Source organism: Uloborus diversus, chromosome 3, assembly GCF_026930045.1.
Source record: "Uloborus diversus isolate 005 chromosome 3, Udiv.v.3.1, whole genome shotgun sequence".
NCBI lineage: Eukaryota > Metazoa > Arthropoda > Arachnida > Araneae > Uloboridae > Uloborus > Uloborus diversus.
The window spans coordinates 143865700-143937788 of NC_072733.1; positions in this window are offsets into that span (position 1 = coordinate 143865700).

Genomic DNA, 72089 nt, shown 5'->3' on the forward strand with positions numbered 1-72089 from the left:
CTCCTCCTACAAACGATCTCAACCATTTGTATTAATTATAGTGGATTTAAAATCCCTACATTTCTTACGAAGCGAGTTTGATTTACAAGCGCGCAGTTTATTTTTAAAACTGGAATATTTTAGTACTTACAAGAAATACTAAAATTATGCATATTAAAGATCGCTCATTATTGTTCACATTTTATGTTTTACTGTAAAATGATTCCTCCTCCTCCCAACATTCTCAAATATTTGTATAAATTTCGGTGGATTATAAATCTCTATACTTCGTACGGAGCAAGTGCTATTTTCAAGGTCGCTTTTTTTTTTTTTTTAACGGAAAAATATTAGCAATGACGCGGAACACTAAAATTATGTCTATTAAAGATCGCCTATTATTGTTTAATTTTTTTACCAAGAGGTAATGTAATTATTTTCTGGAAAATAGGCATGAGAAGGTGGAGAATTTCATTCTTAAAAATATCTCTCTTTCTCTCGTAGTCGAAAAAATAAATCACTAAAATATTCTGTTTTATGCATTGAGATGTATTCACGAGATTATTAATGAAACTTTCCATCGGTTTCACATGAATATTTATAATTTCAAAAATCAATGCAGTGCACATGAAAATATTATGTCGCCTTATTGCCTATACTGTAGAATGCCTCCCACATTTGTTAGTTTTCGCTATAACAATTTACTTTTTTCATCGAGATGTAGTAGAGGCTCCACAGAGAAATTTACCTATGTGTCTTTTTGATTTTCAATCTTATAAACCATGTGTATAAAGGATGAGTCGTTCATGAGCAAACGGTTCAAAAAGAATGAATTCTTAAAATTGAACGGATCCGTTCATTCACCTAAAAAATAAACGACCGTTCTTTTTTACGGTGAGCAGTTTGTTTTGATGCACTTGTGAGAAAATCGCATTTTTTTTTTTTTTTTTTTTGAATTACTTTCATCTTCAACTCCTAATCAATCTCAAATTTTCTCTTTCTTAGTGCAGTACAATCAGTTCATTTCGAACCTTTTTACTTTTTGCTTTATTCATCATTTTTCTTTAACCGTTGCAGTTCATTTGAAATGGATAAAAATATTGTTTTTTTTTTTTAATTTTATTTTTTTATTTACGTGATTGTAGTCACATGGGTTGAAAGATAATTAGAGAAAGACATGATTTTTTTCAAATGATCTATACCATGTTACACACAACCTGAACAAGCATCTACACGTTACAATATGGACGTTACAATACTGAAAAGAACAAGTCTAGTTTTTAATGATATAAATTACATTCAAAGTAGCAGAAATTAAAGAGATTACAAACATTAAATATACGGCACGCACAATGTATGATATAATATACACTGATGTGCAAAAATTAAGGACGAAGTCGAAAAATTAGCATATCAGTTAAACGAAGAGGCAGAGCGGACAGAAAGACCAATTAGGAGATTAAGTAAGGTGATGTACGGTAGCACATGCGCAGATATGCAGGCAGACGTAATGGGGGAGTGTCTGAGTAGTATAAAGCATGTTGTCGGTGTAAGATCAGTATTTCTGGCAAAGAGATTGCACGCCGTATAGCAGTTAAAATCACACCGAGTTGCTGCCTCAGCGAGAAATGGCGAATAATCAATCTGTTAGGCGACATCTGGATGCTTTTACCCGAGGTCGAATCATTGGGAAGTTGGAGGAAGGCTGCAGTGTGACAAGTGTGGCTGCAGAGTTCGGAATTGCTCACAGCATCGTTTCACGACTTCGGAGACAATTTCAAACTACAGGAACAGCTATCCGGGGGTTCAGTAATGGTCGTCCACGAGGAACCACACCCGCAGATGACCGGTATATTGTCTTACAGGCCAGAAGAAACAGGCGGCAGACAGCGGGAGAAATCGCTAGACACACGACACAGGCGACTGGACGACCGACATTGCGTTTTACCGTGGCCAGAAGACTGCACGGTAGTGGTCTGTTTGCACGACGCCCTGTACGGTGTGTACCTCCAACGCCTGCCCATCGGAGAAGGCGTTCTCTGTGGTGCCGGGAACACCGGAATTGGAGAGACAATGAATGGGGACGAGTACTCTTTACAGATGAGAGCAGATTCAGTCTGAGTAGTGATTCTCATCGCATACTTATCTGGAGAGAGCGGGGAAGCCGCAATCATCCCTCGAACATCATTGAAGGGGACAGGTTTGGAGGTCGTGGTGTTCTCGTTTGGGGAGGCATCATGCTTGGTAGTCGTACAGACCTTCACATCTTCGACGCAGGTTCAGTCAACGGGACCCGTTATTGTAACGAGATTCTTCTTCCATATGTGCGTCTTTTTAGAGGCGCTATGGGTCCGCAGTTCCTTTCCATGGACGACAATGCACCATGTCATCGCACAGTAGCTGCCGAACAGCTCTTAGAGAGTGAGGATATTGAACGTATGGATTGGCCGGCACGATCTCCGGATCTCAATCCCATCGAGCATGTATGGGATTTTCTAGGCAGACGCTTGGCCGCTCGCACCTTATCACCAGTAACGATTCGGGAGCTTCGATTGGAGCTGCAAGACGAATGGGCAGCAATGCCTCAACAACTCATTGACACCCTCATTCTCAGCATGGGCAGACGCTGTGAAACCTGCCTAGCAGTCGGGGGAGATCATATCCCCTACTAAAGACCGGATGTTTCTTGCTGGACACCCATCACAGTTATGTTTCGGTCTTCAGTCGCATTGCGCTCCATGCTACTTTTCCAATAAAGCTTCTTTTTATCCCTCTGATTTCTCTTTTAGTAAGTGTTGCTTACATTACACATGTCCTTACGTATTGAGGATCTTACGGTATTAAATGAGTTGATTTGGAAAGCTTTTGTACAAAGTTATATTGAAAAAACCGTCTCGTTCTTAATTTTTGCACATTAGTGTAAATATAAAAGAACACGGTTAAAGGTAGAACACAAAGAGATATATTTAGGGGAAGCCCATGGGAGGCTCGACAGTAAGAAAGGCTCAAAACACCCGTTATTTTAATCACAATAGAGCATTTATTTAGCTTTTGAGTACGAGATGATAATATGGCCCCAAACAGAAAAACGTTTTTTTTTTTTATTTATTTATTTTATTTATTTATTTATTTTTTTTTTTTTTACTTTCTAGCTATTATCCAGTGAAGGGGTCGGGGCAAGATTGTGTTATGCCAATTTTCAACTTATAAAAAATATTTGTGAAATATTTCAAAGGCATTATACGTTCTATATTCTGCATTACTAAAAACAGATATGTTTTTCTCCAAATGACATAATCCATTGTCATGTGTATTTAAATTTTAGTAATAAGAAATAAAAATTTTGATCCAAAAGTCACTCCTTGTGGCTTGGCACATTTCTGATGCGACCCCTTCAAGTGCAATCACAGATAAATCACATTTGATATCATGTTCAACGCAGTGGGAAAGTTATTTTCCTTTTTTTAGCGATATTTTTATAATGAGAGACAGTATGGTTGTTTTTACCCGACTGCGCGTGCGCGACGCAAAGAAGGGTAATGTGTTTATCAGTCTATGTATGTATGTCCGTTTCTATGTGGCGTTCTAGTGGCTAAACGCCTTAGTCGATTTTGACAATTCTTACGTCAATCGATTTGTCTTAACCTTGGGAGTATCACTAAAAACATGACAGTAATCAAAATTCACCATATCAACAACCAGTTGACAAAATATGGCAGTTCGGGATCGGCGCACGTTTGGTGTTGCACACTGTGTCGCACGCTACCTGCGTGCATCAAACGCAGGTAGTTTTCGCTGCCTGATTTTTTTTGTTTACTAAATCTACTAATTAGGATCTTAGTGGCCGAGTGGTCTAAGCGATTGCTTCTCCCTCTTGAGGCGGTGGTTCAAGACACCCTCGCTCCGGATGTACTTTCCCCTCTTCCCTGAAGTGAATTCTTTCATGCGGTCTTTATTTGTATTCTGTACTGTAATAAAAAGTATATTATGCGTAACGAAGGCAAGACACTCAGATTGTAGTCCTCATCAAAATAAACCCGTGCAATAACCACAAAACGAAAGAAAGTCTACTAATTCGATTTTCATCTCTAACATGTTGCATTGATTCAAGGGACTGAGTTTCCCAACGTGTACTTTCTCGACAGGTTTTTTTTTAGTTTTGCATGAAAGATTTGACTGACGGGGGGTGGGGGGACGTTTCCGATTTTGCGTCATCATGAGTTATACAAGCTATTTATATAGCTGTGCTGTGGTTGACTTAAGTTCGCGCATTTTTGCCGAAGGCCAAGCACATGTACTTTAAGCGGAGTTAGGTCCCTAGAGGGACTAATTATCAGTAGTTTAGACCACCGCAAGTTACTTAATAGACCTCACGATACAAACAAACCCTCTCAATGAAATGACAAGATTGCGAAATGTACCGTATCATAACCATAATAACTAAGTCGATGAAAATTAACTAAAAAGTGTCAAATAAAAAATTATTAAATAAAAATAAAAAACCCGACTGCGTAAAAAACAAAAAAACTAAAAAGAAAAATGTATAAGCCTAGTAGTTTAGAATGTTATTAAGTACTACTGAATAACTACACCGTTGAAATAGTTTTATAACCGTACACAGATAAGACAAATCATAAATTCAAAAGCAGAATAGAAGGATCAACAGTCGGGGAAAGGAATGGGCCTCGACTGTTTCTCGGAATGTTCTGCCTAGTGCGTTTTATTACTTTACTGTTTGGGCACTCTCAATGGGTACTACTAATCTGCTGAATTTCATCCCGATCTGAATTTCCGAGACCGTAATGTTTCCTTGTAAGTAGTATTACTAAATAAAGCAGTGGTTGGAAGTAGCGCGCTACAAGTAGCGACGCTACTGTAGTAGCTACATTTTTTAGTAGTTTGTAGTGTAGCGCACTACTAAAAAAGTAGTGTAGTGAGTAGTTAACTACAAAAAATAGTAGTTTGTAGCGATTTCTGGAAACTACTTTTAAATAAACTGAAAAAAAAAAATCAAGGTTCAAACGAATTTAACTGGCGTAAATTTTACACAAGGTACATCATCAGATGCAATGAGAAATAAGACTCATAAAAATACCAGCTGACCTTAGGCATTTCATTTTGACGCCATACGTTCTATCTGTTTGACGCCATTAGTTTGTCATCGTAATTTTCATATTTCACCAATATTTATATGGAAAAAAGCACTTATTTTCGCAAAAATGAAGATAGCGGTGATTTCGCAAGTTGAAAATTTTGTAAATTTTATATGAACAGACCGAAGATTGTAAAATAAAAATATTTTAGCGAGGCTTAAATTTTCGACAGTATTCACCTAATAAAAAGAAGCTACTAAAAATGTTATAGAAAAGGAAAAAAATGAACTGTTCTGGAGGACTTACAATAAATACCAGCATTACAGTATATGAGAGTATGATAACGGGCATTTTTCATAGTGTCTTCTGATGAGTTAATTTATCAATCGTTTTTTGTTCAAACCTCTTACGGTGTGTGTGTATAAGGGTTCCCCCCCCCCCCCCCAAAAAAAATCGAAAGTTGGTTTTTCAAGTCGCATATTTTATCCTTTTACGTCAAAAAAAAAAAAAAAAATCATAATTTGAACAACGGCAACAAGTGCCGATTATGTCTGAAAGTGAGAACCAGCACTTGTAATGCTAGGCAAAATTAAAATAAAATGTTTTTTTAGAAAGTAAAAATTTATGTTGATAAAACATTGCTCCTATACCCCACATATGCACCTCAAAAACATGTATTTAAATTAAAAGCCATTTAGATATCCCACACGTGGCCTAACATTTATAATTTTCATCAAAAAATTAAGTTTTTGATACACATTTTCAGAAAAGTAAGATTTTACGAAATTATCAAGCTGAAAAAAAAAGAAAAAAATACAGTAAAATAGAAAAGTGGGTAATTAGCGTTAAATAGAAATTTTTGTTTTCCTGCAATTTTTAAGTCTCCCACATAGTACTCAAAGATATGGATTTTTTCCAGGTTGAGTTAAAATTTTCATTTAAAATACTATATTATGTATTTATTATTCGTTTGTAATTGTTGATTTGTAAATGTGTTCGCCAGTAATTTTTGAACTTGATATTCTATTTAAATTTATATGCAATTTTTTAAAAGATAACTGACAAAAAAAATCATTTTTTTAAATAAAATTATAAATTTTAGGTCAAGTGTGGCATATCTAAATGTTTTTTAATTTGAATAAATGTTCTTTTGGTACATGTGGGGTGTTGGGTACAGGGGAAACGTTTTATTAACAGAAATTTCGAGTTTCTAAAAAAAAATTTTTTTTTCTTTTTTTTCGATTTGGCATAGCATACAAGTACTGTTTTACACTTTCAGGTGCAAGTCGGCACGGATTGCCGTTGTCCAAATTATATTAAACTTTTTTTCACAATTGTTTTGACACAAGAGGAAAAATACAAGAGGGTATACGACTTGAAATATTGACTTTAATTTTTTGAGGGACAACCTAATGTGTATGCTTTTTATTTACTTATTTTTTTAGAAAGTAGCGAAGTAGCGACTACATTTCAAAAGTAGTTTGTAGTTGCTACATTTTGAAAAAAGTAGTTGTAGTTGTAGTTAACTACATTTGTAACAAAGTAGTTGTAGTTGTAGTTCGCTACAAAAAAAAATGTAGTTTTTCCAACCACTGAAATAAAGTGTTATAGATACTGAGAAATTCACCATATGCATATAGGAAATAAAATACTGAAAAGTAATCATAATGTTGTTTGCTTTAAATGATTGATAGGATTTCAACAACTTCAACTCGGCTTTCCAAAATATCAAATAGTAAATTTGGACTTGTGTACTTTACAATTTACTTTGTATAGTTTTGCGATTTTTCCCCCCTAAAGTAACGAGTAGAAAACTGATTTTATAACCTTGCTAGCAGAGTGCATCACTGAACTTTCTAGTTTTTTTTTTTTTTTTTTTTTTTTAATTCGGACATACAAGGAAAAAAAAAGTGGATCAAAGATACCCTGAATGACTAGTACCTTTAAAAATGCAAAAGTATTTTCACAAAATAATCGCTAATAGCAAAGACTGATGAATCAGTATTCCTATGATTTGAAGATACAATGAATTTAAAAGCAGTCAGTTAGTCAATTTTTCAACGAACTAACGTGGAAGCAAATTGCCCAGGACTTGAGCACAAACCATTGGAACAATCAGGCTCGGTTTCGTGCAATTCTGAAAATTATATTTTCCTAGTTCACTGGCAGGGAGAAATATTTAAAACTCAGCAAAATATTAAGCCACAAATTAAAAATAATTTGTACACCCAATCGGGTAAAAAGAGAGCATCGCTTCCCTCGTCTATTAATTAAGCCGGAATTTTTCAATTCATGAGGACATGCGTGGAAGGAAAAGAAGTAAAAGTTTGAATCTTCCTTCCAATCAGTTGCAAAGAGTGGGAGGAAGTGGAAAAACACTTGACGATTATTGAATGGGCTACCCTTGGGGATTTCTCTCGGGCCGACCATCCTTCAAGATGACTTTCCGTCTCTAATCCCGAAGAAATAGGCGCTTAAAAACTCTAATACATTTACTTTTTTTATTTTCCCCTGAGCAGAGTCTAAAGGGAGTCTGAAGAGCATCTCTTAAAGATTTCGATCGACGTCAGACTTTTTTTTCTTTCCTGAAAAGGCACAGAAAGGGGAAAATCTTTAACACAATACATGCACCGATCAAAGGCGAAAGCTGATATTTTTCAGGTACATGTAACATGAATTTTTTTCAGTTTAAATATTTTTCATGTTCTGGAACATATTATGTAACTGGCAAAAAGTAATATACCTGCGAGGTACATTTTTAACGTAACAATCTACTGCTCTGAATGGGCGATTTCAGTGAAATTAATGGCCTTTTTTGCGGGGTGGAGCGTACGTAAAAAATATCATTAGTTTAATGCGGTGTTACAAAATGCACATTGTTTAAATATATTTTCTAGTAGAATAAGGACTTTATTTATTTTGTATTTATTTATTTATTTGCTTAATTTTTTTCCGTTCACGTTATTGCAATAAACATAATGGATTCTTCTTTTTTTATTTCATCGCATCATTCATTTATATTTTATACTGTTCCTTAAGACGAGCCTCTCAACCATGTTTTCAACTATTATCTTTAGAGGCTACTCTCTTAGAATGCAATAATAACTTTCTTGCTCCATTATTTTTACTGCAGCCTGTTCTAAAACTTATCTGGATTTTTTTTTTTCTAATTCCGCAGCAATTTGGCACAATCATCAAAACTTTAAATTTAAAAAAGAAACTTCTTCAATCCAGAAGTTTATAGCAGTGTAAATCTGAAATAAAGCTAAAAATTAAGCAAAATAAATTGGTTCCACAAAAGCACCACGCTTACTTCAAAATTGCCACAGAAACTCTCTTCAATTCACTCTACATATTTACTACGGTTTCCAATCCCGCGGGATCCCGCATGATATTTAGCGGGATTTAGAGCAAAATCGCGCTTTCCATGCAAACGTTTTCCATGCAAACGTTTCCCAATTTTTACCATCCGTAAAACGAATATTTTTACAAGTATCATTTGAAGTTTTAATCACCTTCCACTGTGACTGCAAGAAGAGCAAAAAAAAAAAAAACTTGGTCTCATATGATGAACGGTAGATTTACCATTTAAAAAAACTAATAAAAATAGAGTGTGTTTTTTCTGAGAATGAATTGGTATTCTCATTCTAGCTTCAGTGTTCATACGTTCAGAAAGTGTATTACAGAGTGAAAAATCCTCTTGAGTAGCCTGAATGCAGTGTTGGAACGTTTCTGTAAACTTAAGGAATGAACCCAAAACCTTTAGCATACTAAAATTGCTCACTATTTTTTTTTCTTCGAAGAATAAAGCAATGAAACACCTGACATTTTTTAATTATGCACTTTCTACAGGTCTCTAACGTGTAGAAAGTGCCTGTCGATGTATTTTTCACCGTGAAACTAATATTATAAATGTGGATGGTACCTCCAAAATTATATTGAATGAATTAGCTGAGCAATAATCAATATATATTCGACAAGACTCTAAAAGAGATGACAGAAACACTGACAGATGGATGACAGATGGATGAAACACTGACTCGTATGAGAGTGCAGTACGTTATAAGCTGCTCAAGGTTTTGGTTGTGTTTTTAAAGTGAAAGGTACAATTAGCGAAATTATTCAAAAACTTTTACTGAGACTGCGACCCAACCAGCGTTCTCCCCCGGCTGTAACGAATCAAATGTACTGATGCAATGTCCGACGATAATGAAGCAACAAGGCAAGTTAAATTGAATAAGAGTAATACACAAATCAAACAGACATCGGTTTTGTCCGAAATTTGAAGTTCACGAGCAAAAATCCCTAACATGACCCCAGTAAGAATCTATTTTAGAAGGTGATGAAGTTTATGGGGATATTTTACTAAATATCCACGATTATTGAATCTCAGTAAAACCAACTGCAGTGGAGCCACATCACGCGTTTTCATCAAGTCCATTATTTTTCGAGCAGAAACCTTTTGCCATCCCATGCGATCGATGCTTTATTAAGACGCATTGTACTTTTTTAAAGTACGTTTGACGTACCGAACGATAGTCGCTTATTGAGATGTAACTTTGCAGTACTTCATGTAACAAAAGCAGTCCTTCCTAAAAAGTACAACTTTTTCTATTTGACATAAAAATATAACTTTTAGAAGAATAAAGTCAATCCTGCGAGATTGACTTCTTACAATCCCGAAATCCCGCGGGTTTGTGATTGGCGCGAGATTGGAAACCCTAATATTTACCGACCATATAAAATATTAAGAGTAGAGTATAGAAACCTATTTAGCAGCTGTATATATGTTTGATATGCTGAAATGAAGTTGTTGGCAGAGAAATTGTTGGCAGAGGAAAAAAAAGAACTCCTTAACTGAAATATTTCCTCTAAAACAATTTCACTCCTCTTCAGCATTATTAAAATATGGTTTAAATGAGCCCAATGAGTATTTTAATTAAGAATTTGGGAGGGGGAGGAAAAGGGAAGTATTTAAATAATTTAATAATAATTATCTCTCTTTCTCTAGCTGTTTGATGTCTCAAGAAAGAATCTATCTTACATAGCATCTTAAAATTAGTTATGACAGCATTTTGTTGAAAAAGTATCGTTTCTTTTTAATGTTATTATAAAGTAATTGCTACTTCCTATTATGACTCCACTAATATTGTTTAGTAGGTGGATTCTGTATGCATTTTCATTTTCTACGGCAGAATATATATTTATAGATATATGTAAACAGCGTATACCCGTTTCAACTGAAAGACTTCTATTTTTGCACCCGTTAGTCCTAGATGCATTCCTCCAGTAGCAAAAAGTTTAGATGCAGAGTTAATGTATAAAAAGTTTGGAGCGAAAAAAAGGGGGGGGGAGAGGGATTCGAAATCTAACTTATTACATAGCTTTCAAGTCCCTTACATTGCGTTTAGGGAAATTACAAGTAAGAAAAATAATGAAATTACAAAACATTTAACATTACTACGGCCAATATTCACCAAGATATGATACGCAGAGTTTTGTGACTTATACCACTTTACACTCGCAGTCGATTGCATTTTTCGGGTTGAAATACAGCGGCTAAAAATGTTTAAAAATTATATGCACGCACAGAGTTGGATATTTCAAATAGTGCGACCTTTTGCAGTGTGTTTTAACTTATCATAGCATAACATTTGCAGTTATTTCGCAATAGCAATGAAAACAGCATACGGGGCAAAGTGAAGGAGGGAAAGTGAAATAGTTTATTTCGTTTACTTTTTTAATCAGTTGTTAAATCACTTGCGTATTCGTTTATTAATAAATTCATTTATATTCCATCGCTAAATAATTCTCTTATTTATTCCTTCAATTGCCTATTTTCTTATTCATTTACTACTTTCTTCACCCATTTATTCTTTCTCATACACGAATTACTTTATTTATTCGTTTATTGTTTCATTATGTGTTCATTTACTCTTTAATTTTCATATTTTATCATTAATTTCATTTTAAATTTTTTTAATGATCAAATCAGAAGCAATTTATTTAAAAAATATTTCATTTTTTACTTTGCCCCAAGAATAAAAAAGTGAAAATTTTCCTTTTTTTTAAGGAATAAATTTAAATGAAAAATAATGTTTTAATGCAACTTTTAAAATGAAATACATTGATCTTTCTGAATGTACTGTAAGTTTTACAACAAATTTTCAATCAGTTCCCTAAAGATAAGTTTTCTTAACTATTTCACTTTGTCCTGCATTCATATATATATATATATATATATATATATATATATATATATATATATATATATATATATATATATATATATATATATATATATATATATATATTAGGGTGGTCCTTATTTTTGAAGTTGTAGATATTTTACACGACGCCCCCTCAATTTGTTCCATTATACAAATAAATGATCCATGCAAAATTTTAAGTCAATCCATGAATATTAACACGTGCCCCTAGGAACCCCTTTTTTTGAATTTTGAAGAAAAATTGCGGATTTTCTCATTTTTATGTAAAAATATTAATAGGTTTCATATTTAAAGTAATTTTGAACCTCAATAGATGGTGCTACTTCCACACCAACCATTCTCTCACTTTCATTCTTTAAAATTTTACATATTACATAGGGTACATGTACACCAATGACCTTGGGAGAGGCATACCACTATTCGAGCTCGTTTCAAACGAAGCGGCAGGGGAATATTTCTTTCCACCAAGATGGACACAATGGATTCTAAAGACCATTAATGAATGGCCTAGGCAATAGGCAATTAATGAATGATTTTTGACAACAACAAATTGCCTCCTCCAGGCTTTGGGGGTGTTGATTTAGAAAATTTTCCGTGTATGTAATAGGTGTGGCAAATAGAATCACTAGGTTTCCATGTTATAAATATAAGTAATGACAATTACATTTTAATTCGCTGTTCTTTAGTTATATACTTAAATGTTTATGCTTTCTTATAATTTAAATTTTGAAAAATCCTCGATTACCCTACCATAAAAATAAACTCTATTTTCCATATCTAAAATATAAATTAAAAAAAATTCCAGATCGGAATAATGTAAAAATCTGTACTTTAAACTGTCTTCTATTTCAGCACATAGTCCTTTATTATCATCAAATTTCTCCTCCAATTCACAAGATTTAGAAACCGAAATGGGTATCTATCCTAACATGTTGGACTTTTTTCTATATCTGGTCTACCACAATGCAAAAAAGCTTGACAACTTTAGAGATCTTCTCGCATTTCATCAACGTTAGACAAATGCCATATTAGGGACAAAGATTTTGCTCATTTATTAACAGCCTATGTAGATGCAGTAAATTTAATTCCAAATAATTTTATGATCAATCGTACATCCCTTAAGAGAGCAAGAGAAAATCTTCGAGGGGTAAAATCAGATTTCATGAATTTAAATTTAGATTTTTTAGTTATTCCCTGGGATACAAAGCTACATCCAGATGCAACTGGAAAAAAACGCCGATAGGCTTACCCTGATAGCTTCAGGTTCCAATTAGTACAGTAAAAATAGGGGTCGGACCCAAACATCCAAAAAAAAAAGCTAAACCTGGTGCAAATTGTTTATTACCCTCCCAATAAGAACAGGTAAAAAGTCCCACCCCATTGTGCGTCGGGTTTTGGAATGGGGGGCATCTAAAAATTGCAGTTTTGAGTATTTTTTCAGAATTTTTAGAATAAATTTAAAGTGAGAATATTATGTTATACTAAATTTAAAAGCATAAAATTAAAGGTATTTGACCCCCAAGAGGGATGACAAAACCCACAAATGCTACAGAGCCCCCCTATCCCCGTAAAGCGAAGCAGTACCCCCGAACCCCCCTCCATACATTTCATATGGAAACATTATTTTATGCTAAGAAAATTGTTAGAAATCAAGTGTGTCCATTTTCCAAGAGCGATGGTGCACCTCCTCTCAAAGCTACAACACCCCCCCCCCTCTGCCAAATAAAATAAATCCTCACCCCCCCCCCCCCCCCCCACCTTTTATTTCAAGTAGAAGTAATATTTCATGCAAATCTAAAATGCATAAATCAGGACTGTCCACCCCATAAGAACAGTAGCTCACGTCCCAAAACGAAATTATGTACTAAAATATTGTCCTCACCCCCCCCCCTCTGATGGTGCACATTTGATTAAATGGCCAGAAAAATAACGCTGAACTGTTTTTTGCTTTCAAATGATTTCTCCTAAGCTTGTAACAAAAAGTCTTCGTTATCAAGATGTTTTTTGGAATCTAGATCCTCAACAAAATCGTTATTGTTGCAGCTATGTATAACACAGTTTGTGCATATAATTGAGCACTTCAGTCTACTTTCAGACTTTTCAAACATTCAGTATATCCAATGAACCCCTCAAAGCAAGCACAAGATTTGAGACGCAGAAAGTCTTCTAGAGCAGAAGGCTTGGCTGTTGTAATAGGACTTCATTTATATTTCTGTGGTGCTTTCTTTACACCCATCAAAAATGACACTAGCTTTCCCATACTTACAAGTGACCTACACGCTGCATTGCTGGCATATTTCCTTGAAACTTACATATCATTACCAAAAATATGTTCAAGCGGGTATCTTCCTTCTATTACATATGAGGCAGTGAGAAGCAAAGGGCAAAATTAAAAATTTGGAGATAACCAGTACAAATGGTTAGTGAACCTCTCCTATATCTTGGGGCAAGAAATGGTCCTAGTAGACCTGGTAGTTGCTTCTATACAGCATGATTTAGAAAAAAAAAATCAATGAAAGTTTACCTAGGATCTTATCTTTAAACGCGTTTTATTCAAAACTTGAAAATGTCCACTTACATCCCTTTGCTTCTCACTGCCTCATATATGACACCAGCTGTTCGTTCTGTGATTTTGGATGAATCTTTTGCTTCAGATAATAGTACTTTAACGATACAGGATTTCTTTCCTTCTGAAACCAGATTCATCGAATACTGATGGAGGATCAGCGCATAACTCGTACCAGAAGTTTTTAGCAATTTGTTATTCCATCTTTACTGTTCATACCATTCGGTGTAAAAGATGGTTTGGGCTTACACATCTTTACAGATAGTAACTACTCTCGTAACAGAAGCTAAAGACATAACTGCTTACCTCCTTTACAAAGAAATGCCACAAAATTGTTTGACTTCAATATGATTTGATGTTACTACCCGAACGTTAAAGGTCTTATCGCAACTCACCTTATCATCAGCGAGCAATACCCATACCAACTTGAGAGGGAAGAAACTTCTGGGGCTTTAGAAACGGATTGAGATTTCCAAACTTGAGAGACAAAAAGGTGTAAATATTTAGCATTCTATTGATGTATTGCTCATTGCTCTCATCAAGACTTGTTCTATCGTTGAATCACTACAGGTTCTAGACCACCTGAATTTGTCACTGCGTTAGATCGATGGATAGCTGATGTTTGATATGATCAAATTTTTTTTATTGCATAATGTACTCAAAAGTTTCAGATAGAGTTGCAAGTATATGTCCGCATATTTAGCATAATTCACATAACCAGCTGCGTAAAAGAGAGGTAGCTTGGTTTTTGCAAATGAGAACCCCCACCGACTTAGAGGGTGCAGAATTTCAGCATTGCCCGTCTCACTATTGGCAATTCCGGTTTGTCCCACCCTTACGGTGATGGCAAAAGATTGTAGAAAAGTTGAAGTAAGTTAATCAAGAAGAAGTAGGGAAACTTTGGTCAATTTGGACTTTTTTTATGCTGCACAGGAATTTTTTTTTCCAGCGCTCTAAACAGTTTAATAACTCCAGTCACAAATAATTTGGTTACTGAGCTCGCTTAGATCTTTTAGAATTATTATTCTGACATTACCATATCATTGTGAGGCATTTTGTTCTTCAGAAAAGTTTAAGTCAGGGAAATTTTTTCGTGAACTTCACTGCAAATGTGCACTCACTGTGATTTTGGAATGTAAATTCAGGGTCCCCCCCCCCCTTAAAGCGATGGCGCACCCCTTAAGTGTGACGGAGTACCCATCAAGAATAAAAGTCCTCAGTAAAGAAAGAAATACCCCTTGAAAAAACTGCCTTAAAAATTCCAATGACGCAAAGCTGCTCCATGGACCCCCCCCCCCATTCCCCCCCCCCCCCCCCCCCCCCCCCCCCCGCCTGTACACCCCGGTTAATTAGAATTTTTTTATGAGAGAGTTTATTGTTTTACTATTATAGAGTGGTTTCTGCGAGGTTTCAGAATTTTTTTTAAGTAATAGAAATTATTTTTATTTAAATAGAGGATTATTTCGTCTCCCCCCCCTTCCCCCCAAAACCCGACGCGCAAAGTGCTGGGACTTTTTACCCCTTCTTGCTGGAAGGGTAAGAAGTAATTTGCAACAGGTTTCACTTTTTTTTTTTGGATGTTTGGGTTTGGCCATTTTTTGGCCTAATTTTACTGTACTAGTTGAACAGCTACTCAGAATTTCTGAGATATTTCTTCAGTTGTATATGATATCTTAGATGATTGCTCTTTATTGCTAACTGTTCAAGCTGTAGTGTTTTATACAGCGGCTTACAATACCGGCCGTATAAATTGTGCATGTAATTTTTTAGAGTAAAAGCTGAACGGTGATATATTGCATTTGTATTGATATCATCATGCACTTGAAATCGTACTGCAGAGTGTCTTTAAAGAAGTTCTTTCCTTTTTCAGTTCTAGACTCGATATTCCATTATTTAAGCGCTTCAAAATTCAAAAATTACAAATACCACTTAAATCCTAAAAGAAAAATTTGATGACATATTATTGTTCATAGAAAGCGGAATTAAGAAATATTACAGAGAATTCTCATAACGTATAATAATATTTCTTAGTGAAATCCTCTCTCCTACAGGGATACTCGTATGTTTTCGGCAACCTGAAGCTTATCTGTGAGTCAGATGGGTGGCAAAAGGAATTTATTGCTTGAATATTTATATATTTAGGAAACAATTTAAATTGACCTTACATGAAGAGATTGCCCGTAAATGCTGTTTTACAGTTAAATGTTGTATGAAGCTATAGTTTTTCGCAGCAACCCATTCTAGGCTTTTTAAATCCTTATATATTATTTCTGTAGCCTGTTTTTGGTTTCTACGCCAGATTTTCCTCAATTCTTGATCGATTTCTTTGATTTACACCTTATTTTAAAGCTTATCGTGCTGGCTACTGACGAAAAATAGACCCACGGTCTAAAAATTGTTTTTTTCATCCAAAAAACCTGTTTTTAAAGAACCAGAATGAGGTTTTTGGTTAAACTTATAATTTTAACTTGCACTACGACCGACAGAGCTGAATAGCTTGATCGGCAGAGCGTTCTCCTCGCAACCAGGAGAATGAGTGTTCGGGCCCACGTCCGGACAATCTGCATCAAAAAATTTGAGAAATATCGCGCTTTGCATGAACACTTAATTAAGTGAATAACAAATGTGAGGGAACAGAATAAATGAGAAGGAAACACTCCTTGCTGTTATGAAAACTTGATGTGGCTTTGTGCTAAATTACTTCTGAATTGTACGTTTTTTTTTTTTTTTTTCTTTTTTAAAGCTTTGGCTCTGGTAAGAAAATTAAAGCATAATGTAAGCGAAAATATAAGTAACAGGTTTAAGATTTCAGACTACAATAGAATTGTTTTTTGTTCAGAAAAAAATAATAAATCGTATATTGAAATATATATTCTTCTAATCAGTTTTTGACTTTTTGTACAAATAAAAAATTTACTACCTCAATTTGAAGGGTAAAATATATATTTTTTCTTCTTTTTGCAAAAAAAAAAAAAAAAAAAAAAAAATAGCTTATCACATGTTTATTACATTTGAAAAGCTACGCTTAAAATAGAGCATAGTTCAATTTATTTTGTATTTTAACCGTGCTGTAAAATGATGAACACGTGCTGCCATCTAAGTCATAACGGTTCAAGCAGCCTGCGGTAACGAATTGTAAAAATTTTCAAAAATAAAAACATTTCTCTTCAATATCTTATCTTATATATTATTACCTTCTCATTTTAAAACTTATCAGGCTGGCTAATGAAGAAAAATAGACTTACGGTCGAAAAATCAAGTTTTCCAAAACGCCCCTTGCTGTTTGAAAACCTTGATGCAGCCTGTAGTTCTTATGCATTTTTTTTTTGCAAAGTTCTAATGCAGTTTTCCAATTTTTTTACGTCGCTTTCGGCAAAAAAAAAGCCTGTGTGTGTGTGTGTGTTCATATTTTAATAAAGCTTAAAAGCACTGGAATTAGTTCTTTGGTTAAGGGGGTCCGGGACACAAAAATCCTCAAATTTTGCAATTTTTTTTTATAATTTGAAAAATTGCTCCGTTTTTTTCTGCTTAAGAGGACGTTTGAATCTTGTTTCTACCTTAAATAGAACGAAAGTTACAGTTATTTTTGTTGCATGCATCTAACGAATGTGTACATAACTTTAAAATTTTAAACGCGTTTTTCTCCATGATGCAATTTTTCCCGATTTCTTGCATTCAAACTCTTATAAGTCAGGAACCGATAGAAATAAAGTAATGAAACTTGGAGCATATCTTTTTCAAGCAATTTACTTTAATTTTTATTCGGCGAATTTGAAGAAAACGTTTACTGCAAAAATTATGATTTTTTTAAAAAAAAGTATCTTCGAATTTTTCGAAATTTTTCTTCAAATATTTTTTATTTTTATTGAATCAATATTTTTAAAATCGCCGAATAAAAATTAAAGCTTAGATATTTGTGCATACTTTTTTGAAAAAAAATTGAAAATTGACCAACAATATTTTGAGTTATAGCAATTTAAAGCAACCCCATTTTTTTGAAAAAAACTAATTAAATTTAAATAAAAAAATATTTTTTTTTCATATTTATGTTATGATTTTGCTTATTAAATAAATGATGAATCAGTTCAAAAAATTTCAAAACTCTAAAGTACATAATAAAAAAAATTTCAAAATGTGTCCCGGACCCCCTTAAAATGATAAGTTTTTTTCGGTAGAGCGTTCGGCTATAAACTATCTGAACTTCGGCTAAGCTGGGGCTCTTCGACATAATATCAAATTTATATTAGTATTACGCATTACATGTACTCATAACATACACACGTAATAAAATAAATGCAGTGGGAATGCTACTTGGTGTTTCGACTCCTTTATGTAGGCTACAGTTATCATTCAGATAAGTTGACTGTTAATTGAAGAGTTTTCTTCCTTTTTTTTAAGCTCTGACTACATCCAGATCACTCAGCATAATAGAAGCATAAAAAAGTATTAGATTTACCTAAAGGAAATCCTTTTTGTGCAGAAAAACATTTTCATTGTATGCTGAAATGTAGATGTTTCTAATAGCAGTGTTCAACCTTTTGTACAAATGAAAAAATACTACGCCAAATTAAAACTACGAGTTTCACCCAGTAAACCTTTAATTTTTTATTCGCGCAAATACGATATAAAGCATTAAAATTATTATCAACTTCATTAGCAAGAAATCATCTTCTACTCCTCTGCTTTTTGCTGAAAAAAAAACATTTTGTCTACGTTCGAAAAATTACACTTAAAAAACGAACTCAGTTCAACTGGTTTTGGTTTTGAATTTTAAGTGTTCGATTAAAGGAGAAACGTGTCTGGGCATTTAAGCCGTAACGGTTAAAGCAATCTTCTATGTGAAATAGTTCAATATTCAAAAATAAAAACACTTATTTTCAATCTAAATTATTACTTCTCTAGAATGCTTATTTCAATCGCTACGTGAGATCTTCGTTATTCTTTAATCAAATTCCATGCTTTACGAATAATTTTAAATCGTATCATGCTGGTTAATGACAAAATATAGAAGCATGATCTTATTATTATTATTATTATTGTTACTTTTTTTTTTTGGCAAAAAGCTGTTTTGCTGTTTTTTACTACGCATTCCTTCAATGAATAGCTTTCGAAAAGGAATTGCTAGGTTTGTTGGAGTGTCAGGCTGTTAATCAGAATGGCGCCAATTCGAATACGTACCAATAAATATCTCTTTAATGTTTCTTTTTTTTCCTGTCAGATGCTCACATGGGCAGGACTGTATTTGCCACAACCTGTTTTTTCACATGCACAATTATTGCTTTTTCACGAGTCACTACTCAGCCACTTTTAATGATATTTATGTTTGCATTGAAAATATGTACGACCAAAAGGTGAGCGATGATCAAATTATCACAACGTTGTATTTAACGAGGTTTTGTTACTGATGTCTTTAAATTACATGCCTTCTCTTTGCGCTTACTTTTTTTCGGTTCTTCTTCATAATGTTCTTCTTTTGAAATTTTTAAAGAGCGAAATGCCTTACGAAACGATTCAAAGCACAGTGCGGAGTTCCGCACGGGTCGACTAGTTAATATAAAGTGTAATTTCTAAAAAACATGCTGCGTACAAAACGATGACAAACATGCAGCAGAAGCAGTGATTGAAAAATTCATAAATCACTTATGATACTTAGGGGATGAACTAGTAGCTTTGTACGTATTGGATGAAGGAATTAACTTTGAAGATAGGAAAAGACTACTTTAAAAAAAAATGCTTGCTGAATAGGAAGACGTGTCTGATGACTATAAAAAATTTCAAATAACAGTAGATGATTCGGAATACTTTTTTAGTAAAAATCTTCCTCTTCATAGAATCAATTACAAGTCAATAAAACTGTTTGATAAGTTACAAACACCAAAAGATGTTTTCCTATTTGATCCTGATTCATGGCAAAATGAAGGAAGTTATTTAAAGGGAAGAGATATCTTTAAAATGCTGACAGTTGTGAATGATACAACTGAAAGAGGAGCACAATTAATCGAAGAATTTCACAATCAAGTTACCAAATATGAGTCACAAAAGCAATTTTGTATTTTACAGACACTCCAAGACAATCGGGAAAAAAAATGCACATGATTGAGATACATTGAGAAAAGCGTACGATTAAGGTAAAGTTTCTAAAGCAATATTTCATTCTTATTCTGAGACGATATGAAGTAATTATAAAGATTAATTTTAGGCTACCTCGCTATAAAAATATTTTGCAAACATAGGAAAAACGATGTACGGGATCTGAAGTAAAAACTCGATTATTTGTGGGAAAGTTACCAAAAGTGTTAAAGTTCAACGTCCTAGGGGCACGTGTTATTATTGACCGATCAAGTTCAAATTTTGCACCGATTACTTTTTATTATAGTGTCACAAAACTAGGGGGCGTCACTTGTTGAATTCCGAAAAAAAAAATTCCAATATAAATAAGGACCACCCTTATATATATATATATATATTATATATATATATATATATATATATATATATATATATATATATATATATATATATATATATATATATATATATATTATATATATATATATATATATATATATATATATTATATATATATATATATATATATATATATATTATATATATATATATATATATATATGAATGCAGTATATATATATATACATATACGTAGTCCGACAAATCCTGACGAACTAGAAAAATACTTTGGAGACTAGTTTTTTCAGAACAAGAATATTTCAGAAGCAATGTTGCGTTAAATTGTCCTATAAACTCTGAGAAACGATTTTTCTGGAGCCTGAAATTGTTTCCTGTCGCAAAATAATTTTCGATTTTTATCTATGTCCGGGTATACTAAATATTACATTTTTGAAATAATTGTTTCATTTAATACAGTAATTGCTCACCTAGATACCAGCATAGATCATTCATGCTTTCACAGTTAATTTATGTATTAAGGATTACTTGGGTAAATTAATTATGTAGTAAGTTTGGTATTATTTTCAATTTTGAAAATATACTCAAAAACTAGAAATTTATTTAAAACTAACTTTTAGATTAACCAACTGTGGAGCATAGAAATTCAAAAAAGAGAAAAAAGGAATGTTTCCAAAAAAATAAATAAATAAATAAAATAATAATAATGTCTTTAAAGTGAGATCTTTGATTGCAAAAACTTAAAAACTTTAATGCGTAAAACAAATCCACTTTTTTGTTAGTTTTCTCAAATGTGGGAATGTGAATCATTTTTTTTTGGAAAGTAGTCTTTGTTGACTGACTTCTTTCAGGTAACAAGATAAATATTAAGAAAAAAAAAACATGATGCGTCAAAACTGTCTCGGGTGCTTATGATATAGTTGCAGTTTAAAATTCATGAATTTGAAAAACCATCATTGGTTTCATGTAACACTTTTTATGTCTTTCTATTAAATTTACATTCCTGAAATTGTTTGTAAAACATTTATACCCGGTCTAACTTGTGCGACAGTCAGCGTTATTCACAACCATTATCTAGGTCAAGAAACAAAAGAATTGACAATGCAATATGCATGACAATGCTATATGCCTTACTGGATTACAAGAAAAAATTATTACTCGCTTTACTCATAGGAAGTAATACATTATGCAAGTATCATACATGTCAACAAGTTGACATTAAGGTCATCTGTTAGGTAAGAATAGTTTATGATACGCTCTCGTGCGTGCTGTAAATAATAACACTAATGGTTGTTTACATGAAGCTTTTATGCTTAAGTAGCGACCATTTCCTGTAATGTCTACATTAACGAAACAAAATAGAGTGAAAAGGGTAAATGAGAGAAATGGTTAATAAACCGAAAATGGAAAGCCATAAGAGAAATTAATTATGGTCAAAATTCCTTTCATTTGAAAATTACACTGCAAAAAAAAAAAAAAAAAAACCTGTTGTTTTTACAGTATAATACTGGCAGCTCACATTCCAAAGAAAAACTGTAAAATTTACAATTCTAAACTGTAAAATTTGCAGTAATATACTGTTTTATAACCGACTTTTACTGTGAAATTTACAGCGATAAACTGTAAGATTAGCAGTAATATACTGTCTTTTAATGGAATTGCCTTGTGAAATTAACAATGATAAACTGTAAAATTTGCAGTAATATACTGTTTTATAACCGACTTTTACTGTGAAATTTACAGCGATAAACTGTAAGATTAGCAGTAATATACTGTCTTTTAATGGAATTGCCCTGTGAAATTAACAATGATAAACTGTAAAATTTGCAGTATATACTGTTTTTTAATGGAAGTGCTCTGTAAAACTTACGGTATCAAACTGTAAAATTAGCAGTAATATACTGTTTTAGGAATGACTTGACCTGTAAATTTAACAGAGATAATATGTAAAATTAACAGTAATGTACTGTTTTGTAACGGAATTGCCCTGCAAAATTAACAGTATCAAACTGTAAAGTTAGCAGTATTATGCTGCGAAATCAGCTGAATTGCGCCATAAAAGCAGCAGTAGTATACGGTTTTATAAATGATTTGTACAGTAAAATTAACAGCAGTAAACCATAAATTAAATAGTAATCAATTTTTATGCAAAAGAGATTTTTCACCCTGTCGTTTTCTCTTTTCATAGCCGAAATCACTGCTTTTACAGTTGAAGACCAATATAGAAAAGTAAAGCAATTGATTCTGTATGTACGTTGTAGAAATCAGCCTACATACGAAATCTGTTCCTTTTCTAAAGTTTTTCAACAAAAAAATAATGCTTTAGGCTATGAAAAGTGACAAGTAAAGAAACATAAAAGCCTTTTACATAAAAATGGTTAACTGCTGCTAAATATGTTTTATTGATATTAATTTCATTGTACACAAAATAAATCAATGCCCTACCTCTATATTTTAAAAACACCTGTTAAAGAAGAAAAAGTGGCGCATTTTCATTTCTACAAAAAAATTTTAGCTCTATTGCAAACTTAAAAATTTACAAATAGAAGGAAATTGCAAAATATGGTCTGAAGCTTTACTTTAAGAACAGTTATAGCCTTTTCAAAAAACAAAACTTTTTGATCCATGAAGGTAGTAAAAATGAGAAGGTTTTTATATATAACTGAAAATACTACATCGTATCTTCACTAAAAGTATTTTTTTTTCACTTCCAGCATTATTGAGTTGCTAAAATGTGCAGCATAACATGGGAAATGTTTTGCAGTATGCAATCCATTATAACTTTAAGTTTATTTTAACTTGATGCATGCAATTCTGTGCATTTATTTTCCTTTTTCTTGTTAAAACAGATTACTTTCACGGTGTTGCTCTTTTTTTAATATTATAAGTTGCACTTGAACCTACTTTATTTGAGAAATACTACTGACAAACTAATTTTATTTCACACTAAATGTGCAATATTCAGCATTTAGACTGCACAGAATGGTTTTTATTGTATACTGATTATTATAGATTAGATAATACTTTTTCCTATTGATCTTTTAAAGATTACATAAATGAAAACAATATGTGACAGTTCAAGATTCCAAAACTATTAAACAGAAACAATTTTTCACTCGGTATAGTAAAATCTGTCAGGTTTATGAGTACTAGTATTGAAAGTTAAAAATTAGTTTTACTACTCCAAAAATTATATAACTTTATATTATGTTATACTGCTTTCATGAGAAAAAACGAAACATTCACACCATTAAAAATTGCCAAATTATTTTATTTCGTATACATTACCTATAAATACAGATTATTACAGTGAAATTGCAGAAATTCATTTAAAATCGAATGCTAATTTTTTCAAGGTCAATATTTTTTACATCACGAACTTTATTCTTCTTTGTGACATCTTTGCCGACTTATTTGCCATCATTAGGCCTTATAATAGGAAAGCATCTGTCAAAATAAAAATTGTTAGAATTTTATAAAACTTGTAGACACGAAAAAACATACATGGAAAAAAATCAAATTACGTAGGCATAAAAATACGCCCTAAAATGATTAAAATTATGACTATGAATGATCTGAAATTAAGGTTGCCTTGGGAATTGCTTTTATTTCGAAACCGCTTAACATATACCTAAATTGTAATTGAACCGTTGATTTCAGGAACCAGTTAAGTGCTAAATATGTTGTCTTAAGGAGAAAAAAAACTGTTTGGTAGAAATTTGCAAACTACGCATTTGTAACGGTGGTTATTAATGTTTAATTAAAGTAGACCTAATCTGAATACCCCCTTTACATAAGAACTCAAAAAATAAAAAAGAAAGAAAATAATATCTTACATTTTATCTTCCATGTAAAGAAATGCACTTATACTGGTTCCTGAAATACAATTTTAAAAAAATCCTTGTAATTTTCGGTATTTTTGAAGGATTTTGTAATTTATATAAGACTGTTGATTAAGAATAATGTTTATTTATTTCGATCGGATAACTGAAGTGATCGAGAGAATAACTCCTTCCATAAGTCAAGAGAAAAAAAAAACAGCGGAAAGTTGTCCAAAATGGGAAAGCTAGCATCTTGGCCTAAAGAAAAATTTTTTTTTAAAGATGATAAAACTTGAAACTAGTTTGTTCTTAGAATAGGATTCAGATTATCGTATTGCAATATATTTACTTCAAAACAATGATTAGGATGAGGTAGAGATATTTTTTTAAAAAATGGAGCAATGTCGACGTTTAAGACAACTAATTCGGAAATATTGAGGTATTCATTTAAAACAATGAATACCGTATCTAGACTCTTTTACCACGCCCCCCTCCCGAGGTTTTTTTTTTTTTGTAACCGATATTCCTTTCCAACACTTGTTAAATAGCTCGAGCTATGTGAAACGGATACCAGCTTCATTTTCTTTTTCTTTGACAGCTCCCCATTATTAGAAATATTTAGAACTCTGTACTTAATGTGAAATATTTTACTTTAATTTTTTTTTAAATATTATTTTTTTCATATATTTTATTTCACAATTGTGTTATTACATTGTTAAAATTTCATTTTTTGGAGTTTTTTTTCTTAAGTACTAAGGAATCACATAAGAGTCATATGAGTTGAACTAAAATACCGTAAGAACATTCTATCTTATATATGTCTTAATATTTAATTATAATTTAAGATGTTTCATTTATATTCTATGTCTTTCAAAATGGGGAGCCCCCCCCCCCCCTCGTTTTGAACAGCCATCGATCTCCCAATTTAAGCCACCAGCGACTTTTTTTTTAAGTGGCACTTCTTTTGAAAGGTTTTACACAAATTATCTTTAAGTTTTTCAGAATTTACCTGAAATCTGGAAGAAAATTCTTTGTTCCCAAAATCAAGATGGCTTAGTTAAAGTCAGTTCAGTAAAAAATGAAAATCGGTCAGAAAAGTTGAAAAGTTTTAACAAAAGAATAAATCGTCAAACATGTCAAAAAATGTATTAAATCTGGTAGTGCCAGTTCTAATCATTAATTGTAAGTCCATATTTGGCCCACCGTCCTTGTTGTAAACAATGCTACCCTTCTTGAAAACGCTTGACAGAGGACCGCACCTCTTTTAACTGTAAATTTAAATATGCTCACATTTGCAAAATAACTGCTTTTTATTTACATTACAATAACAATAATCCATAATTTTGTTTGATAATTCAAGTCTGAATATGCGAAGAAAGTTTCATACACTTCAATACATCGTACTTTAAACTTTAATCTTTATCGTTGTTCTCATTATGAAGTTGGCTTTAAATTTTGTTCCTTTATTTTTTACAAAAATACGTACAATAAATAATAAAGTACTCAGCATTATGTTTCGGTTCCTTCGATTTTCATAACATGTAAAAACAAAGAATCAATGTTCTAAAATTTACTGGAAAATTAAAAAAAATAATAACACTGAAAGAAATGTACGTCTAATTTAGCTCTAGCAACAGAAATTTCTATATGGCGGTGATTCTTGAAGTGTTAATATTCAACTACCCGCAAAAATTCATATTGAATTACAAATTAAAAAAAAAAATTGAAAAAAAAAATAGAACCGACTTCAAATTTGCTCTAAAAAGTGAAAAATAATTTTATTCTTTAAACACCATCGATAGTGCTTTTAAACATAATTTTTGAAGTTGGCGCAAAAACAAAACGTAAAATCCAGTGTAACCATGCTTCGTTCATATTTTTTCAGAAACGCATCCGAAGTTACGAACGAAACATTTATATCGTTATATTCAAATATGTTGTCATCAGTGCATACTTTATGTGATAGTGGAGAAACTGGGCCTGGTTAAATTTATAGTTGTAGTTGAGTTATGGCTCTGAATGATTTTATCTATCGTTTTATTACACATATAAACAACATATGAAATAATTTACATCACAAGGAAGGGAAAGTACAACCGGAACGAGGGTGGGAGTCGAACCCACCGCCTCAAGTGTGTCAATGTCAAGCAGTCACTCAGACCGCTCGGCCACTGAGGCCCCTTTTCAGTATTTATAATGTTGTTTTTGTCGTCATCATAAACACGTTGATGCCAATCTTTAAAACCCAAGGGTTCTAAAAGTTAAAATGTAAGGAAATTGACGAGTTCAAGGTTACCAGAGTTTCAAATTCTAGTGCAGTTCACTAGCATCTACTTTTCTAAATGAGCATGTCCTTTAAGGCGAATAAAATATGACGAACTATGCATAATAATGTAAATATTCTACTTTAAATTAAAAAACTAATTTTGACGAGAACGAAACACTACCAGATAAGAAATGAAGAGCTGAAAATTTTAAAATATAGCCAGGCATGGCCTGAACTTAAATATGTTGGGAAGGCGTATAATCTCAATTTGTCAATTGGAACTTATATATTTGCCGATTAATAAAATACTGGTGCATGCACACATTAAGTACGCACAACAATAAGTACAATATCTAATGGAATTTGGACCCCAAATTTGCCGAATCGCCAGACAAAATTTTCCCAATGTGGAAATTTTGAGGAGGTCATAGAGACTTTCCTTGACCTCCCATCGAGTGCCTTTGAATATAGTTTCTAAAATTATTTTTATGTTCACAAGTTCCAATGGTACTAGTGCATTTTTCCTGAAGTAAAACTTTAATTTCCTGCTGACGGAAATATAAAACTTTTAAAACACAAAGGTTTTGTGATTGTATCTGAAAATGCTTATTTTTATTAGGTTTTTTTTTTGGAGTGTTTCATTGATTATTTTTTAATTACTATTGTTTCAGTTTTGATCGATAGTATGAAAGCTGGCTCCAGATTTCAGAGGACTTTGAGTCGTTCAGACATCAGACACTTATATTTCCAGAGTGACAAATTCTTCAACAAAAAATATCAGTAAACGTGATACTGTTTGCATGTCTCTCAGTCATGTTGTTATTTTATACATAGGAATTTAAATTTTAAGTACTGACATCCTATATAACACAAAATCTAGTGGTAAACAAAATCTAATGTTCTAATAACTTTAAATACGTTCAAGAAAGGAATTGATTTCTTTTAAAAACAAATTTGAGGTCCAGAAAATGTTTAAAAACTATCATACGTGCAGTAAAAGTTTCAGAATCACAACAACTACTCGGATTTTTGCTATAAAGCAATCGGTACAACTTAGCAACTAAAAGAAATTGCAAAGTCAACATCAACGAATATTGGGATACGAATTGCGATTTCAAAATAATAACTTATTTTACATACATTCTCGATGATAAAGAAAACTATATTTTGAGGAAAAGGGAATGAGTAATATAACTAGCACTTACCTTTAACTTGTATTACGTCTGAGCAGTCCTGCCTCAGCACTCCCGAAAAATAACTAACATGGCTGTCTCGATACCTTGAATTCGTTTTCTCTTCCCCGTATGAAAAGAAATACCTTTTGCGCATCGTTTTGCGCAATCTAAATCATTTTTACAGTTTTTCTCTGTTATTTAGCACAGCAGTATTAAACTGTAAGAAAAAACACTATATTACTATAAAAACAACAATTATTTTTTGCAGTGTATGCAGTATGGAAATTTTACCGTGGATGAGTTTGCGTTATCATGCACCTGATTATTAATAGTATATAATCATAATGTTTTTTTTTCTAATTTTCATCAAATAAAGGGTGTGAAATTAAAATAATTGATATTTCAAATAATATTAATCATTATTTGAACATATAAATAAAAATTATCGTATGTATCAATACGCAAGTAATTCATTACCAAAGAGGAAGACAGCACAGTGTTTTCGTACGACCCTTTTTAAAGGGTTTAGTTTTGTCCATGCTCTATGCTCTTTTCCCCCTTAGCTTGATGAACTGAGAGACTAGCAGTATGGGAAATCATATTTCACACCGTAGGTCAAAATGTGTACCGAATATATAGTGATGTTCCGGATATCCGAGGAAAAATAAAGATCTGTATCCGTTACTTTTTTGACGGATCTTAAACGGATCTTTTCTATTTTAAAATTTTTTGAATATTTGAATAAGACTTTTTTAAATTCCATTTAAATTAGGTTTTATTCCCTATTTAAATTATTCAGAAGCCAACAGCCCTCTGAGACATTTGTTTTTTAAATTTTTAGTTTAATATTAGTTTTTGTTATTGATTTGAGGTTTCTGTTTTTCTTCATTTTGGTTTCTCCCGGCATCCTTTAAAAAAGGTGAGACAAAAGTCTCTATTTACTGTTTGTAAGGGTGTTCCCGGCTCTGTTATTTCGTTGGTCGGAGTAATTTGGGTGGAATGGGTCAGCGCTGCATTTATGCTGAAATAAAATGTTATCTAACTTGCTCGGTACACTGCAAAAAATAATTGTTGTTTTTACAGTAATATACTGCTTTTTCCTACAGTTTAATACTGCTCTTCTAAATAACAGAAAAAAACTGTAAAACTGTTTTAGATTGCGCAAAACGATGCGCAAAAGGTGTTTCTTTTCATACGGGAAGAGAAACTAATGAATTCAAAGTATCGACAGCCATGTTAGTTATTTTTCGGGTGTGCTGAGACAGGACTGCTCAGCTGTAATTCAAGTTAAAGGTAAGTGCTAGTAATATTATTCATTCCCTTTTCTCAAAATGTAGTTTTTTTTATCATCGATAATGTATGTAAAATAACAGTATATATTTTGAAATCATAATTCGTATTCCAATATTCGTTGACGTTGACTTTGCAATTTCTTTTAGTTGCTAAGTTGTAGCGATTGCTTTATAGCAAAAATCCGAGTAGTTGTTGTGATTCTGAATATTTTACTGCCCGTATGATAGTTTTTAAACATTTTCTGAAACTCAAATTTGATTTAAAAATAAATCAGTTCCTTTCTTTATCGTTTTTAAAGTTATTAGAACATTAGATTTTGTTTACGATAATATTTTGTGTTATATAGCATATGAGTACTTAAAATTTAAATTCTTATGTCTTCTAGTAAATTTTTAGCGAATCGCGATTGACTTCTTCCTTCTGTTTTTTTTTTTTTTTTTCTTTCTTATGTTCAGTTTTAAATTCTTTAACAGTTTGCATTTAACCATTTTATTGATAAACTTTACGTTATAGCAATGTAAATAAATAAAATAACAACGTGACCGAGAGACATGCAAACAGTATCAAGTTTAATGATATTTTTGTTGAAGAATTTGCCACTCTGAAAGACTCAAAATTCTCTGAAATCTGGAGCCAGCTTTCATACTTATCTAACAAAACTAAAATAATTATAATTAAAAAAAATCATCAATGAAGCACTCCAAAAAAATAAAAAAATAAATAAAAATAAGCATCTTTAGATACAAACACGAAACCCTTGTGTTTTAAAAGTTTTATATTTGCGTCAGTAAGAAATTAAAGTTTTACTTCTGGAAAAATGCACTAATAGCATTGAAACTTGTCAACTTAAAAATAATTTTAGAAACCATATTCAATGGCACTCGATGGGAGGTCACGGGAAGTCACTATGACCTCCCCAAAACTGCCATATTGGGAACACTTTGTCTGCCGATTCGGAAAATTTGGGGACATAATTGTAACGATTCAAATTTTTGAATTCTCGAATGTCCAAATTTCATTAGATATTGTACTTAATTGTGCGTACTTAATTTGTGCATGCACCAGTATTTTATTAATCGGAAAATATGTAAGTTCCGTTCGACAAATTGAGATTTGTCATATTTTCTTCGCCTTGAAGGACATGCTCATTTAGAAAAGTAGATACCTAGAACTACAGTAGAATTTGAAACTCTTTTAACCTTGAAATCGTCAGTTTCCTTATGTTTTAACTTTAAGAACCCTTTGAGTCTTAAAGTTTGGTATCAATGCGTTTATGATGAAGACAAAAACTATATTATAAATACTGAAAAATGTGATTCTGTACTTCACTGTCTTTCACTGGATATAAAAAGTAAAAATATGTCAGATTGTTATCCCCGTAAAAAGAAAAATTGCAGAATTTCGTTTAAACCTGTAACGGAGATTCAAGCCAAAGCCGGGTAAGATCTTTTGCATTTAAATGTGATGGGTTCCTTAGCAGTTGAGTTCTTTAGGGGGGGGGGGATTATTTTCACAATAATAGACGATTTTTCAAAAAAGTGAGGTTTTCGAATACTTTGTCAGGTTTCAAAAGAGAACAGAGAAAATTACGGGAAAGATTCGATTTCAAAAAGAAACTTGTGAACACCCGGTTTGAAATTTAAATTAGCGACCAAAGCATAAGAATCAAAAAAACCAACAAATCCTCCATTTAACAAAGTAGCGTCATAGAACATTATAACTAAACATTAATGAATGGAATTAGAACACTTTTAAATGAATCGGGTTTGCCTCAGCAGTTTTGAGCGGAATCAGCTATGTGCTTCTACTACTTACGGACTAGAGCGGTTTTAAAAGGAAGAACCAAAACCTTTTTTAAACTATTTGAGGGAAGAAAGCCGTCTATTAAACACTCCCGTGTTTTTTGGCTGTATTTCGTATATTGCACTTCTAAAACAGAAAATAAGCAAATTGGATATGAAAGCTAAACAGGGAGTCATGGTAGGATATGCGTTTTATATGAAAGGTTATAGAATTTGGGATCCCGAAAATAGTGAAATGACAGAAATGCTGAATGTTAAATTCGATGAAAACAAATTCTGGGCGGGAAAAAAATAGGAACGGGAAACAGAGGTATACCGTTTTATTTCACTTCTGAGTAAATCTGAAGTAGAAGAAGAATATCCTGAAAATCATGAAATAGCATGTTATGAGAATTAAATTGGTTGAAGAAATCCCAAGGCAAAGCATATATTGACACGACGATTCTAAAGTCCGAATCGTGAAACCGAGGTTAATTGTTCTGAAAATAACATTGAATATGACCCAAAATATTTTGATTTCATTTCTGATGATAATTCAAGAAAAGTATCAGATTCTGATGAAGATAGGGGGGATAATTCAAGTAAACTAGAAACTAACATTTCCGAAGATGTAATTCCTTCGAATTTGAAACAAAGTTTGAGAATGCCAGAAAGGGAAGATTGGCAAAACGCAACAGAACAGATGAGCAGAACGAAATAATTCGCTTCAAGGCCAGACTGGTAATTTTAGGTAACAACCAGCTATTGGGGGGGGGGGATACTTTTCGTAAGGTGTTCTCTTCAGTAATTTCCTTTCCTCTGGTTGAGGCTTTCTTTTCAATTTTTGTGTATAAGTTACATTGGGTCCATTTCCGAGCAGATATCTGCAATGCGTATCTATATGCGGATTTAAAAGAAGAGATTTGTGAGACAACCTGAAGGGTTTGTCGGTCCCTGAAATCTAAATTTTGTCTGTAAGCTGAATAAATCATTTTTATTCTGATACAGATTACGCCTCAAATCAAGACTACTGGAATATAATGGGGGTGGGGGGCGCTTGTAATTTTTTTGGATAGGGTACGAATAATATGGTGTACATTCAAACAAAAATACGTAGCACTCTCAACGATAGAAGCAGAGTATATTTCAGTTAGTGAACAATCTAAGGAAGTTATGTGAATAAAAAGAATTTTAAATGCCACGAAAAGAATTCAGTATTTTAGACTGATTGTCACAGTATAGAGTGCTATTAATCTAGTTGCGATCGATTTTTCTAGTTCTGCAAGAAAAAATTGCAGAACTAAGCAGATTGATGTGGGGTACCATTTCCTACGGAATTTGATTGATGAAAATGAATTTGGAATAAATTTTGTTGAGAAACTAAAAATAATTTAGCTGATTGTTTCACAAAACCTTTCTGTATTGAAAATTTACGTAAAGCTTGAATTGCAATGACATATTTTTCTAGAGTTTTTTTTTTGAAATCTCAATTATTCCATTATGTTTAAGCTATAATTTGTGCACACAAACGGATGGACTATAATACTTTTTAATTTTTTATTCATGTCTTAATGTATTTCCTTTTTTCGGTGTGCTGGCGTGCCAAGAAGGGGGAAATTTGCTAGCGAATATTTTGTTACTGTCCCTCCAGCGCACGAAGGAAAAACAATTGTAGTTGATTTCATTTTGAATTTGTGCCTGGTGATATGGTTGCGGTTAGGTATTTCGGAAAAATTTAAACTATAAATTTCATTCTAGCCGCCTGAATTTACTTCATTTAAATTTATTCACTAATGCAAAATCATTTCTTTATTTTTAGTGGTATGCAAATGTAAAGAACTACGTAACTTGTGACCAGAACTGAATGGAATAATGGTTGTCTCATTTTATCAAGATAACAGTTCGCGGTTGTGCTCCGCTTGGAATTTCAAATAAGCCTCTAGTCTGAACGATGTGCGATAATTCACTTAGTGACATGAATGCCGGCAACGGAAGTTTATAAGTATCTCTTTTCATTTATATTTTTGTGTTTTCGGATGTAATTTGTAATTACCAATGCTTTTGAGTTTTAAAGCGTTCTTAGCCACGTAAGCCTATTCGACGGTCTGCGTGCCATATTGGACACCTGAAGCTGATTTTTGTGGCCCGTTGTCAGGTTCTATGTTACAATCAAGAACTATCTTTTGGAAGAAGTTAAACTCAATTTTATTTTGTTTTGATTAAAATGTGATCGGTCATACAATTTATTTAATTCTGAATTTTTTAAATTTGTAATTCAATATTATATTTTACGGGTAATTGAATATTATCACTTCAAGAATCACCGGAATACAGAAATTTCTGTTGCTAGAGCTAAATTAGACGTAAATTTCTTTTATTATTATTTTTTTAATTTTCCAGTAAATTTTGGAACACTGATTCTTTGTTTTTACATGTTATTAAAATCGAAGGAACCAAAACAGAATGTTAAAAGTACGATGTATTACAGCGTATGAAACTTTCTTTGCATATTCAGACTTGCAAATGTGAACATGTTTAAATCTACAGTTAAAAGTGGTGCGATCTTCCGGCAAAGCATTTTCAAGAAGGATAGCATTGTTTATAACAAGGACGGTGGGCCAAATGTGGACTTGCAATTCCTTAATCATTAGAACTGGCCCTACCAGATTTACTCTATTTTGACATGTTTGACTATTTATTATTTTGTTGAAAACTTTGAACTTTTCTGACCGAATTTTCATTTTTTGCGAATTTACTTTAACTAAGCCATTTTGATTTTGGGAATATAGAATTGTTTCTTCCAGATTTCAGGTACATTCCGAAAAACTTAAAGATAAATTGCCTAAATCCTCGCAAAAAAAGTGCCACTTAAAAAAAAAAGCCGCTGGTGGCTTAAATGGGGACATCGATAGTTGTTCAAAACGGGTGTCGGGGCGGGGGGCTTCCTCATTTTGAAAGACATAGAATATACATGAAACATCATAAATTATGCTTAAATATTAAGACATATATAAGATAGAATGTTCTTACGATATTATTTTATTTCAACTCAAATGACTCTTCAATGTGATTTCTTTGAACTTAAGGAAAAATCTCCAAAAAATTAAATTTTAACAATATAATAACACAATTATGGATTAAAATGCTATTAAATTTCTTTTATATAATTAAATTTCTAATAATGGGCAGCTGTCAAAGAAAAAGAAAATGAAGCTGGTATCAGTTGAACATACCTCGAGCTGTTAACAAGTGTTGGAACGGAATATATGTTACAAAAAAAAAAAAAAGTAAAAACATCTACGGTTTTCAATGCTACTGTAGCAACTTGGGGGGGGGGGGGACTAAAAGAGGCTAGATACAGTATTCATTGTTTTGAATGAATACCCCAATATTTCCCAATTGGTTGTCCTAAACTTCGACCTTGCTCCATTTTCTAAAAAAATATTTCTCTACCTTATCCTTATTTTCGTTTTGAAGTAAACATATTGCAATTCGATAATCTGGAGCCTATTATAAGAAGAGACTAGTTTCAAGTTGTATCGTCCTTAAAACATTTTAATTTTTTCTTTAGGCCAAGATGTTAGTCCCATTTCGGAAAACTTTCCGCTGCTTTTTTTTTTTTAATTCTTCACTTATAGAAGGAGTTACTCTCCCGATCACTTCAGTTAGCCGATCAAAAAAAAAAAAAAAATAAATAAATAAACATTATTCTTAATCAACAGTCTCATATGTAATTAAAAATCCTTCAAAAATGCCGAAAATTAAAAGGATTTTTCTTTAAATTGTACTTCAGAAACCAGTACAAGTGCGTTTCTTTGTATGGAAGAAAAAAATGTAAGATATTATTTTCTTTCTTTTTTGAGTTCTTATGTAAAGTATCCAGATTAAGTCTACTTTAATTAGACATTAATAATCACCGTTACAAATACTTAGCTTGCTAATTGCTGCCAAAAATTTTTTTCTCTCCTTAAAACAGCATAAGCGCTTAACTGGTTCAATAAAAGGTTCAATTACAATTTAGGTATATGTTGAGAGGTTTCAAAATAAAAGCAACTCCCAAGGCAATTTCAGATCATTCAGAGTCATAATTTTAATCATTTTAGGGCGTATTTTTATACCTACGTAATTTGATTTTTCCATGTATGTTTTTTGATGTCTACAAGTTTTATGAGATTCTAACAATTTTTTATTTTGACAGATGCTTTCATAATATAAGTTCTAATGATGGCACCGAAGTCGACTAAGGTGTCACAAAGAAGAAGCAAGTTTGTGATGTAAAAACGCTGACCTTGAAAAAATTAGCATTCGATTTTAAATGAATTTCTGCAATTTCACTGTAAAAACTACTAATCGATATTCAAAGGTGATGTATACGAAATAAAATAATTTGGCAATTTTTATTGGTGTGAATGTTTCGTTTTTTCTCATGAAAACATTATAACAGAATATAAAGTTATATAATTTTTGGAGTAGTAAAACCAATTTTTAACTTAATACTAGTAGTGATAAACCTGACAGATTTTATCATACTAAGTGAAAAATTGTTTCTGTTTTGTTCTGCTTTGGAATTTTGAACCGTCATATATTTGTTTTCATCTATGAAAATTTTAAAAGGCTAATAGGATAAAGTATTATCTAATCTATAATAATCAGTTTACAATAAAAACCATTCTGTGCAGTCTCAATACTGCACATATGGTGTGAAAAGAAGTTGATTTGTTACTAGTATTTCTGAAATACAGTAGGTCCATATGCAACTTATAACATTAAAAAAAGAAAACCATAAAAATATTCTGTTTTACCAGAAAAAGAAAAATAAATGCACTGAATTGCATGTATAAAGTTAAAATAAGCTTAAAAGTTTAATGGATTGCATACAGCAAAACATTTCCCACGTTATGCTGCACATTTCAGCAACTCAATGCTGGAAGTGAAAAAAGTACTTTTAGTGAAGATACGATGTAGTATTTTCAGTTATGTATAAAAAACTTTCTAATTTTTAATACCTTCATGGATCAAAAAGGTTTGTTTTATGAAAACGCTATAACTGTTCTGAAAATAAAGCTTCAGACCATATTTTGCAATTTCCTTCTATTTGTAAATTTTTAAGTTTGCAATAGAGCTAAAAGTTTTTTGTATAAATGAAATGCGCCACTTTTTCTTCTTTAACAGGTATTTGTTTTGTGTGCAAGGAAAATATCAATAAAACATATATTTAACAGCAGTTAATTATTTTTATGTAAAAGGCTTTTATATTTCTTTACTTGTCGCTTTTCATAGCCTAAAACATTATTTTTTTTTTGTTGAAAAACTTTAGAAAAGGAACCGATTTCGTATGTAGGCTGATTTCTACAACTTACATACAAAATCAATTGCTTTACTTTTCTAAATTGTTCTTCAGCTGTAAAAGCAGTGATTTCGATTATGAAAAGAAACAATGATAGGGTGAAAAAACCCTTTTGCATAAAAATTGACAACTATTTATTTTATGGTTTACTGCTGTTAATTTTACTGTACAAATCATTTTTTAAACCGTATACTACTGCTGCTTTTATGGCGCAATTTAGCTGATTCCGCAGCATAATACTGCTAACTTTACAGTTTCATACTGTTAATTTTGCTGGGCAATTCCGTTAAAAAACAGTATATTACTGTTAATTTTACGTATTATCTCTGTTAAATTTACAGGTTAAGTCATTCCTAAAACAGTATATTACTGCTAATTTTACAGTTAGATACTGTAAGCTTTACAGGGCAGTTCCATTAAAAAACAGTATTTTACTGCTAATTTTGCAGTTAATCATTGTTAATTTAACAGGACAATTCCATTAAAAGACAGTATATTACTGCTAATTTTACAGTTAGATACTGTAAGTTTTACAGGGCAGTTCTATTAAAAAGCAGTATATTACTGCTAATTTTACAGTTTATTGCTGTAAATTTCACAGTAAAAGTCTGTTATAAAACAGTATATTACTGCAAATTTTACAGTTTAGAATTGTAATTTTTGCAGTTTTTCTTTGGAATGCGAGCTGCCAGTATTTTACTGTAAAAACAACAGCTTTTTTTTGCAGTGTAGGTCATGCTCGGCTAATAAAATTGTTTCTAACTTGCTCGGTAGATGTTGGATACAGGAGCAAAAATGTAAAGCTGCTACTGGATAGGCTAGAAATAATTTTTCATTCTATTTAAGCATTAGTGCTGCGCTGACCCGTTCCTTCCAACTTTCCATTAATTTTAACGGAGATTTCTTCAAAGAGTAAATGATAGTCTTTATTATATTTTCGCCGTAGATGAAATTCTTTGAAGAAACAGTGTTATTATAGTGACGACAATACCTTCCATAATAAATTTTACACTTGGATAGTTGAATTGGGCAAAAAAAAAAAAAAATAAATAAATAAATAAGATTCCTATCCGCAGATCTTGACACTAATGTTCCGGATCCGTATCCGTATCCACGGATCTACTTTTTTAACGATCCGGCACATCACTACCGAAGAAGTCAACGTATATAATACAGGAAAAATCTGAATAATATATGATTAAGTTATGATTATATTAAAATTCGGTTTTGAAATAAGTAATTGTTCCTAGATGAATTTAGTTTTTCAATTTATTTATTTATCTATCTATCTATTTATTTATTTATTTATTTTATTTATTTATTTATTTTATTTTTATTTTTTATTTATTTATTTATTTTTTTTTTTTTTTTTGCTTTAAAATTTATAATGTTTAGTCTGGATTTTTTTTTCTTTTCAAAGTCAATCTGCATGACGTAAAATATACACCGGTATAAAAGAGTAGAGAAATTGTTTTTAAGAAATTGTTTTTAAGCAAAAAAGAATTCATTCATTGCCCATGTGCATTATCATAAACCAATACCACTCAGTCTCGGATCGTAATGCATTTCTTTAAAATGTAATGCACCGTCCAAGTTGGCCTCAATCCGCGGGTAAATTGCTCTTGTTTGATCCTGAAAAAATGCACAAACGAATTTTAAAAGAATTTAAACAAAGAACCCCTAGTTTATTCTAAGAAAATAATGAGAGATAACGATCTTAATATAATGAAGCTATTTACGTATAACTAAAACAATTCGGTAAGTGGAAGAAATAAATCAAGAATCTGATTTTTGACACTTAAAAGCTTGCATAAGAAATGAAAGATTGATTAATGTCTAGTGTTTCTGTTCGAGCCATTTGCAACTCTTGTAACTACAAAAGTTTCACGAAATAAAGGTAATGAAGTGAGAAAATTCTGAGTAAGTGAAGTAAAAAGAAAGTGACATTAGGCCTTTTCAGGATTGTAACGAAATTAAAAATGCACAGAAACGTTTCCTTAGCAGGAGAAAACTTATAATAAAAAAAAAATTTACAAAGTAACAGGCTGAAAGCGTCTTAAAAAAAGAAAAATTCCCCTCTTTTCCTTTTGTAACAGGAGTTCGTTAACTGTGTTCGCAGTACCATTGTGGGAAGTACTTGAAGTGCAAAAGTAATTAGGAGCAGTCAGCTGCAAGCTACTAGGAGTTTCGGACTGGGGAAATTGTATCCTTCATAGAACGCAAAATATTGGCAAAAAAGTTTCTGTTTTCGTAAAATAAAATAAACATTGCAGTTCGTGAGGCTAAACAATGGCTTCTTACTTGTTTCTTTAATCAGTGGGTAAAGTTTTGCTAAAACTGTCATAGAAATATATTTTAAGTTCAAGTAAAATTTTAAGTTAAAGTATTCAATAGTAATACATAATAAGTTTAAGTATTCAATAGTAATACATAATAAGTTTAAGTATTCAATAGTAATACATAATAAGTTTAAGTATTCAATAGTAATACAATTTAGGTTCAAGTATTCAATAGCAATACATTTTAAGTTCAAGTTATCAACGGTAATATATTTTGAGTTAAAGATAATATAAAGCCAAAACTGTATTGGCAAGCTACAAAACGAATTTTGGGAAGATAGTGAGTAGTTTTTGAAAATGGTGAATCTAAAAATATTTTTACCAAAAAATTCCAGGACTGTTTACCAAAAAATACCAGATTATTGAGAGAACCTATAAAACATAGGAAACCTATAAAACAAGCATAACAGTTTTGAAACTTTTACATATTATAAATTTAATTACGTGCTTCATAAATTAAAAGCAAACCGCTATTTAAAGACTTAAAATATTTGCAGTGTTTACGTACGCTGTGGGTGTTTCTTAACTCCTAACTCAAGAAGAGGGGGATTATAAGCTTAAGGTGTGCGGAAAAGAGAACCGATTTTTCGTTTTTTATTTATTTACGTGATTTAATAGATTTCGTAGCTATGGATAATTTGAATTAGTATTTTTTAAATTTTGAATTAAATTTCCATTTTTATAACATTTTAATGGTACCGAAATTTGCTTCAATTCATAGACAATTTTTTAATTTTTTACCAATCGTTTAAGTTTTTATTTTGCATTCAGTCTGGGAATAAACTTTTTTTAATTCGAAATAGCTGCAATTACCAAGCAATTACTCACAAAATAAGAGTAAAGTAAGTCCTGTATATGTGATACATTATCGGTGATCTTAGGGGGAAACTCAGAAGCTCTTAAGTGAATTGAAAGTGCACTGTTATAACCAGAGGTTCCAGACGGGTGAATATATTCCCCCTAAGGTGAAAGCATGGTGACCAAGGGTGCCATACTGGCCAGGAAGCAAAGCAGAGGTGCGAAAGTAGCAGACAGTCGTAGACAGGGGTGCCAAAACAGCGAGCAATCGCTAAATGACTTGCTGGCGCATGCGCTTCCGACATACATTCACCATTCAACCACTTCAATATGGCGGACGAATGATAGGTTGCACTACGCGTGGCTTCTACGTCTTTCACATTGAATGAAGTACACTATTGGATTAAATCTCAACTTTTGTAGGATAATTCTTTAAAATAACAAGTAAGTACAGCTTTTGATCACTTTGTAGCTTTTAGGGCTTTCAAACATAGTTAAAAGTACGTTTAATGCTTTTCAGTTAGCGTTAGTCCGTTACGATACCGTAGTACCGTTAGTTGTTTATTTTCAGGTTACCGTTACTATCGTGAAAATTCCATCATTCACACAAAACGCTACTAAATGTATCTATCATTATTTTCTTGAGTACTCGATAAGCAACATTTAATCACCGAAATAGTAACCGCAATGATATTTTCAATAACCAACAAGTGAGAACCTAAATAAAAAAAAATGATTCTTGTGCTTCGTGTAGCGAACGTAAAAAATAAAAAAGAAATCTCTCTCCGTCTATCTTTTTCTTTTGCTTTTTCGTTCAAGTGTTTGAATCATTTCCTGTTAGCGGTTATTCGATAGTGTTAGGAGTTTCTTTAAATTTTTAACTGTCGAAAAATTTTATGCGCATTTTATTTTATTGTTATTTTGATTGAAAAGGTTGAACGTTTGAGAAACGATTTTGTTTTTTCGTAACTTGAATATTCCATAATATTTTTGGCTGTTCATGTAAATAATTCATAAGTACATCTACACTTTACTTTCGGTGCGGTTATTTCTCACAAATGATCATTAACTTAACTATGATTATTCAAGTAATTACTCGTCTTTAACTTTAAATATATTTGTGACAACTCTTTGATACCAAATAAAGTCTGTAGATATTTATTGTTTTATTCATTTTAATATTACTTTGTAAAACAAAAAAAAAAAAAAAAAACTCATCAGTACGCAGAATTTTTTTACAAGTTTTTTTACCGCCCCGAGAGTTATTATAATTATTATTATTTATTTTTTTTATTTTTAAGAAAATGATAAAAATTTCACAGGTCCGCAATGTTTTCCATTTGTTTTTACCGACCCGTGGGTCAAAAGAGGTTGAGAAACACTGATGTAGAGAACGATCAGATGAATTAAAGCAATGAGCACTTCTTAACTATGTTGAAAACTCTGAAATATGGTCAAATGCTGTAATTACAAGTTTTAATCATTTCCAGTACTGAATTCATGCAATGTGAAAAGTGTGCAAAACGTAGACTATCATGAATCAAAACAAAACTATTAAAAAAAGAAAAATACACAACTGTATTCAAAAACGCACACAATACGGGGGAGGGGGGGGGAGGATCTACAGTAAGGGTGCCATTTCTCTCTCCGAAGGTTCATTCTTTTCACCCCGGCTGCCTACTTTTTGAAAGGTGCCTGTTTTTCACCCTAGTTAGAGGTGAAATTTCGGCTCCGTATTGGGTGCCGCTGGTGAACAAGCGTTTCACCCCTGAAAGATGCCGAATGCAACCTGTAGTTTTAACAGTGTGGTTTCTGACAATTATTTCAAAGTAATTTATTGTAGGTGCGTTTCTAATTTCATTACGAATTATTTTAGCGTATTTTTAATGACAAAAAAAAACCTAATACAAATCCAAGGAATGCCTTTTAAAACATAAAAAGAACTTTAAAAATCCTTATTTTTAATAAACATTAATTTAATCTTGTTTTTCTTTAATTTATGCATAATTTTATAGAAACATGTATATTAAGAGGAAATGAGAGGCAGTTTTTATTAAAATTTCTGATCTTTCAGTTACATTAAAAAGGAAAAATAATGATTTTGAATGTATGGTTTTACTCGTGTTATTTCCAATTTATTTGTATTATAATCTTCTAATTATCCACGTGGAGTAAATGTCACGTAATATTTTACACAGTCGAATGCAGCAGTTGTGTTTAACTAGTCGATTTGTATTGTATGAAAAAAGTGAATTGATTAACTTCAAATACTTTCGTCAGTGGCTAGTAATCTATGCTATAAACCAGGCTTGGGGCTAGTTTTCCCCCCTTCTGTATATGAATTTACTATAGGTTTTTTTTTTTTTTTTTTGGAATATAAGTGAAAGATATTAATACGAAGATATTTTTGTCGACATTATCTTACGATTACGTTGTAGAAGAATTATACCATTCTTTAATGCGTAATTTTATGGGAAAAAAATCATTGCGCTTAGTTGTGACTTCTATTTCTGTTTTGAATTCCAGCCAGGAAAACATGGAAGAGATATGAAGAGAAGAAAAACAATGAATATTATCAGTAATAGTAAGTCGAAGTTAAAAGTAGGAGTTAAATATTGTTTTCTCTTCCTTTTATCATAGTATCTATTCTAGGTCTGCCTTCAACTTCTCTGACTTTCCCAAGTTTCCCTAAATTGTCCTTACCAAAAGCATAAACTTCGAGTTACCGAACAATTTACGTTTTTCTTTTCGAATATCTTTGAAATAAAAAGCTACAAAATACTTAAATTTTGTGTGTAAAATTTATCATTGTTTTATAGGGGAATGTGGGCCAAAGTGAAATAGTTTCATTAGAGTCAGGCCCGTCATTAAATGGAAGTTGGAATACGTGCCACGTGACTTTGACACATGCAATTGTAGTGGTGAGGCATTGGCTTCTGATAGCCTAGTTACGAGTTCAAAATCAGACCCAGTTGGAGGATTTTCAGCATGTAGAAAATCGTTCGCATCATGTGGCCGTGTGTAAAATCCTTTGAATACCTATTTAGCTAGGATCATCGTATCTAAATGAAATTTCTAGTTCAATTTCGCATCGTAAGTGTCAAGGTTCCTCCACTTGATGGGAAACTGGGCTTCAAATTCTCAATTAGCAGCACCAAGACAGAAACAGGGTCATTTCTCAGTATTTGGCTATGAAATGTCCAGTCGAAATATTTTTATCACAGTAAAAATACAAATGAGGGTTACAAATTATAGAAAGATTTGTTATCTGTATTTTTACAGTGAAAAAAAATTTGAACGCCGGGACCCTCTTCCCATAAAAATTTTCAAATTTATACTACTCCGACTCAAGATGTTCCTAGTTTTTGTTTAGCCTCATGTGCCCCTAGTTTCCGACTAGGCTGACATGGCCGCTCGTCGGCCCTGAGAATGATCCAACAACAAGATTTTGACAAATACAGTGTATTTCATATCTGTATCATTTGTTGTTGACCTGTCCGTAACAAACTACCACGGAAAGATTGGTGCCATTGCCTCCAAAGGTTGGACTTCTATATTAACCTATAGGAAAACACAAAGATTTACAGAACATAGAGAGGAAATAACACCCAGGGCACTGGAGGGAATTGAACCCGCAACTTCCGGCGTGTGAAGCGAAGCTTTTACCATAGAGCCACGGAAGCCTCGTCTGTATCATTTGTGAAAACATTTTGTTGTTTTCTACTTCCTTTTACGAAGTAAAGAAAGTATTGTATTCGCGAATAAATTTTCACCCAAAAATCGGCTTTAATTCCATTTTGCTCGCCCCCGAATGAATATTGATTTTTTTTTCAACCCGACCACATGTGGATATATGCCTAAGAACGTATAAACAACCGAAATATTCATTTTGACGATCCCCGAATTAATTACAACAAGGTTTCTCGTGACGTCTGTATGTACGTATGTATGTGCGTATGTATGTCGCATAACTCAAAAACGGTATGTCCCAAAAAGTTGAAATTTGGTACCTCGACTCCTGGGGGGGGGAGGGTCTAGTTGTGCACCTCAACTTTTGGTTGCATTTGGATGTTCCGAAGAGGGTCGTCTACACCTTTTTGGGTGGAAATCATTGTTAATTTCAATGCACACTCAAGTGGTGCTATAATTTGGCAAACACTTGGAGATACATCGCCAAGCTTTTGGTCGCCAAGTTTTTTTTTTTTTTTTTTTTTGCCAACGTGACGATAAATTTTGGCGTTTTTTTTTATCTGGTTTTCTTTTAGCCACTATTGGCGATATTTAAAGAGTTGAACATTGAATCACATTAAAATGTCCAATATTGGGAAAATTAATCTGTATGAAACGTTTTTTTGCTTCAGTTCGCAACAAACTTGGGGTGAAAATATTTAAGTTTCTTTGCTCCAAGGTTTTTTTTTTTTTTTTCAATGCAATATGTATTGCTTTATAACCCTCTACATCCTTCCTCTAGTGAAATTTGAATTGATGGTCCTGATACGAGCCATTTATATTTTGTGCAATAAATAAATAAATAAATAATGTGCTATGTAACTGAAAAATGCTCTACATTACACTAAATTAATGATCCCTACACCACTGATGCCATCTCAGACTCTCTTCAAAAGCCTTTTACACTCAGTTCCCTTTTCCAAATCGATCTCGACATCTTAGGTCAGAAGTAATCTGAAATCACTCTCTGATAATGTAAATATTAACTTGCATCTGAGAGGCTGTTATCATACATTCGATCTTAAAAAGAGTCGAATAAAAAAGAACACATCAGGTGCATCTAATGGTGCATGATTTTACTGACATAAGCGTTCTATCCCATCTGTGAAGACGCGGAATTGACTTTCCATTTCTAAGAGCAGTAATACTCGTACAGGCGCAGTTTCCTCTTCCCATCATCATTAGTATCCAATCACTCTAACGTACCGATAATGATTTTGCCGTTCGATCCTTTTGAGCATCCATGCAAAGAATTTATACTCCCTAAATAGGTTTTCAACCTGTCTCCCCTCATTTTTACGCAAGGTATCGTTTTTCCATATTTTTGTGGTGCTGTAAATACACCTCTGAAAAGCATTGAAATGATAAGCGAAATCGCGTAAGTGGAAATCGATCTCAATGTAATTACAAATTCAGTTTTTTTTCTCACTTCTGACTTTTATCAATATTTTTCCAGGCTTTTTCGAATGCAAATGTGTAATATTGAATTTGTTTGTGTCCAATAAATTCAATATCTGAAAACATTTCAAGGAGCTTAATATATTAAACCATATTTATCATAAAATTTTACTATATAATTAGTGATTTCACTAAATAATTCCCTTTTTTTTTTTGAAGTGATAATTTTAAATTGGAGAAAATAGTGTCTTTAATAATGCGAAACATGTGACATTGATTGAGGGAAAATTAAGAAATAAATTCCGCTGATTGATTTAAAAAAAAAAAAAAACGTTATTTTGTGCTTTTTTAACGTAATTGTTGTCAATTTATTTTCAGCACAAAAGTAAAGATTCAGTTATTATTTTGTTGAACTTAAATATTGTATTTTAGTACAGTTCTTTATTGTAGTTTCATAATCAGAGACACAGAAAAACTAAAATCTTAGAAGCCAGGACAAAATTTTTAGTACTAGATAAATTATTTCTCAGAGTTTGTTGGGAAATTCAGTGTCACATAGCTTCTGTAAGATTCCTCCTCTGAAAGAACTGATTTCAGAGCACCAAGATGGGAGGTTACTGCGACCCAAAATTTTTCTTATTCGGCAAATCTTCTCTGACGATTCGGTAAATTTGGGGACATTATTGCACTATTACAATTTTTAAATGCCCGCATGTCCTTTTTCATTAGATGTACTTACATATCGTCGCCTCACAGCAACACTAAGACATCTAATCCCAGGAATAACTCTAAGATATCTTACTGTTGCTCTGAGGCGACGATATGTGTGCATCCCCGTATTTTATTATTCGGAAAGATTTGGAGTTCCATTCGGCTAAATGAGAATTTCTGACCGCCCAAAAATTTTGGTTCGAGGAGCCCCTGGTTGCAAAAGTATTTTTTCTTCGCCCGAGCGACCTGGTACGCGGTATTTGTTGCACCCTGTTCATAATTACAGTGCTGGCCAAATTATTAGACTAAGATTGTTTTAAAAGCAAATTCTTTATTGATTACATAACTATACACGCATTAACGAACAGTGAAATAATTATCTAATATTTAGTATGCATTCCCTTGTTCTTGATGAGCATTTTAAGTCTTTTTGGCATACTTTTCACAAGGTTTACACCATTTCTTTACTTTTTAAAAAAGGAGTTAAAAAATGTTTACACTCACTATTATATATACTCACACACACATACTCACTAATTACCTAAAACTAACTTTAAATATAACAGAACGCACTAATAAAAAGAACTAGTGAACTATTTAAGCTGATTGAGGTTATGTTCCTGGTAGGTAGATAAACAAAGAACATAAACAAAGCAGACAGTGCTGCCACCTGCAAACATTAAATTATGCTAAAATAACGTAATAATAAATGTACAGTATGTACTGTACTTTAACAGTAAAATAAATAGTATTTTAGTACAAATAGTGTACAAAAAAAAAACTCTTTAGTCTAATAATTTGGCCAGAACTGTATATGTTTTTTGCATTAGTTTCCTGCTTATTAACGAACAAATCTTCTGTGTTTATTAGAGTTGAGTAGTCAAAGTCGCTTTAAAAATTTACCTTTGACAAAAAGGCTTAAATGGTAAATATTTATCTCAGTGCCAACTGTGCACTTCATCCATTCAAGCTCAAAAAAAGTCTTACTTACAAAGAAAGTTTCTCACACTTGCTTCGGAGTTATGAGCTCAATTCTTGCTTCAACTACAAACCGTAACCTTCTTCAATTCAAAAAAAGTGCGAGAAAAGCAGAAAAACCGTAGACAGAAATAAATTCAAAATATCTGCAAAGACTGATGGGGTAATTTGAGGAGCAATAGTAAAAAAGATACCTCAGGTTGTATGCACAGTTCTTAGGGGAGGAAATAAAAATAAGCCTAAATTACTGAACGAGTAACTAGGGAAGCTGATTACTCAGCCATTATGTGCACAAAAATTAAGAACAAGGTACCAATGACCATCAACATAATCTTCTTTGAAAGTATTGAAATAAAATTTTACTAAATGGCTGCATTCATACAAAAATGAAACCTCACTTCAAAATTCTTGCTAGAATACTCTATTTTTGACAACAAAAATGAATTCAGAATGCTCAAATTGGCTGAAATATCAAGTTTCATTACAGTTTGACTATTAGAAAGGAGGAAAATTACAAAGGTATCATCGTTTTTACTTCCTTTTACAAAAAAGGAAGTATTGTATTCGCGAAAAAATTTTCACTCAAAAATCGCCCTTAATTTCCATTTTGCTCACCCCCAAATGAATGTTGAGTTTTTTTTTCGATTCGACCACATGCGGAAAAGTGCCTAAGAATGTATAGACACGCGAAATATCCATTTTGACCATCACCGAGGTAATTACAACGACTTTTCTCGTGACGTCTGTATGTATGTGCGTATGTGCGTATGTGCGTATGTATCTCGCATAACTCAAAAATGGTATGTCCTAGAAAGTTGAAATTTGGTACATAGACTCGTAGTGGGGTCTAGTTGTGCACCTCCCCTTTTGGTTGCTTTCGGATGTTCCTAAGGGGGTCTTTTGCACCTTTTTGGGGGGAAATCAATATCAATGCAAACTTAAGTGGTGTTACAATTTGGCGGACACTTGGCGATATATCGCCAGTCTTTTGGTCGCCAAGTTTTGTCGCCAACTTGGCGGAAAATTTGGCGATTTTTTTTTATCTGGTTTTAATTTGGCCATCGTTTTTAATATTTAGAGATTAAACTATTGAATCACATTAAAATTGCCAATAATGGGAAAATGACATTAAAATGGAGTAAAAGGAAGTCATGTGAGGCACACATCAGCTCGTTTTTTTTAAATTTACTAGAATTTTACGGGTCGGGGTTCATGAAACAATGAAAACAAACAATAAATCGATAACGGAATGAAAGCAAACATGAGGAGAAAAGAAAAAACAATACTTATAAGAGGTAAGTCACAAGTAATACTTTAAGAAATACTGAGATTCTTTCTCTATTTCTTACTTTTACCGAAATGATCAAATTTTACATTATACATTCTGCAACATTATACTATCCTGTAGCAAAGTATGCTTGTGTAAAGCTAGAAAACCTGAAATTTTGTGTATCGGTGTTAATGGCTTTCATTGAAATATAATCTTAAATTAAATATAAATATATTTTTTAAAAGTAGTAATTTCATAAACGTTAATAAAATTAAATTAATATTTTCAAAAACGAAGTTTTATTTTTAGACTACATTTTCAGAATACAGTTGAAATATAAAAATTTACTTTTTTGTATGTTCTTTCAGAGTTTAGTGATGCATTTATATCTTCAATGTCCCTTTAAAAGCTCAATGATCGTTGTTTCGGTTTCTTTTACTGTTAAACGTCCCTTTCAGACCTGGTGTCCGGTATACCGGACTAAAGCTTTGAACAGCTGCTAATCATTTAACAATTGATCAAGTTACTTGTTTTTTTTTTTTTTTTTTTTTTTTTTTTTTTTTTTTTTTTAAGTTGACTTTTTACATTTGGCTAATTATTATCTGCGCAAGAAGTTTTTGTTTTGGAATTGACAACACTACCGCAAAACCGTACAACTTTAGACTACTTTAGATATAGTGCCTAGAAGGAGTGGTGTGCCGATCGACGGAGAAAAAGTGAGGTCAGATCTGAGGAAAATCCAGATGGCGCTGCGCTTGAGGAGTACGTTATGCTCCTCCAATCAGACTCGTTTTAAATCAGCGATTGCATGCTGATTTCGCAGTTTAAAAGCCCCGTTTTTCGGATTGAACTTATTTCAGCGCAATAGACAAATTCTGTAATAAGTGCTATTTGTTACATGGGTGTTCATTTATTTTTTGAAGCATATAAAATTATCTAATGCTAATTTATTTTCAATGAAAATAGTAGACTATAAGTATTCAATAACTGCGCGTCTCTTATTTCTCTACTAATGATAAAGCTGAAAGTCTCTCTGTCTGGATTTCTGTCCAGATTTCTGTCTGGATCTCTGTGACGCGCATAGCGCCTAAGACCGTTCGGCCGATTTTCGTGAAATTTGGTACAAAGTTAGTTTGTAGCAATAAGTTGTGCACCTCGAAGCGATTTTTCAAAAATTCGATTTTGTTTTTTTTTTCTATTTCAATTTTAAGAACATTTTCCGAAGCAAAATTATCAAAAGATGGACGAGTAAATTACGAAATTATCATGACGTGGAACCGTAACATGGGAAGAGCGAATGAACATAGCCAATTGGCGAGAAATTCATCATCCATTATTTGTAAATATACAGGCTAATCAAATGACTTTTTAATTTTCTACTACAGGCAAAGCCCTGCGGGTGCCACTCGTTTCAAAATGAAACTGCTTCTGAATTCTTTAAGCTAATTAAAATTATCAGGGCTTCTCATTCTGAGCTGAAGAGTCGGAGTGCATGAAAACGTACCGACTCCGACCTGTTTTTTTTTTTTTTTTTTAATTTTCAAGGACTTTCCTTACATTAAAAAAATAACAGGATCACTCTCTCCGATCACATATATAACTACATACTAATTTGCAAATAACTGCAATTGGCAAACAGCTGGCTTGATTATTTGTTGAATTTTCGGTAATACTAATTAATCAACGTCAAACTGATAGTTTGCTTATTTTTATAACGTTCTTTAGAACCTGTCAGCAAACGGTTTTGTTGTCGATAATTATCGAAATAGAAGTAGTTTTTGAACCTCACGTTATCACTGTCAAAAAAAAAAGTATTAATGTATTTTTACCTTTTATCTCATATGTAAAATAGTGAAAGAAATGTATCCTTAAAAACTGAAAACAAATGGGGAACCTCCTCGTCCCTCTCCTTTGTCTAACATAGCTTATGATAGCTTTAAAATGTTCTTTTAAAAGGAAGCGCAGCTTCTGAATCTCCTTACCCTTAATCAGGAAACAACATGACAGTGTTACAATTAAAAAATCTAAATAAGTAGCGATTATTGTGATGCATGTTTTTGGACGCAAAAAAATATTTTCCCGTTGTCGATATATGAGATTTTAAAGCCTATGGGAATTTTAAGAAAAGCGAGTCTCGCTGTTCCAAATTTAGCGAGTTTCGATGGGGACAGACATCTTTCTCACGCTCTGTAGATATGGATGTCCTGCCACATGCAGACGAGGAAATCGTCTTGTGAGAAATTGGTACCTTCGATCCCTCGCCAAGTGTTTAAATTTGCCACATTTCTTAAAAGTTCGGGAGACTTAAATACCTTTTATCTCGATAACGGGGGACGATAACGATAATAATTATCAATTTCGTACAAGATTTTAAGAGGCTGAAATTCAAGGAAAAATTTTGTTTTTAAAATATAACTTACGTGCTCGTGGATTCCGTTTGTCCGAATGTCTTATGGTCGGTCGCTAACAGTTACCAGGCGTAGCGTTGCTGGAGATTTCCAACCTATTCTCCAGATCTATAAACTGTAGAGGTGGTGCTACCATATACCGTACCAAAGTCGGACTCTTTCTCATTTAGGGGCCTCATTGACTCAGAAGTCACTCCTTTCTGCTTTAAACTCATGCTGGCTACATGAATGGGGCTTGAGTCTCCCAAGTGGCATTAAAAACAACAAAAAACTGCGCCCTAAGCCATCTCGATTGATAATGACCACGATTCTAGCTTCAACGTCAATAAAAAGTTTTATGACATCCGATACTGATTTAAGGACAGGATAATCTACTTTTACACCTTTGACTAAAATAGTAGCATTAATTTGTAAATTTTCTTCTATTTCAATAATGATCTTTTTATCGTCAATATTATTTTCCCCATAATTTTCATTATATACAAAAATTACAATATTTGGAGATTTTTTAAATTTCATACAAACCCAATATTCGTTAGGCAAATTAATATGAACAATTTCATTTATAATAGATTTATACGTGGTTATTTCAGTTTCATCTGCGGAAAGATCAATTTTTATTTTTTTCAAAAAGGGAACATTTTTCTTAACTTCATAATTCCTGATGGACCTTTGCTTTGGTAATTTTTTAGTAAAGTATGTTGGCAGATTTGGGAAAATTGTCGGAATTGCCTTATCTTTCAAAAAAGGTTTTCCCCGAGGAATCAAAACTTCCTCACCATTTATAATATGCTTATAATACGTTTCAATAAAATGTTTTTCGAAATGCAGAGCACAAATTGAGCAATATTTATCAAAAACTTTATCTAACCTGGGAATTAACGAATTCCACTTCTTTAGTTTTTCTTCATCTGTTGGAGCTTTAAAAAGCAAACTTTTTCTTTGCATGTTTTGTACCCACTTTTGCTTCCTGGTACATAACAGGATGAAGCTTTACTTCTTCTAGTGCTTAACTTTGATGCCTCCATTAAAAGCCTTAAACGCTGTTTCTTGAAATATTCACGAAATAAAGGTAAAAAAGAGAAACGCAGAACTAAATTATAACAAAATCCCGCGTCTACTAATGTAAACACCGCGAAATTGAACGTGCACCTCGACCGCTTTGCCATCTAGCGGTTTTCATACAATTTGTCTTCAAGAATAGCGGGGAAAAAAGCGCCGATCGGCACACTACTCTTTCTAGGCACTATACTTTAGACCAGTGTTGCAACTTTAGACCATTGAAGGAATCTGGTAATGGTTGTTGGAGTAAAGTCTTTGAAAAAAATCAGTAGGTTCGCAACTGTTATCCCGCGAAGTTCACGTTGCTTACCCCAAGCTCCAGTGTTATCATTATCGTGTCAACATTCATTTGTGTTGGGAAGTTTTTTGAAATTTTTGCATCAGCTCTCAAATTCTTCATCGAAACCTATATTTGCCGATTGAATTCTCCAAAGGTAAGTTTATTACTTAGGTATCTAAGCTGATTTATCCGTATCGGCGAATCCTGAAGTTGCTTTGTTTACTTGCCGTTTCGAAGTCAACAAAATACGGGAACTCGAATTGCAACTTTAGAGCACCCATTTTTACTATCGTTTGTCAATATTTTGTGAACAATTTTGAATTTGTCTTGAGCAGTTTCTTAATTTTCGAGTTTTCTTTGGTTTTAGACATGAATCCAGAGAAAAGAAAGAAGATAGGCGGCCGTCCTTACCTCAACTATTCGCTTGAACTGATAGAAAAGGTGATCCAAGAAATTAGGAGCAACCAAATTTCAACAAGGAAGGCAAAAAAGGGTAAATTTTGATGTTGGCCTCATTCTCCCGATGTCATTTGGTACAAAAAAAAAAATATTGCGACAACGAAGAAACCTACCCAATTAGGACAAAATTTGTATCAAGCCCCTGTAAAAAAAAGGATAAACAAAAATGCCCTTAAAAAAAAAAAAATGAAATCCAGGACTAGGTACCAACTTTTCATACCATCTAACGTTATATATATATATATATATATATATATATATATATATATATATATATATATATATATATATATATATATATATATATATATATATATATATGAATACATATATATGAAAAAAAATATTTAATTTTTCACAATTGGTTTCATTTTAAGAAAAAACCTGAAATCGACTCAAAAAGTATTAAAAAAAATTATAAATCGAAAAAAGTAAGCAAAAAAATTTTTTTATAAGTTTTTTCATTGTACGAGATTGGAACAGAACGATCTATGCATCGCAACTTTAGACGGGAGTGGTTTAGCAGTGCAAGGAAAATATGAGGTGGTCTAAAGTTTTCACCACCATGTGCAAACTTTATACCACTATACAAAAAATTCCCCCTCCTTTTGTGTGTAATTTAGAATTTTTTTCGAAGCATCACTCTACAGCTAAAATGTATAATAGTGTATGGTTAAACTCTCAACTTTTTTGGCAAAGAATAATGAAAGTATGAAGAAAATTACATATAAAGTGGTCTAAAGTTGTACGGTTTTACGGTAACAAATAGGGAGTGGGAGATTGGGACTGGCATTTTTTTTGAAACCATGGATTTTCGTCGAAAAGGCGAAGTTTTACTTGAGATTTTTTTTTTTTTTTTCAAATGTATAATATTTCATTGATCATTTCAAATGCTTACATTATGTTTTATTATTGTTTTGAAGATTATTTTCCAATGAATTTAGTTTGGTATTTCATCGTTTTTTATGGGAAATATTTATTTCAAAAACATATGCCTGGAATATTGGACGTATCACAATTCTTATAATTTTTCACCTATGAACTTGAAGTTTTCTCTATAAAATACTCTTGACAATAGTACACTGCCGACCAAATAAAAACATTTTTGGAAGTATTTCACAATTCCGACTGAAGGGGTTACGTCCAGCATTGTTTCTTATCCTGATCGACTTCTACGAGGTATCTAATTTTCTTTACTGCACGTCGGTAGTCAAATGCAGTTGCAAAGCTTTTTTTCGACTTAAAAGTGAACTTTCGAATATTAAATTGAGACAGGGGTTCCCTCAAGGGAGGATTATGGCGCAAGTTGCGACATCAACATTTTTGGGGGGAATTTTTTAAATTTATTTATTTAAATGTATTTCTTGATTTATTTTTAATTTAGATTATTTATTTTATTCTGTTTATATTTCATTTCATTTATTTATTTAGTTTGTGTGTGTATATAACATTGGCGTAGCAGAGAACTTTTTTAATAAAATAATAATAATCAAAAATGAATAAATAAACAATTCAAAAAATATTTTAAAAAAAGTAAATAAAATTAAAAAGTGAACTAAAAAGCAAAAACAATAAATAAAAAAAATAAAAATATTAAAAAAACAATAATAAAATTAAATTTAAAAAGAGAGTTAAAAAAAAATAAAAAAGGGAAAGAGTTGAGAAAAATTTTGGGGGATTTGCGCCATTAAACTTGGGGGGGGGGGAATGGGCACCCCTGAATTGAGATACATATCTTTTATTGTGTAACTTTTTATAGCAGATTTTAAACTAATATTATTCATAACTTAAAACGTTGCAGCCCCTTCTTATTATGTTGGTCCAACAACTACCTTAGCAAAACAAAGGATGAAAAAAAACGAAAATTCACTGAAAAAAAGTGAAATGAAAATGTTTAAAAAACCCCAAGAAATTGTTGCAAATATTCATAGATTTCCTATCCCATATTTCTAATTCAGAGAACGTATGTTTTCTTCTCTTCAAGAAAGTAGAAAATGTTTTTTTGATTTCCATACATTCATTTCAACAGAAAATATGGGGCTTCGAATCGTAAACAAAAACTCGCTTCAATTTGCGCCTTTCTTATAATATTGGCAAGCAATAACGTGCGTTGCAAAAAAAATCAATGAAAATTCACGAAACGTAAGAATAAATATTTCTTTGAAGAACAACTTTCCTTTCGGATATTTTCCTGCGTTCAGAAATTGTCAAATCAACCTGGAGGCAAAGAAAATAAATGCTATGCAAAAGCATGAATCATTTTCCACGAATAAAGGGAGACTTTTGAAATAACAGTAAGTGGTATGAAATAGCTTCCACTTTGCAATCCAGGAAGGTCAAAACATTCGAAATTCGATTCTCCAGTGTGGAAAAATCCAAGGTGACAGCATTGCAACGAATGGATTTATTCCAAAAAAAAAATGGTAACTGTGGAAAGTCAGAAGCCCATTTTTATTCACAACCTCGGAACGACGTTACGGAAATTCCGACAGGAAATGTCTTTTCAAAAAGACTATATCGAGAGATTCTGGAAAAAAGAATCTGATTTGGACAAGATGCACTGACATGTACGCACTGGAAGATCAATGTTTGGATCTGTGGAGACGAATAGCAACGAATGACTTGAGAAATGTCAAAAGGAAAGATTCAGTTGAAGCATGCTTGGAATACCTAATGAAAGTACATATCGCTGCCGAAACGAGAACATGCCTTTCTAAGACGGGAAAGTATAAATTGTGGTATAGGAAATCTTCGGTAATTTAGTAAAATGTTTAAACTTTGTAAAAAGAGGACTAGCGGGATCTTTAATATTCCGTTGGTATTTCTGAAGTCCTCGAATCGCTTTTGAAGTTTTATGTGCATAACGTCTTTCATATGAGCTACCATGAACAATTCACATGGGGAGTATTCAAAAAATACTGTCACATGATGTAACGTATGTATACTTTCATTTCTTAGTTAATTCCTGGGTGAATATGAGACATATGCAGAAAGATATTCAATAGTATATAACTACAAAAGACGAGTTTGGTATAGGGGGAGATGGGGCACGTTGGTTCGCTCTACTGTTTTTCATTTTTTATCTCTTCAAAAAGTTAAATATATAAGATGTTTTATTTTCTACCATAAACTCATCATCCCAGATTTTTTTGAAAATGTTCTATTCATTAACCTTTTTTGTAGTAACCATTAACATTTTACTTCCTTTTACAAAAAAGGAAGTATTGTATTTGCGAAAAAAAATTTCACTCAAAAAGCGATCTTAATTTCCATTTTATTCAGCCCTGAATGAATATTGGGTTTTTGTTTCGACCCGACCACCCGTGGATAAGTGCCTAAGAACGTATAGACACGCGAAATATCTATAATGTCGATTCCCGAGTTAATTACAACGAGTTTTCTCGTGACGTCTGTATGTACGTATGTGCGTACGTGCGGATGTGCGTCGCATAACTAAGAACGGTAAGTCCTAGAAAGTTGAAATTTTGTACATAGACTCCTAGTGGGGTCTAGTTGTCACCTCTCTTTTTGGTTGCATTCGGGTGTTTTAAAAGGGGTCTTTTGCCCCTTTTTGGGGGGAAATCATTGTTAATTTCGATGTAAACTCAAGGGGTGTTATAATTTGGCGGACACTTGGCGATATATCGCCAGTCTTTTGGTCGCCAAGTTTTGTCGCCTACTCGGCGACAAATTTGGCGTTTTTTTTAATCTGTTCCAATTTGGCCACTGTTGGTGATATTAAGAGAATAAACTACTGAATCACATTAAAAGTGCCAGTAGTGGGGAAATGACTTTAAATTGGAGTAAAAAGAAATCATGTGATGCACACATCAGCTCGTTTTGTATTGATTTAATATAAAAGATGTTAATGAATGGTTTGTTGGAAAGTTAATGGTCAGCAATTAACTCTGCGAGTCCGACCAACATGCCCCGAGCACCGGGTACATCGGTCCGCTTTACGAAAACAACTTTATAACAACCTTAATGATGAATATTCTCCAATATTTGTAACTAACTTATGTACTTTTGTGTTTAGCATGGGAAAAAAAAGGTTAAGGATCAATATAACATAGTAAAATATTAAATTGTCCAACTTCTACTTTTGCACTATTCATGCCAGAACCATCTACGTTTTCTCAAGATTAAGCTCGACTTGGTTCTTCATAAACTTCACTGAGGCTATTACTAGAACTTTGCTTTTCTAATTCTTCTAAAAGTTTCTTTCTTTGTGGGTGTAGTAAAAGTAGAACAACGTACCCCGAGTGCTTGGTCTGGAGAAATTCTGTCACATTTTTTTTTCCTTTATGACAAAAAATAAAGAAACTGCAAATAATAATGGACTAAAAGAACTTACTCTAGGAGATGAGTTCAATTTATTACTTCTTTCTTCATTTTAACAATTTAAGAAAATAAAGTTGCAGACTTATGAAGTTTACTCATCACTAAAAAAAAAGCAGCAAAATTTGTTTCTGAAATCAAGTTTGTTCAAGAACACTACCATGTGGTTTTGTTACAGGATTTTTGTAGGACTATAGAGGCTATTTGTTGGTCTTAAATTTAATTTTCATGGTCATCAGAAGTTGCTTTGTAAAAAAACTTGGTTTACGAACTTCTAAAAGTCTTTCATAGTTTAGCAAATAATAGGGATACTTAAAGGTATTCCCTTAACAGAAGTTTATTACATCTGCTAAAAGCAATCAGATATGTAAATTCTGATTTTTTTTTTAACTTTTTATTTCGTTTCTTAATGGCTGGAATAAAGTGGATCAATGTTGGGTAATGCCATTTTTTCTCTTAAAATGTACCATGCTTTTTTTTTTCTGATATTTTGTGTGTGTTTTTTTTTTTTTTTTTTTTTTTTTTTGAACATTAAACAATCATTAACTTAATGCCATTCTTAGCTTATTATATTAACGCATTTATTTAAATTCAAAAACAACAATGTTTAACTAACGTAAATGCTACACGAATTGACATCATCATTTATATCCTGATGTGACACTTTCATACCTTTTCAACTAAACCAGATAACCAAGCAACACATAAGAGTAAAACGCTCAAAATGTCCAAAAATAAAAAGGCTTTATCCTGGAAAACGAGATCTCTTAAAGCAACGATTCTTAACCGTTTGCCCAGCAGACCGGCACCGGCCCGTGGAAATATTTGATCGGTCTGGGCAGTGGTTGGAAGTAGCGCGCTACAAGTAGCGACGCTACTGTAGTAGCTACATTTTTTAGTAGTTTGTAGTGTAGCGCACTACTTTTGAAAAAAAGTAGAGTAGCGAGTAGTTCGATACAAAAAAAATGTAGTTTGTAGCGATTTCGAAAAACTACTTTTAAATAAAGTTTCAAAAAAAAAAAGAAACGAGGTTTCAAACAAATCTGACTGGTGGAAGTCTTTAGCGAGTAAAAGTTACACCAATCAGATTCGCATAAGACTTTGAAAAATGCGAGCTGACCTCAGGCATATGATACCGTACGTTCTTTGTTTGACGCCATTAATTTGTTTAGCATCGAGATGTTCAAATTTCCCCATTATTCACCTTGAATAGAGCGTGCATAGAAAGAAAAGAATAAGCGATAATTGCCAATTTAGTGCAACGTTTGTGCTTTCTGGCAGCAGAAAATGTCCCGTGGATGAACATTTTAAAATGTTTCAGGCCTTGACCGGTTAACATTAAATATTAGTCTTATAGAAATTTATGATAACGGAATTTTTTCCGTTTCATGCAAACTTTGCCCGTTCAGCAAAAAGCTTTGGTATCAATGTCATCAGCATCTTACGTGAGGGATGCGTTCCTCGCACAGGTGAGAAAGCTGTGTTATTGAATGAAAATACTGTTAGGATGCACATAATCAATGAGAGAGAATGGCGTAAAATGAAACAGTACGGTACGTATAGTATGTAGCAATAATAAAATGCAGCACAACCACAACAATAGTACTGTACAATAGATGCAGTAATTATATTTCACGCATTTTTAGTTGTTCAAGCATTTCAAAAACTGTCAGAAACTTTCTATTCTTCCTTTCATTTTCAAACTTTAGCTAAACAGCCCACTTATGTAAAATTATGTTTCATCAACGTCATATTTTGAATGAAAAATGTACGGAGTGGTGATTTATACGTCAACAAAGCGATGTTTAGATTAGTACAGTGTGAGAACTTCCGCTTTCAGTGATGCTAAAGAAAAAATCCATTCACGGCACCAAAAAAAAAGAAAAAAAAGTACCCAATTAAAAAAAGGCAATACTTAAGCCCATCGATTCAGTTCTGAAAATTTTCACGTTGCGGGTGAGGATTTCGCGCTAGCTTCAAAATTCGTTCTTCGAGAAGAGCTCGCTATACAGCCGTTTCCCGTTTTTCGAATTGCGTTGCTGTGCGAATCCACGGCAGTTTTAAATAACACATAGAAGTAAAGTAAACATTCTTAGTTCTTTTTCATGTTTCGGATATTTATTAATATTTGATTTTTAATACTAGGACCGTTTGGGATATTTTTTTTATTTCTTTTTTTTTTCTTTTTTACTGATTGAGTTTTGACATGTTAACATAATAAAAGTCAATTATTAAATATTGTAAGTTTTTCAGATTATTCGGTAAAATTGAATAACGTTTTCATTCATTTTATCAGTGGCGTAAGAAAGGAGATGGTGTCCATGTCCAGGCCCGTAACTTGAAGCTGAAAATCAATTACTTAGCTTCTACAAAATATAAGTTCCTATAAAATCAGCTCCCATAATGGAAATTAAAATGTTTCTCTTTTGTTTAAAATATGTTTTCTTCTCTGCAATCAATTTTATGTATATGTATATCTATGTAAAATTTAAATCAAATTACACCTGCATTTATTTATATTTTCAAGTAGCCGAGTTGTACTTCTTGAATTAAAAATTCACTGTCAGGAAAGAATTGAAAGTTTGAAGGTTGAATTCTTTCACATTTTAAATTCAACGCTTTTCATTAATTTATTTTTAAAAAAGTAGCGAAGTAGCGACTACTTTTCAAAAGTAGTTCGTAGTTGCTACATTTTGAAAAAAGTAGTTGTAGTTGTAGTTAACTACATTTATAATAAAGTAGTTGTAGTTGTAGTTCGCTACAAAAAAAATGTAGTTTTTCCAACCACTGGGTCTGGAGAGTTGTAATATAAAAAAATTTTGAAAAAAAAAATAGAACCGACTTTAAAATTGCTCTAAAAAGTGAAAAATAATTTTATTCTTTAAACACCATCGATAATACTTTTAAACATAACTTTTGAAGTTGGCGCAAAAACAAAAAATAAAATCCAGTGTAACCATGCGTCCTTCACATTTTTTTCAGAAAATCATCCAAAGTTAGGAACGAAACATTTATATCGTTACTCAAATATGCTGTTATCAATGCATAATGTATGTGGTAGTGAAGAAACTAGGCCTGGTTAAATTTATAGTTGTAGTTGAGTTATGGCTGTGGCATCGTTTTTGCGCCAACTTCAAAAATTATGTTTAAAAGAATTATCGATGGTGCTTAAAGAATAAAATTATTTTTCACTTTTTAGAGCAATTTTGAAGTCGGTTCTATTTTTTTTTTCAAATTTTTTTTATTTCATTCTTTTTAGTGTAAATGTAGATATTTCAGCAAAAGTAAGAAGTTACCATCACGAAACTTTGCCATATTTTTTTCATTAAAATGCTCCATACTAAAAAAAACGTTAAGCACGCCTTAAACTTTAAGCGATTGGCACTAAAAATTTATCTTAGTTCCTCTCTGGAATTCATTTGTGCGTTAATTTAATTATAACCATTTAAATATCCCTAACTAATTTGCATTTCACAGCGTACCAGTTGCTTGTGATGCAATCCTGTATATTCAGTAAATTACCGCCCAATAGCCAGGGCTAAAGCAGAAATACATGAAATACACCGCCAGCTCAGTCATTTCCAGCCGAGGACTGCAGTTTCGTGCTTATTAGCACTCATCAGCCCGGCATAGGAAAGTGACTGAGCTGGAGATGGAAAACCTCTTAAGGAAGCCAAGAGTGCCAAACAAACTGGTAGCTAATATAGAATTAGCGCAGACCAGACGAGTGACCGAAACAATGGTTCGGTTCAACTCGAATATTGAAGGCAAGGCATGGTATATTCAGTAAATTACCGCCCAATAATCCTGTATAGTTGAGGCAAACATAACTAGGTAGTATTGTCAAGGCTAAGCAGATCCTGATCACTGTATCACCTCGCTTCCAGGTTAGCTTTACCACCACTATGGAGCAATGACACTGAAGAAACTTGATGCTTGCTTCAGAGAAGCCTTTATTCAAAATTATCATTATGATTACTATTAATGTTACTGTTATATCGCACCAAACTTTTATAACAATGGGTTTCATATTTAATCATTTAATAGGGATATTGCATGAAATTTACTGTTTTTTTGCCCATAACTTTTTTTCTAAAGAACATATATGGTCAAACAAAGTAATGGGACCTAAGTTGAGCCATCTCTTATCCATTAAAAAAAGAATCATCAAAATCGGTTCACTAGGTGAGACGCTGTGAGTGGACAAACAAAAAAAAAAAAAACATACATACGGTATGAACTGATAACCGCCTCCTTTTGAAGTCGGTTAAAAATGGAATTTTTTTTTTCTTTTATTTTTGCAATTTTATCTACTGGTCAGATTTTGTTCAAATGTTCAGAATGATTTCAATGCATGTTCTGCTGCATAAATAATGTTAAAGAGCTTGAAAAAAAATCACATGTAATGAGCAATAGTTAAAATACGAAAGAAGTCCATTGCAGCACCCATCTCCACTTATGGGATTGAATGGGTCAGTGCTTCATAGGGGGGGGGAGTTCATACACCCCCTCCATGAAACAACAAAATTATTAATTATATGCGCATGAACACATTTGCAAGTGCCTAAAATTGCGCTTCTCGGCCTTTAATTTCGAAAAATTTTCTATGAACCTCCACCCACCCCCCTTCAACAAGAAAAATTTCACGCTACGCCACCTGTCAGTGGTGGTAATGAATAGGACGCTGTTTTTAACCGACTTTGAAAAAGGAGGTTGAGAATTTGTCGGAGGCTTTTTATCTATGTTCTCCAATTACTAGAAGACGCCTGGACCGATTTGAAAAATTATTTTTTTTTTTTTTGTTTGAAAGGGTATGTCTCTTCCAGATACCCTTTCCAGACTCTTCCCAGATACTCCTATGGTAATTTGGTCTGGATCTGATGAGGGGTACCGAAGAAATTCAAGAAGCTTTAAATTTCATAAGTTGTGGCTAAGTAGACCAGCTTACGTCACCGGGTGGAGCTTAACGATACGTCACAGGTCACGTGTTTTTACCGTGACCGGTGCAATTTCTCGGTGGAAGCTGTCCTCGTCTTAAACGGTATTCAACTCTCACATCGTTGCGAAGTTTGATTTTCACGGCACCGCCTATTAATTTTAAAAATCGTCGGGGAATGTGGGACAAAATGAAATAGTTAATATGACTGAGGTTTTTCAAGATGAACAAATTGAAAATTTGGTTTGAAAATTACAGTACATAAAGAAGGAACATTGTATTTTATGATAAAACTGTCATTGAAACATTATTTTTTATTTTTGGTAATAAAATTGTGCCCTAAAAAAGTAGAAAATTTTCACTTTTTATTTTCATCGGGCAAAGTGAAAAATGGAATATTTCTCGAATGAAATGTGTTCTTTTCGTTTGTGAAAAATGTTTTTATTAAATGATGAGCAAATTAACGAGCGAATAAAAGGATAATCAAATTGATGAAAATATACTAACAATATACTAATAAATAAATAAGGTAATAAATTAATACACGAGGAAAATAAATGAGTGAATAAAATAGTGTGAATGAATAAGAAAATAAGTGAATGAGTGAATTAATAAGTGAATTATTAAATAAGAGAACGTAAATAATTTAGTTAATAAATGAATACGTTAGTGATTTAGTAACTGATTGAATGAATAAACGAAATGAACTATTTCACTTTGCCCCATATGCACTTCACTAATTGAAAAATATTAAAAATAAAAAAAGCTAAATATTAAATAAATAAATACTGCACTGACTATTAGAAGGTCCCAATTAATTTTTTAAATGGTAAAAAGAAGATCTTTTTCATTTGATAATATCAAAATAATTTTTGACTTACTAATAAATATTACAATCTAAGTACCCATTTTTGAAAATTGCTTGTATTATCATGTGCTTTGAGTTTCAGGGGTAATTTTTTCTTCACTAGAATAGCCTACACATATGTTTCTGTATAGTTAAAATAATAATAGGTAAGTGGCACTAAAAGCGAAATAAATATTTCACCATTTCACTTTGCCTGCTATTTCTCTTTGCCCCACATTCCCCATCTACTAATGTATATATTACGTTTATTTAGCAAATCAGTAAATTAAATGCATTTTGCTACTAAAATTTTTTAATTAATTGATTTAATACATTCTTTTTACGAATTTATAACTTTATTTGGTCATTCAATTTTTAAGTTTTTTTTTTTCCTTTCTTTTATTATTATTATTTTTTAATGTTTCAGTTTTTAAATGTATTTTGAGTTTAATTCAATGGAAATTGAAGACGAAAATCCCCCAACACCCCTGACGTTTTAATTTATATTCCTTGATAAATATACATTGAAACTAGTTTAGATTTCTGAAGTATGACCAGTATTTTAGATTTAATAATTCATGATGCCGCGAATTTAATTTACAGTTATGGTGATACTGCATCAAGTACTTTTTATTGCCTATTAAATCAGTTTTCATAACTTCGATACCTTCCGATCGCGATCTGGCAAAGGTTATAACAGTTGTTTTTTCTAGCAGAGTTAAAACTTCACCAACAAAGCATTAAATTTTCCGCTTTCACTGTCCGGCTGTTAAAAGCGTTGTAAAACAGGTTAGTGAGTCGGTAGATTAGTATTTAATGAAACGATAGACGCTGTAAATTGATATGGAAACTTATACTCGCGATCATGAATGCCAAAACTGAGTAAGGCCAACATCAAACCTTGATTCAAAAGTGGAAACCTGTTTAAAATCATTATCTGTTATAGTAATTGTAAATAATAACGTGAGTAGGTGGTTGGAAGGACAGAATGGAATACGAAATGCAGCCACCTCCTTGTGGTGGGTTCTGGGCTTTTACTGTAATGAAATATTATTGCATTTCCAACTAAAAATTCCAACTGTGCACATTCATTGCAAAAAATAATAACAGGTTTGTAAAAGAAAAAATATGGCAGTGTGCAAAAAAAGCTATAAAGAAGTAAATTTTTGGTTAATTTTGCGAAATTTTAAGGTTTATGTATGAAAAAAAAACTATAAAGAATAAAAATAATATTAAAGATATATGACAGAGAATAAAGATATGTTAAAGGGAAGCATTTGAATAGTATTAAAGCAAAATTTTTAAAACCTAAATTTTCATAAAATTTTTGAAAATTGACCATTGTTTCCCTTTTTTGGAGAAATTCAAGCCCCGGTAGTGGTATAAAGGAGTTGTTCAAACTGGATGATAATTTTATACTTGTTTTATTCTTACAGTTTGTTGAAACTTTAGAAGTAAATCTAAACTTTCCAATTCAAGGATATGGTGTTGCCTAAATTTGAACTACGTATTAGCGATTTTATATAAGCATCATATATATTTTTTTTTCATGCGAAAAATCGAGTTTTGAGCCAAATAAGCGTCTTTTACGTGAACTGTAGATTTACTTTTAATTTGAAGAAATTCGGAGAGAAATGTTGCAAAATTATTTCTTTAATTTGAAGGTATTGGCATAAAATCTGCAGAATTTGAAGAAATCTGAAGAATTTCCGTAGGAACTTTGTCCATTTGACTGCCCGGTGTATTCGGAAACATCGTTTGTACGATAATGTATCATTTGTAATAGGAAAGCGCCGAGTAGTAAGAGGCGCGTTCTAGCTGATCTTATCTATTACAAAATAATAACAAACAACGATACAACTAATGATACAAATGATGCTTCCGCTTCAAGGTCATCTGGCATCTCTCCGTGGTCAAGCTTTACCCCAGTTGTAGATAATTTTTTTAGCAAAATTTGGCAGGGCTGACGAATGTCCATGTCTTTTAGGCCCGTTATTTAGGGAGGTCAATTGCCCTTTCTTTGGTTTTGGAAAATTAATGTGTTTATGCGTAAGTGGCTTTTTTTTTTTTTTTTTTTGCTGTTTTTGGTGCAATTTACATCGAATACATACCTTTTGCTCTCCCCCCCCCCCCGGCGGGGAAAATATTGAAATGACAAGTCTGGTCTGGTCAGCTTAGTGCCCTCGGAGACTAGGGGCACGTCCCTTTGGGGGGGGGGGGGGCTCGGAATTGGAGTAGTGTAAGTTTTAGAAGTTTTTTGAGGGAGAGGAGGCCTGGTCAATAAATTGCTTGTCTTGGCTCTCGGTGGCCCTGAAACTAAGAACTTTCGCTCAAAAATGCAACACGAATCGTTCTTCTTCCACCCTCAGTCTTTCCCCTCTCTCTCGTTTTTTATTTTATTATTATTATTATAAATGTTATGTTATTATTGTTATTATCCGAACTTTAAAAAGAAAAACAGAAAATTGGGCAAAAAAAAATCGCTGAAAGCTTATGACTGTCAAAGAAATAAAAGAAAACCGCAGAAAGAAGAAGATACTATTCCTCTTTAGATTCGAATGTTTCTTCATTCATAACAGAAAACTGTAATTCAAAAATACATAATCTTTTCACTACCAAAATAACGACACCGAAATTGGAATTTTTTTGAGATCTATACAAAAGAATTTTTGAAGCGTGTAACACTTTCATGAGGTGTACTCCGCATGGAATACTAAAAAGGCTCAGTTTTCTTATGCTAATTTTAATGAGGTCTTCAGCTTCAATTCCGAATTCAGATCAATTTACAGTTTCAATGTTATCTAATAGATGGCGCTCCGACTTTTTGCAATAACGTTTGCCTGATTCGATGTCGGCGGGATGACAGGAAATGTGGCAGCAGTGCGGGAAGGAATAAACTCAAGTTAAGCGCCCTTATCCCCTGGGCCGGAACCCAATTCTACTCGCAATTTATTTCACTCTAAATGGGGCAAGGTGATGACGTCTGATTTCCCATCATGCAGCGCGGTGCGTCACATTAAAGCGTTGTTACGCGGGTAAAAAGGAAGTTTCTGCATCATGTTTTGACCCCCTTTTCAATCGCTGGCAGAAATTGACGACATCAAATGATGGGGCGCTTCTCCGGATACCTATTGAACTGAAAGTCGTATATCAAATTGTTCGTACGAAAGACGCCGAACTAGTGGTGCTACATTAGAAAATACTCATTCGAAAAAAAAAAAAAATATTACAACGCATGTCGTTATCTGCGACTTTTTACTTCAATTTTTTCACTGTTAAGCATTAAATCTTTGCAGTACATACTGCGATTTTTCTCTTCTTTTTCTCTTTTCGTATCGTCAAATGATCTTCTTTCCGGATATAGTTTTGCACTGAATTTAACTCAAAGTAAAAAATATGTTACATGTATAAAAAAAGAAAAAAAAGAAGAATTGTCCAAAGAAGAAATCCAAAAGTGACGCTTCATTTTACTGTCGAACAAAAAGTCGTTTTCTCTTCACATGTGCATGAAGAGACTAACATTTTCGCATAAGTATCCAATTTCTAGTAAAATGCAAATTTTATAGAACTGTTTTGAGTATGCCATTTTTTTTCTTTTTGGTCCATATGTGTCGTTTCTCAATTAATGCTTTTAGAAACGAAGGTTTAAAATAAATGACATGTGGTTAAGAGATCTATTCAAGTAACAATCGCTAGCGCTCCGCTTTAGATTGATGCAGTAATTCCTCCCTCAACCGTCTCCATTTGCGAAATTTCTACGGAGACGATTTGAGGGAGGAAGTTTTCGGTCAGTCCGGACCGGATCGCTGTCATTTTTTTCACTTAATCTTATGTCATTCATTTCAAAATACTCGTTTCTAGAAATGCAAATTGAGAATTTCTGCAGAAAATTGTCATTTTTGCTTGCCCATCCTAGCTCTATGCCCCTTATGTGCCCTGGCTGCTGATTGTTTAATAATCGGCTGTATAAGTGCTCTCTTTTCAGACAAAAAAAATTTTTCCTCCTCATGGTCATCATTTTTGTGTAGCCAACTTTTAGTCCATTTTAAACAGTATGACTTAGCTTAGCTTGTTACTGTTATAAAAATAGTAATTATTCTTCAACTATTCGAATCATTTAAATATTTCATTGCAAATAAGGAAAACCTCTATTAATGAAATCCAGTCAAATGCAAGGGCAGTTATAACGTTCGTCATTTTAATGCCACTCAAAATTTTAGTTGAAAGGTTTACATGATTTGCATTTATAACAGTAGTAATATATATATATATATATATATATATATATATATATATATATATATATATATATATATGTGGGATGCCGAGCTACTGGTAATAACTATGAAAATGCTGGTATTCACTTATAAAAGCACTCATTGATGACATAATTTTAGCTACTAAACATTTAATGATAACTAAACTACACATAACTAATATTTACAAAAATGATTACAATGCAGAAGTGCAGCCGTCTTGCTGCTCGTCTTTACAACACGTCTTACGTCTTTCGTCTCCTCCAAGTTATTCACTAATCAAAAAAGTTTTACCGCCCTTGGCGCTGTTCGTTTTGTCGCCGGACTCTACGTCGTCATCTCTTGGCGAGTTTTACATACAAGAAAGCTAAATTGTATGAAGGGCTGTGCAAGTGTACCAGGGTGTACCAGAGTCGGCACCACAAGTTCGGCCGTCCTGCACTCGACTGGACCTCCAGGCGAACCTGAAAATATAGTAAGCAAAAAAACAAAAACAAAACAACAATTAAACTAAAATTAAATTGGTTGCAAAAGTTTTTCGTCTTCAAAAGTTCAGTCTTTGATTTGCCCGTCTTAAAATTTCTCGTCTTCACAAAAATGTTCGTCTGCAAATGAAAACTGTCCGTCTTTAAAAATATTTCGTCTTTAAAATTTTTTCTTCGTCCTCGTCTTTGAAAAAAATTCGTCTTCGTCTTTAAAAAAAAATATCGTCTTCGTCTTAAAAAATATCGTCTTCGTCTTTAAAAAATATCGTCTTCGTCTTTAAAAAATATCGTCTTCGTCTTTAAAAAATATCGTCTTCGTCTTTAAAAAATGTCGTCTTCGTCTTTAAAAAATTCACCTTCGTCTTTAAAAAAAAAATCTTCGTCGTCGTGCGTTTCGTCTTTTATCATTTGTTTCGTCTTTCTTTCGTCATTTGTGTTTTCTCTCATCTTTTTCGTCTTCTTTTGGTATTCGTTTTCCGTCTTTAAATTGAAAGTATGGACAGTTGGTTACAAAAAGTCGGTGTTCTTTTCTTCTATTTTTTACACTTCTTTGCTTCTTTTTTTTTTTTTTTTAATTAACATTCCGAAATGTTGTTCCATGGTTTAAGGAATTCTGCGCATGTTGATGTGCAGTTTGGTCCTTCGTGAGTTCCTTCTTTGATGACATCAAACGTATTTCCTCCTTTCACCTTCGTTATTCTGTACGGGCCTAGGTACTTCGGTTTAAGTTTTAGGTGAGGTCCAAATTGCGTTCTTTTGATGGCGACCAAATCGTTAACTTCGTAAGGGTTCGGTTTTTTCCTTCGTAAATTGTATGTCTTCTTGTTTTCTTCCTGAATTTTAAAAATTTGTTCCTTCGCATGTTTTCTCATATCTTCTCTTTGGGCTTCAAAACTGGCTTGAAATTCAACTTCAATCATTTCTTTCAGCTTTTCAAGTCCTGCAACCTTCATCTTCGTTCCAAAAAGTAATTCAAATGGAGTTTTATCAATGCTTCTTTGATATGTTGAGTTAATGGCTTGTTGCAGTTTATTCGTGTGCTTATACCACTGAGTAGGGTTTTCCAAGGACAATTTAGAAAGAATTGCAATAATTGTTTGATTAATTCGTTCGACTTGGCCATTTGCTCTTGGTAATCCTGTCGTTATAAAATGATGATTAATGCCTTCTTTTGCGCAGTAATCAGCAAATTCGCTAGAAGTAAATGCTGGTCCTTTATCCGAGATTATTTGTGAAGGGTTTCCAAATACAGTCTTTTGAAGCTCTAATTTGGCTATAGTTTCAGCAGACGTCGTTGTTTTTGTTGGGTAGATCCATACAAACTTAGTAAAGGCGTCAACTACAATAAAAATGTGTTTGTAATTTTTGTTAGTACTCTCTAAGGGTCCAATGTGGTCAACATGATACGTTTTCAGTGGGACGTCTTCTTTATGCAATGGATGCAAAAGACCTTCTTTTTTTCCCTTTTTATGGTTCAGAAGTATACAATGGACACAATTTCCTATTATTTTTTCTATTTTCTGTCTTAGTTTTGGGATAAAATAATATTCTTCTATTTCCTTTTCAGTATACTTGATACCTGAGTGACTTTTCTCGTGCGCATTTCTTATTATCTCTGTTTGCATATTCTCTGGCACAACCACTAATTCTTTACCTTCAACAAATTTATATAATATTCCATTTCTATCACAATAATCTTCATAATCTGAAATTTTAAGTAATTCCTTAATAGTTTTAATTTCAGTATCTTTATCTTGAGCTGATTTCAGCTGTGCCAACAAATTATCGACTGAAATGCAAAACACGTCGATAGGGGAGCGGCTGAGAGCGTCAACATGTGGCATCTTGCTTCCGGGACGGTGTTCAATGTCATAATTAAATTCCTGTAGTAACAAAGCCCAACGAGCTACACGGGTACATAAGTCTCGTTTCGACAACGTTTTCTCAAACGCGGCGCAATCGGTTACAATTTTGAAATGGATACCCAAAAGGTAAACACGGAACTTCTTTATCCCTTCGATGACGGCTAGGGCCTCAAGTTCATAACTAGAATATTTCTTTTCGGCATCAGTCGTTTTTCTACTCATGAAATAGGTTGGATGAAAATTCTTTTCATTCGGTGGTTTTTGCATTAAAATTGCAGAATACCCTTCTAGGCTAGCGTCTGTATGAAGTTCAGTCTCAAATTTAGGGTTGTAGATTCCCAAAACAGGTGTGTCAGCTAACAACATTTTTAATTGGTTGAACGCATGTTTTTCTTCGACTCCAAAATGAAATTTTCGATCCTTTTTCAAGAGATCACTTAACGGCCTAGCTATTATGGAATATTTCGGGATAAACTTCCTAAAATATCCTGTTAAACCTAAAAAGCTTTGAACCTTTTTCAAATTAGTCGGCTCTGGAAAATTAAGAACTGCTTTAGTTTTTAAAGTAGATGGGAAAATATTTCCACCCTCGATTACATGTCCTAAAAAATCAATACGTTTTTTCAAGAAATGGGACTTCTTAAAATTGACTTCAAGTCCGTATTCGCTTGCAGTTTTTAAGACCAGTTCAAGCCGTTCAATACCTTCTTCGGGAGAGGAAGACAAAATGATTATATCATCCATATAAGGCAAAACAATACCCTTATTAATTAATTCTCGAAAAATAGTGTTGATATATCTTGTAAAGACCGCCGGAGAGTTACATAATCCGAAAGGGACTTGGCAAAATTGGTATTGTCCTTCATGCGTTACAAATGACGTATATCTTCTGCTCTCTTCACTTACATTTACATGAAAAAAAGCGTTTTTGAGGTCAATAGTACTAAAAATATTGGAGCCCTGCAGTCTATCCAAAATATCTTCAATTAGTGGAAGGGGAAATCGATCTTTTACTATAACCTTATTTAGTTTTCTATAATCAATGCATACGCGCGGTGTCCCATCTTTCTTTTTTACAATAACCACTGGACTGCAATACTCGGAGGAATTGGATTCCACTACACCTTCTTTTAACCATTCGGCAACCTGAGCTTCGACGATCATTTTTTCTGAGAATGCCAACCTACGGGGATGATGAGATATAGGTACGTCATTTTTTACCAAAATTTTTAACTCAACATTAGTGGTTTTAATTTTTTGAGGCACATAGTTGGAAATCCATGTATTTACTTTAGATCTTAAATCATGAGGAATATCAGGGGAAATATTCATTTCAACTTCTTCAGCACATACATTAATTGGCAAGACAGATAAAACTTCATAATGTTCTGCATCTTTGGGTTTAGCTTGAATCGTAACACCATTATCATCAATTATTGTTATTCCTTGCATCAAAACATTTAGTCCGATAATTACATCGCAAGCCATTATTTCGTTATTCACCACAACTACATCTGCTTTACATTTAAAATTGTCAATTTGAATATCACTCTCAAAAACTCCAACTGGTTTTACTTGACATTTACCGAATCCTGACAAAACAGTATTTAAAGGAAGTAATTGAAATCGCTCACCAAGAGAATTCAATTTTTTGAAAATCGATTCCCGAATTAATGTGGCTTGTGACCCTGAATCGACAATAGCATTTTTTACCACTGAGTTACCAATTTTTACTTCTTTATTTAAATTTTTCTTCTTTGGAACATTTAAATGAGCAACGTCTGGTTTCTTATTAGGGCAATTAGAAGCTTTGTGCCCAAAATTTTCGCACTGAAAACATTTAAGCCCCTTATCCTTGTGTACACAATTTTTTGAAATGTGGTTTTTCAAACCGCAATTGTAACAAATTTTTTCTCTGTAGTTTTCCTTGTTGGTGTTATATCGCGTCTTCTCATTATTTTGTTCATAGTGTATCTTATTTTTATTGTTTAAATCTCTTTTGAAATTGGAAGTATACCCACTCTTTTTTAAACGATCATCATTTGACATTTTTTGCTTGGTTCTGTCGAAAGGTTTCTCATTTCTAGCCAAATCATTTTTCATTACTTCGTATACTTTGAGTTTTTCTTTAAAATCATTTATATCGCGCGCTCCATAAAGAATTGTTTTATTTTCCGGTTTATCTTGAATTCCCTTTATTACATAACTGATAAGAGATATGTCATCAATACGTCCAGAAAGAGCCAATTGTTTCATCTTTAAAAAATATTCTTGCGTAGTCTCAGAATGTCGCATTTTACGCTCGCTCATTAAACTATGAAGCGAAGCCGAATTAACTTGTGTGGAATATTCGCTGATTAGCGCTTTCTTTAATTTTTCATAAGAATTAATATTTTGTTCGGTGTTGATAAATAATGCGGCATTTCCTCCAAAACAGCGTTTAGCAAAAATAAATTTTTGAACTTCAGTAAGGTTAAATAACTTAGAAACACTTTCAAAAGTTTCTACCCAAGAAGAAATGTTCTCATGCGGTTCTGCATTAAATTTCGGCAGGGAGTGTTCAATATCAGAATAATGTAAAAGATAGCTCGTAGCCAAAACATTGCCTGAATCAGAATAATTAATTACAGGCGGCGGTGCTACTTTGTTTTCAATTCCAACAGATAAATCGTTACTAATAACTTCCTCGTTCTGACCGGACTGCTGATGATCCGAGAATGAGTCATCTTCTGACTGGGAATGTTGTTCGTCAAGCTTTGACAGTGCAGAAATATCTGTCAGAAAGGAGAGAATGCTTTTTGCTAACTCAGATTTATTTCCCTCCAAGGGAATGTTCAAAAGATTTGCAATAGTTATTATTTCGCTAAGAGAAAAATTTTTCTCAATGTCTTTTAATTTATTTTTGAATTCATCTGATTCTGGGTTGTATTCAAATCCCGTAAAATTTCTTAAGCGCTTTCTATTGGAACTGTCCCCGTTATCAGAAAATATAAAACGGTGGAGAAGCACTATTTTTTCTCGCTTAAAGTTTCTGAGCGCAAAGTCAATGTTTTTAATCTCTTTCAACTGCATATTTGAAGAAAATAAATTCACTCACCCCTTTTCCGGATGCTTGAAATCAGATTATCCAACAAAGAATTTCCGATAGTTCACAAGGCACAGTCACATTTCACTCAGTTCTTTTTCTTTCTTTCTTTTTTTTTTTTTTTTTTTGCAATTTTTCAGAAACAGTTAGTATCAATCAGTTTTCCGGTTAATCATACTTGCAAACATTATAGTCCAAAAGAATTTTGGTGTAGGCGTTCCTCATATCGATCCTTAATCCCACTTCTGAATTTTTTGTGGGATGCCGAGCTACTGGTAATAACTATGAAAATGCTGGTATTCACTTATAAAAGCACTCATTGATGACATAATTTTAGCTACTAAACATTTAATGATAACTAAACTACACATAACTAATATTTACAAAAATGATTACAATGCAGAAGTGCAGCCGTCTTGCTGCTCGTCTTTACAACACGTCTTACGTCTTTCGTCTCCTCCAAGTTATTCACTAATCAAAAAAGTTTTACCGCCCTTGGCGCTGTTCGTTTTGTCGCCGGACTCTACGTCGTCATCTCTTGGCGAGTTTTACATACAAGAAAGCTAAATTGTATGAAGGGCTGTGCAAGTGTACCAGGGTGTACCAGAGTCGGCACCACAAGTTTATATATATATATATATATATATATATATATATATATATATATATATATATATATATATTATATATATATATATATATATATATATATATATATATATATATATATATATATATATATATATATATATATATATATATATATATATATATATATATATATATATATATATATATATATTACAATCAATTCCTACTTACCTACTTAGAACAACAAAGAAGGTGTCACTGCACCATCAGCGTGCACAAA